The sequence below is a fragment of the Suricata suricatta genome, chromosome 3, assembly GCF_006229205.1.
Source record: "Suricata suricatta isolate VVHF042 chromosome 3, meerkat_22Aug2017_6uvM2_HiC, whole genome shotgun sequence".
Lineage (NCBI taxonomy): Eukaryota > Metazoa > Chordata > Mammalia > Carnivora > Herpestidae > Suricata > Suricata suricatta.
Genome location: NC_043702.1, coordinates 19,857,891 through 19,928,479, shown reverse-complemented (window position 1 = coordinate 19,928,479; position 70,589 = coordinate 19,857,891). Strand labels below are relative to the sequence as shown.

The 70,589-nt window shown below is 46.4% G+C and overlaps 2 long non-coding RNA genes across 2 annotated transcripts; one reads left to right on the top strand and one right to left on the bottom strand.

Moving 5' to 3' along the window:
• The first annotated feature begins 10,949 nt into the window (after positions 1 to 10,949).
• LOC115286380 lies at positions 10,950 to 19,418 on the top strand. Its single transcript, XR_003906036.1, has 3 exons — positions 10,950 to 11,158; positions 14,933 to 15,062; positions 19,085 to 19,418. It is a non-coding gene; the product is annotated as an uncharacterized LOC115286380 (long non-coding RNA).
• Positions 19,419 to 37,403: 17,985 nt separating this feature from the next.
• LOC115286381 lies at positions 37,404 to 39,100 on the bottom strand. Its single transcript, XR_003906037.1, has 2 exons — positions 39,030 to 39,100; positions 37,404 to 38,089 (listed from the first exon to the last, which is right to left on the bottom strand). It is a non-coding gene; the product is annotated as an uncharacterized LOC115286381 (long non-coding RNA).
• Between the last annotated feature and the right edge of the window lie 31,489 nt (positions 39,101 to 70,589).

Below are 70,589 nucleotides of genomic sequence, written 5' to 3'. Positions count from 1 at the left end.
CAATTTTCCCAGCACCACCTGCTAAAGAGGCAGTCTTTTCTCCATTGGATACTCTTTCCTGCTTTGTCAAAAATTAATTGACCGTACATTTGTGGGCCCAGCTCTGGATTCTCTATTCTATTCCATTGGTCTATGTGCTCACTAGACTAAACTTAAAGCTAGCTCATTGTATCCTAAATACTTGGCTGTGATAAATGCACAGATAGCCAGAAAGCCAAAGTAGCACATCTAATTGAAAGTTCTGTTTTGGGCTTGTAGATGAGGGATGGGGACTACCTAATGGGCCTAGAGACCAAATCCTGGCACCGAGATCTGGGGCTGAGAAATTTTAGGAGGTACAATTGGAAGTGACATCTGCAGCAGCGGTTTTAAATGTGGATGCCAGAACCAAGCTGTTCATGCAAAGTTAAAAGTTTTTTCTACGTTTACTGGCTTCCTCAGGAAAACCAAAAGCCATTTTGTAGTTGATAGCACTTTGGGCCAAAACAGAACAACAGGGCAGGGAGACTGGTAACGTGTTCTGGGATACATCAGTCAGGAGGAGTCTGGGATCAAATAACGTGTGGTGCCCTGAGCCCTTGAGCAGTGTCAGGACCGGGTGGTGTGGCGGACACCAAAGCCCCACAGGTATTTTTGTGGTTCAGCTAAGGGAGAAGGGGGTTGGTTAGAGGGTAGAGACCGACCATTAGAGCAGCGTATAGGAGACAGGATTACCAATCATAGCTCACCAGCAGGGGCGAAACAACATGCCTCATTACACTTATAAATTCCTGGTGTGGAAAACTACGAGTGTCTCAAAGTTACAAGTAGTGTGTATGTGTGTGCGTGCACGAGTATATGGCAGTTTTAGTCAAAATGAATTTTTCTTCAGAGCTCTGCAAAATGTTTCTGTTCAGAAGTAGTTTCTATTTCTTACTAGCTAGTGACCATGGGCAAGTTTACTCTTGTTTTGAACTTGTCTCCTCATCTGTAAACAGATCTAATGGTTCTTTCAAACAACAAATGAGGGAAGTTTGGTTCCAGACACTGTTACTTAATGTTAAGTCTGGGAACCCAGGGCAAGTGGGAGATCTTGGAGAGGAGAGTCCTGGCAATACTGTGCTGTCTGAGTGAGGGCGTCCAGGCGGAGGCCAGAAAGAAACCGACTGTGTTAGAGGAGAATTAAGATGTTGAGGAAGGAGAGGAAGAGGTGAGGTTCAGGCATAAAATGTACAATTTTGGTCCAAGAGGAAAGGGGATTAAAACAAGACCTTTGAAAGTAGGAAGCCAGTGTCACACTGTGTGCATGCACGTGCCCCCCATATGTGTGCTCGGCCACACGACATGACAGTAATACGGAGCACCCTTACGGTTAAAATTTTGGAAGCTTTTGTGATATTCCCAGTAGGGGGAAGGTTTATTTTGCTCTTTTGCCGTCAATCTGCTTATGTTGTTTGTGTTGTCCCTGTGAACTTGTCTCATGGACCTGTATATCATGGGTTAAGTTGTAGCACATTTGTGCTAAGTTTCAAGCAATAACTTTTTCAGGTGCTTTCCATGGGTATTTTAGTTTAATAGTGGGTCACTTAGTCACTCTTGAGCTCACTCCAGGCTGTGGGGAAAACAAGTTCAGGGGTGAGTGCATTTTCACAGGAACCATAAAGGACTGCCCCAAGCACTATGGGAAAAGGAATGGACAACTGATAGAGTGAATGGAAGAACAAGTCCACTCTCTTCAGAGAGTTGGAATCAAATGACGAGTAGCTGAGTTAACACTAAGGCAAGACACTAGGCTTCAAGAAAGTTCGTGGGCTCCCTGCTGCCAGGATCACAGGGCTGCCCCAGTTCCTACTTGTTTCCGCTGGAGTTCATTAGTGGTGTGCATCCGGACTGACTCAGGTTACTGGCAGCAGGGGAGGATGACGGAGCGCGTCAGGACAGAAGAAAAAGACCCGAGTCTGTACGGGAAGGAAACCAGGGCATCTTCTCTTCGGTTATCAGTGGGAGGTGCTGAGAATCCATCCCCTTCAGGCGTCCCCTGTGGGAGGATCAGATCTGTGTTTTGTCTTTGTGACACCATTTAGGAGTGAAAAACCTGAAGAAAGCATCCAATTGGCCTAATTTGGGTTATATTTCCATCCCCTAGCCACTTAGTAGACAGTCTCACCAAGACTACACACAACAGCAAAACTCCAAAAGGAAATCAGATTGGCTATAATTTTAGAAGGGAAGATGTCTTTAACATCAAACTTCAATTATTTGAATTGTGTTCTTCCTAAACCATCTAAATTGAAAGTCACATTGGAATTCTGTCTCTCAAACCACCTTGCAAATCAACTCCTGGAAGAACGCTGCAACATGGGCCACAGTGTACACTGTACGTTGTTCTCCATTTCTTTCCCAGGGAAACCTGAAGCCATTGGCCATGGTCAGAGAAGGAGCTTTTGGAGGACAGATGATGTCTTGCATTGAGTGGTCAGTGGGTAACGGAATGATGACTCCAGCCTGTGGTTTTTACCGCCTTCTCAGGATGTAGAATGGGACTAGATAGACTTAGTAGCTGGTAAGGTCCTTCAGTTATCCGTTGGCCAGTGGAGGAAGGGCTATTAGGTTTGCAAATTGTCAAATGCTGTAAACCTCTAGAAACTGTACTTTTTCCCTGCTCCCCAACACATACACCAAGGTAGTAAAACAAGGAGTTCCCCGGGGGACCACAGATTAATGGTACCACCAAACAACTGAAATTGTCACAAGCAATAGTCTCATGATCATAAACAATTTCAGTTATGATTCTGAATACAGTTCTATATTGGGGAGAATCAACATGTCTGGCCCTGACATACTGTTAACCTAGCTAATGTTTTCCCATCATGCCTATCAGCGATATAATCAAAATTAGTTTGCCTTCACATTACATGGACAGCAGTATACTTTCATTGTTTTACTTCAGGGCTGTCAGGTCACATGTACTGTCCTAATCCTGCAGGATCTTGATCATGTTGGTCAATTAACTAATGGCACAATAATTGGACTGAGCAATCAGGACGTATTGTGGTCCTTATATGGCTTAGAAGACATGCATATAGTGATTTAGGTCATCTTTGGGGTATCATTTTTGAAGTGATAGACAAATTTCTTCACCTTCATGGAGAAGGGCATGATGTTGGATCTCTCTGGATTTCAAAGGCAAAACACATTTAGATGTACTTCTCTGTCCCGTTTATGGAGCAACTTGTATGGCTATCAGTTTTGAGGTAGATTGGAGAAAGGACGGACTTTGGGGTAGGTCCAAGTCACTTTGTTATTTAGTCTGTGGCCTATCAAGTTAGAATAGACTGGAAGTACTAACGGCAGAGATGTTTTATGATGCTCCCAAAGAAAAATCATAGTACGCTAGAGGTTTGGGGTTAGTGACTTGTATTAACATCTGTTATCCATTTGAAAGGTAGCTCTGGTTTGCTCCTGGACCCTGGTAGAATGTTTGAACATAGCATAGATACTCTGTACAATTGAAACTGCCCATATATAATAATAATATTATATATAATATATATGTTTATATATACACATGATCTATAAAATAATGAAATCAGCTGGGTGCAATAGCTTTCTATTCTAAAATGGAAGTTTTGGGTTTTCTAGGTCATAGAGACTAAGTAGCAGAACAACTTAGACCACAACTTAAACCTGTTCCAGAATCTTTTCTTTCTCCAGGCAGTGGACTTAGACAGTAGCCAGCTAGTCAGAGTTGGGAAGAAAAAGATTCAAAGATTGGTGACAAGGATGTTAGTTAAAGGGAAAGAAAACATCCACTGTGCATATCACTCTCATGAGCTCGATACAGAAGAACCCTTTCTGTGGTTGTCCATCATTTGTTTTCCCCAGCCACTAACTCGTTGCTTGTTCAAAACAATCATGGGAGCAGAGATTGAGCCTATATATGGGCTCAGGAGGACAGGTTTCCCCTTGCCAATGGTGACCCGGCTACTGCTGAGCCCTCATGTGGCACTGTTCCTTAGGGGTGCCATTTAGGATATGATTACATTAGATGCCTTCCAAGTCAGCCATTTGTCTTCTTAGGGAAGACATGTATTATGGGTGTTCGTTTTTCTTGCCTGCAGTGTGTCTGCTAGCATCACCCTTCATGAACTTGGCAGAATGCCTTATCTATCACTATCCCATACAGTATGACAGTGAAGGAAGTGAAGAAATTACATCAACTGGCTCACACTTTTGGAGATCATTTTTACCATGCACCCCATTATCCAGAGACAGCTTGCTTAATAGGTTTGCCGAAGGCTTAGCTATGGAACTAGCTGGGAGTTAACTCATTATGAAGCTAGATACTGTCTAAAAGACACAGTATATGGTGCTTCTCATCCACACCGCCCCCCCACCCGCCCATGCATGGTCAGAATGTATGGATCAAGTGGGACTCACACCACTGAGAATTATGCCAGTTGACCCATTGAAGATATTTTTGCCTCCCTTGCTCCCGACCCTGAATTTGGAGGTTGTAGTGCCTAAGGAAGTAATGTTTCTTCTAGGGAATATAACCTTAGTTCTATTTAAATTGAAGTCGAGTTATTTGGGGCTCGTTATGCCACTGTACCAGTATGCTAGAAGGGAGTTTCTCCAGATACAGCACCTTTACTGCCCAGTTCTGTGCTCCAGGAGTTCCCTGCATTATATAGGCTGTAGCAATGGGTTCCCTTGTTCTTGGCTTCTTGGTAGGTTCAGTAAAAGGAAGCACCAGCAGAGGACTTGGCAGGTGAGAAGAAAGCAGTCATGATGTTTATTTTCCCCTGCTCCTCCTTGCAGAGCTGCTTCAGGTATAGTGGCCCGAAGAGTCGGCTGTTAGGTGGCTCTCTGCCTATGTCTACAGCTTCTCTTTCTAAGATTTAGTACCACTCTTCTCCCCTTATTCCTGCAGGCCTACGGTGGTGATGTCTCCCCATTGTTACTGGTCCTGGAGGGCTTCATCCATTGGTTTCTCTTAACCCCTCCCACAATATTGACCTTGGTCCCTTTATTCAGCTCTGCTCAATGACTCCATTTGAACATCCCCTCTGTCCTGTGCCAGGACCCTGACCAAATCAGATGTTTCACAATAACTTGTTTTGACATTTCTGGAGCTGAAATCATATTCTCCTCCAAATTTATTTCCTATCCAGTGTCCTCTATGTTCTTCCCTCTTATGTTTTATAATTAGACATATTATTTTTGTTTCCCAAAATCTCTTTTTTTGAGCAACTTACCTGTGTTCGTTGATTATACTGGGGTTACCAATAGCAGGATCCTTTCCCTTGGCCACAAAAGGATGTCACATGACACAAACTGGAATAACCGATCAAATTATTTCTGGGAATTTATAAATTGTGCAGTGTCCCACACACAGATGGCTAGTTGGAATTGAGTCTCTTATGGAAGTAGCCTAAGAAACAGACCATGAATTGCTGCCTCTAAGATTTTCTGAAGTTGTCCGGGTTCTTGCCTTGGTATCAGCTCTTCCTTCCGGCAGGCTACACCCTGAGAGAACTGAAGGAGAAATAAGCCCTCACAGGGGCTGAAGATGGCTTCTAAACCACTTAATGATTGGATTTAGTTAATTTAGGATTAGTAGTGCCTTAGCTGCTTACAAGAAGCAAATGTAAATCCTTGTTGGAAAAAGAAAGATACCCTAAACTTCAAATATCTCTTTACTTTTTTATATATGATGTCTGGCATCCAAGTAGAAATAACCAAATTTACATGGAGGCAAGAGAGTTTAGTTTAAAAAACCAAGGTAGGCACCTCTTGATTTTGGGGTCATGAGTTTGAGCCCCATGTTAAATGTAGAGATTACTAAAAAAATAAAAAAACAAGAGCAACAATAAACAACAGAGAAAGATCCACAGGGTATCCAAATAATAGTTGTTAGACACTGATTTAAAAATAACTGCTAAGGGCGCCTGGGTGGCTCATTCGGTTAAGTGGCCAACTTCAGCTCAGGTCATGATCTCACAGTTTGTGAGTTTGAGCCCTACCTCAGGCTCTGTGTTGATAGCTCAGAGCCTGGAGCTTGTCTTCAGATTCTGTGTCTCCCTCTCTGTTTCTCTCTGTCTCACTAATAAAAACATTAAAAAATAATAAAAATAAAAACTGCTTAATATAGACAAAGAAGTAAAAGACAAGATTAATCATTTTATTACAAAAAGTCTTTCTCTTGAGGATACTGGGTGACTCAGTCGGTTGAGTGTCCGACTCTTGATTTCAGCTCCAGTCATATCATGGTTTGTGAGTTCAAACCCCATGTCAGGTTTGCGCTACCAGTGTGGAGCCTACTTGGGATTCTCTGTCTCTGTCTCTCTCTACCACTCCCCTGCTTGTGCTCTCTCTCCAAAATTAAATAAATATAAAAAGATTATTGTACTGAAAAATTTAATAACTAAAATTAGAACTTCATGGATGGACTTAACAGCAAATGAGATGCAGATTAAGAGAGAATCAGTGACTAGAAGATAAAAGAAAATACCCAGAAAGAAGCACAAAAATACAAAGGAAAGAAACAAATAAATGTAAGAGACATAGGAGATACAATGAAGAGTTCTAATGCATGGGTAATTGGAGTGTCAGAAGAAGAAAGAGAGGAAGGATGGCTAAGAATTTTCCCAAACCAATTACAAAAATAGAAAGCTGCAGATTTAAGGATTCCTGTAAGCTTTGGGCAAAATAAATGCAAAGAAAATCACACCTAGGAATATCACCGTATTATGAATATCAAAGAAAAAAGGAATATCTTAAAAGAAGCTAGGTGAGGAAAAGCACTAAGGCAGTAGACTTTCTTAAAAGAAATCTCTACAGCCAACGTGGGGCTCGAACTCACAAGCCCGAGATCAAGAGTTGCATGCTCTGCCAGTTGAGCCAGCCAGGAGCCCCTAAGGCAGGGGACTTCTTAACAATAGACTCCACAAGACAATAGATGTGTAGCTTCAAAGTTTGTCAAATTCTGTATGGAGCGACCATATCCTTAAAATATGAAGGCAAAATACAGTTTCAAAAAAAACCAAACAAACCACTGAGAGCTTTTATTACTGCGGACTCATCCATTGGACAGAGAGTAAATAAGGAGGAGACTTGAAGATGGAGGAAAGAATGAAAGTCAACACAAAGGAAAACTGTAAGTAAATAAGAGTGACTGTAGACTATATATAATAACAATAATTTGGGGGTAATATTAAAATGTATTAAAGCAACAGCATATATTACAGGTCAAGAAAGAGGATAAATAGTGTTAATATGTTATAAGGCCCTTGCATTGTTTTGGAAGAGGTCAAACTACAAATCAAATACATGTTGTAATCTCTGGTAATCACTAAAAAATAGAAAATAGGGGCACCTGGGTGGCTCAGTTGGTTAAGCCTCTGACTTTGGCTCAGGTCAGATCTCACGTTCGTGGGTTCGAGCCCCGTGTCAGGCTCTGTGCTGACAGCTCAGAAACTGGAACCTGCTTCTGATTCTGTGTCTCCTTCTCTCTCTGCCCCTCCCCCTCTCATGCACTGTCTCTCTCTGTCTCAAAAATAAATTTTAAAAAAACATTAAAAAAATAGAAAATAATGTATAACTAACAGTAGAGTGGAAATAAAATTTCTACAAGAACTCAATCAGAGGGAATATGAAAGAACTGGTAGGACAAATGGTACATGGTAAGGCAGTAGATTAACTATATATATATATAGTTATATATATACACACACACACACACACACAACATATATGTGTGTATGTATATTGTACATATGTATCAGTAATAGTATCACATACAAATAGACTAAATACTTGAATCAAAAGATAGGCAAGTTAGGTTACATACACAAAATATCAAGATTAAGGAAAGACAGACCTAAAGAACAGGGAATTACAAATGATATAAGGATACAGACACACAAAAACTAAAGATACAAAGGGCTTAAATTTTTTTATGTTTTTAAAAAAATTTTTTTATTTTTGAGAGACAGAGACAGCGTGAGCAGGGGAGGGTCAGAGAGAGAGGGAGACACAGAATCTGAAGCAGGCTCCAGGCTCTGAGCTAGCTGTCAGCACAGAGCCCGACGCGGGGCTCGAACCCATGAACTATGAGATCATGATCTGAGCCGAAGCGGACGCTTAACCAGCTGAGCCACCCAGGCGCCCCAGAAGGGTTTAAACTAAAAGAATGGAAAGAGATATAAGCTGCAAACACTAATCCATGAAATGAAAGCTACATTAATATTTGACAAGGTGGACTTTAATACAGGAAAGGATTGCCAGAGACCAAGAGGGACATGTGTACAGTAGTCCTCCCCCCTTTACCCACAGGGGATACTCTCCAGGAACCCGAGTAGGTGCCTGAAACTGCGGATAATGCTGAACCATTATAAACTGTTTTTTCTTATACATATGGACCTGTGATTCAGTTTATTTTATAAATCAGGCACAATAGGAGATTAACAACAATGTAATAAAATAGAACAATTCTAAGAATGTACCGCAATAGTTGGTCACTGTCCTCACCCTTCTTGTGACGATGTGAGATGACAAGCTCTCCACCCAGTGAGATGAAGTGAGGTGAAGCACGGAGACGCCGCAACCTTTCGTTAGGCTACTGCTCATCTCTGACTGTACGTCTGGGGGAGGATCAGCTGCCTCCAGACCGCAGGTGACTGTGAGCAGCAAACTGGGAAGCCGAACTTCAGATAAGGGGAGACTACGGTATCGTGAAACACACAGGAAAAAAATGTGGGCATTTTCCTGGCATGTCTGGGCCAATGAGGAAGATATAAAGCACTACATAAGCAGTGAGGTAGTTGATGATGCTGTGAACCTCTTGAGGAGCAGATTGAAGAATTGCTTGAAGAACTTAGGGAAACACCAACTAGAGAAGATTAAAGAGAACTGATAAATTCTACAAAGTCAATGTCAGTTGACCAAGAAGATGCAGCAAATTGGAATCAATATAAGCTAGAAAACATAGGAATTAGTTAATTTCTAAATAGTAGATATTTCTATGAAGCGAAAACTTAAAAAAAATTTTTTAATGTTTATTTTTGAGAGAGAGGGAGAGCGAGCACAAGTGGGGGAGGGGCCGAGAGAGAGGGAGACACAGAATCTGAAGCAGGCTCCAGGCTCTGAACTGTCAGCACAGAGCCCGATGTGGGGCTCAAACCCACGAACCGTGAGATCATGACCTGAGCCGAAGTCGGATGCTCAACCAAGTGAGCCACCCAGGCGACCCTATGAAGCGAAAACTTAAAAATTTTAACAAATGTTTCAGAGCTCAAGGCATAATAGATACTAATTATTAAAAAAAACTTTCAATCTGAACTAGAGCCACCTTGAGTTCTATGGTTTGTTCTCTGTTACAAAAGCCTGCCACTCCATTTGTTTTCTAGTTTGACGTGAAACACTGATGTATCCCTAAAAACGTCAACAAGGGGAAAACAGTAATCATCTGGCATGTACATCACTGTGGTCACTGTTTTGTCTATTGACCAGAAACCAACCTTCATAAGGTGTCGCACATAGTCACTAGTTCTTTAGATATTTTTGAAGCTTTCTATAGTGTACTTTGGCATTAGAACCCAATGGACTTACATATTTTCTTTGGGAACCTAACCTGTAAATCGGAACAGTACTCACCTACAGATAATATCTATTCCCTCCCCACAGCAGAGAAATTGGCCAGCATGTTTCGGCTGCAGCGCACCATATGTAACGCTAGGGGGTGATAGAGTGTATTAGAAGAAAGTAACATAGGTGGACAAGTAAGCTTTGGAAGATTCATCTTGAGAGCATGTATAAAATAGTTAAGAGCTTGTGCAAAATTACAGTTATGTACCAAGTTATTTTAAATTTCCAAAATGCCACAATTTTTAAATGAGAGATCAAAAGGAGTTAATAATTAAAGGTCTTTTGAGACAAACAATCCTCTAAGATAATATATAATTAGGATGGACTTGGGTTATTTTCTAGGATCTGCTAGTTTGAAGAGAAAATTTTAGTATTTCCATTTTGCTAATAATATTAAGAATTATTTTTACCAGTTGTAAAAACAAAGTTTCATTGATAATGCATCATTAAAATACATTGAATTGAATTGAGTAAAATTTGATTTATCAAGCACTTCTCAATCTGGGGTGGGCAGGACCCTAACCACAGTTTCAGAGTCAAGAATTTTTTTTTCCTTTAAAAAGGTCAGTACAGGAGGAGAGTATTAAATACACTGTCATAAGACACTGGGCTTTGTAATTGAGTAACTAGAGCCATGAAGACATGAACCATTGGGGGAAGCTAAGTGAGAGCGCGGCCCCCCAAAAAGTGGGTCAAAAGGTTACACTGATGCAGGGAGACACCCTAATGGCACCACCACTGGGCAGAGCCAATGGGATGCTCAGTAGAAGTATGACTTGGACAGGAGCCAGTAGGAGAGGGACTTCCCTCCGGAGAGGGGTGTGTGTGTGTGTCTGTGCGTGCACACGCATCTGCATGTGTGCACACGCACACACGAAATGTTGTGATTTGCTAAGACGCAAAGGCCAGTATTATATGGATGACATTAGGGTCTTCTCTTTAGTGATGTTCCTTTTTTTTTAAGCCTTTTAAACCTTTCCCTCCCAAGCACCTGTTTTTTTAACTCATCAACTCAAGGCTGTTCTCATAAATTTCCCTGCTTTAGTTTCTAAGTCACGGTTAACAGTGGGAAGGTTTTATTAGGAATATGTAAGCATGCGCCTTGTTGTGAGCCTGGCTGTGTTCTAAGGGTTTGACCTGTATAAACCCCGTTAGTCCTCCCAACAGCCCGCACTGTGCAGCTGTGGGACCGTATCTTATGAGGCTCTTCATGACTGGACTTCCGATTGCCTTCCCACCCTCATCTGTTGTGACGTCCTATGTCCTCTGTAAGCACCAGCCATGCGGAACTTCTTCCGGTTCCGTGACTGCGCCATGCTGTGAGAGCATAGCGAGGACTGAGTATGCTCTTTCTTTTGCCAGTCCTCCTTTCCTCCTGCATTGTTTCCCCTTCTTCTCACACCAAACTCGTGGAGTTAATATCTTACAGATGAGGAAAAAGAAGCTTAGAGAACTTGAGTGTTGTGTCTAAGGTCACACACTTCAGAGACGGATACTAATGGGGAAGAAGAATGAACTTTGGACCCAAAAGGTATGTTATCCAACTTCTTTTCTGTCATTTACTGGCTTAAACTTCAGAGAATGTATATTATTTTTTTTCTTTCTTTTTTCTTTCTTTCTTTCTTTCTTTCTTTCTTTCTTTCTTTCTTTCTTTCTTTCTTTCTTTCTTTCTTTCTTTCTTTCTTTCTTCCTTCCTTCCTTCCTTCCTTCCTTCCTTCCTTCCTTCCTTTCTTCTTCTTCTTCTTCTTCTTCTTCTTCTTCTTCTTCTTCTTCTTCTTCTTCTTCTTCTTCTTCTTCTTCTTCTTCTTCTTTTTTTTTACAGACAAAGAGACTGAGGTTTTCTGAGAGTAGCACATTGTGAAGGATTTTGGGGATGGGAGGGCCAACCCAGGCATGAGACAAAGGCATGAAATCAGGGGCAGTATGACAGAAAGGAAAGGAAAGAATGTTTTCAAGAGATATTGTTAACAAAGTACAAACAGGACCACACTGATGAAGTTGGGGCCCCTGTGCACTCTGTGCCCCAGACTGAGGACTCAGTCCGGGCAGATCAGGTTTTACAGAGGACGGTGAGTGTGGAGAGTGGACAGCAGAGGGAGCCCTTGATGAGTTTCTCTCCAGTCTGGAGTCCGGAGAAAGGGAAAGTGACATGTCCCTGGTGCTGTGTCACCAAGAGCTCTCTGTGCATTTCTTCACTCGGGCCGCATAGCGCTTTCCTAACAGAAGAACAGGCTTGTGATGGCCATCACAAGACTCCTTTTCTCCTGAGCAGGAAACCAAGCCTTAGAGGGATTGGGTCACTGCCCCCACTTCAGTTACACAACCGGTAAGTTGTTGAGGCAGGATTCCAGTTCTTAGGGCTCTGGGACTGTAAAGTGCAGCCTCCTCACCCACGTTTTCACACCCCTCAGCCTCTCCTGGGCCTGCACTCCCTCTCTGTCACTGCAATCCTGGGTACAAACAGAGTTCAAGGTCACTCTCAGAGTAACATGGGCAGTTCATTTTAGCACGGACATTTCAAAAACAGTGTTTTAACTCAGAGGACCTGCTCTACACCCAGCAAGGGGAGGAACGTGGGCTGGTGGCAGCAGCAGTACCCAGACTGTGGGTTTGGGGGCTTTAAAATCCTTCCATAATTTCCATTTGCTTCCTCTGTCTCTTTCTTCTGAACAACTGCCATTATCATCATAATTCTACATTCAAAGCTTTGCAAACACAGCTTCAAAACCCTACCCTGACGGCCCCCTTCCAACCTTCCCCAAAACTCCACTGTGGAAAAACAAAAAAAACCACTCCACTGTGGCAGCCTTGACCGTCAGTCCCCAAACCCTGCTCCTGGGTGCGAGGGTGGGCTGTACGTGTGGGTACCCCCAAAAGGAAAGAGCTCCAACTTCGCATCTTTAGTTGCAATAAAATAAAGACTCCTGTCTTCTCCCCTTCCTCTTCTGGGATCCCACTGTGCAGGTCGGCATGGGACCAAGTCTTGGGGTGGGGGGTGCTGAGCAAAGACTCAGTGACAGGCTGATTGATGGGTTCCCGCCTCTGCTTGCCCTCCTGCCCACTCCTGCAAGGCTCTGGCCCAGGTCCACCATCCGGCTGCCTGAGGGGTCTGTTTTTCTTTGTTGACTCAGCACCAATGAGTTAGGGCCAACATCAGCTGGGTGTACTGGGGAGCACTGCAGGGCGCTGGGGAGGGAATATGAATTTAGTGGCAAGGAAGGCATGGCAAGGAGCCATGGGCATTGGGGGTTGTGGTTCGAGGAACCTGAGCAGGGAGCTGACCTGTTGGTGTTACTGACCATCAGCGGTTTGTGGATCGCTGTCTTATAGAAAAACGTGGGAGGTTGCTCCAATCATAGTGCCCTTAGGGCCCTAAACATTCCCTGTCTTTTTCCTCTTGCACTCTTACGCTTCTAGAGATGCCCAAATGGAACCAAGTCGCCATGAACTTCGCTAGTGGATGATGAGGAGAAAGCAGATGAATGAAATTCACTGGTGGTGGGGCAGGAGGAGAGTTGGGTGAGGCTAGGCAGAGGGACAGAAGTTGAGACATCAGCCTTCCAATAACACTTAGGGAGGAGGAGGTGGAGCGGAAGAGGTCTAAACCAGTGATGCCATTCTTGCTCATTCAGGTAAGACAGTTATGCCAGTGTCCCCAGAACCACAGACATCATGGCATCCTGGAATCGTAATGCTGGAAGTGAACTTAAAGCTCTCTCCTCTAACTCCATCACTTTAAAGAGTAGGAGATGCAGATCCAGAGAAGCGAAGTGACCTGTCGCAGTCACACGGCTGGATGACAACAGAGCCAAAAGCCTAGCTCAGGGCTCTTCCCATGACAGGAACCCAGGATCAGATCTGCAAGGTCAGCATTGTTTGGGACACAGACCTGCAGATGAGATTCATTACTGTCCGGGGGGCTGAGCTAATCTAGAGGCTCTTTGTTTGACATTTCTGTTCCTCTGAAGGAACTAGTCTCTATTCAGGTCAGCTGAACCCCTGAAATATTTTTCATTCTCAAAAGCCAGGTCATCAGGAGAAAAGGCCATGGAGAGTAAATATACCTTCTCAAAAAAGCCTTTTTGCCTAACAGAAGAAGGACATGATGTGGGAGGGTCTGTTTCTCAATAGATCTGTGGGGCATAGGAGATGGGAAGGCTGTAGGTATTCTACCAATGCCGTCCTACAGAAACAGTAGGGCTTCCATTCTTGGGAAGACTCATCCCTTGCGCCTTTCTTAGGGGGCTGAGACGCACCTGTTGTGAGAATTAGTAGGATAAAATGGACAAAATTCCCTGGGACAAGAAGCTGCAAACCTGCACCCAGAGCCACATGATGAGGCCACCCCACCCCACCCCAGCCACTGCTTCTCGGGCAAGCGATTTCATCTATATATAAGAATCTCCTAGCAGGAGCAGAAAGGCTTTCTGCTTTGGTGGCACATTTCTCCCACAACGAGGCAGCGGCTTTGGCGAGGAGAGTGTCTGGAATGGAGGCCGGGCACCCAGGAGAACGCTTATCCCCCTCTGTGGACTGGGCATCCACTCCATTTCCCCAGTGCTTTCCTCTACCATGTTCAGAGCACAGCACAAACGATTTTCTTAGCCCCACATGATTTGGGCAGTGGTGACAATGGGTCTTGGTTTCAAAATTGAAGACCTAAGGTGGCAGGTTTGTTATGGTGTGACGATGTCACAGACTCTTAGCAGATCCAGATGGATGGGATCTTAGAGACGACCTCACAGATGTGGCACAGAGGTCAAGAGGCTGGGCTGTCATGTTAGGCCATTTGTGTTACATCACTAATTATTCTTGGTATCTTTACTCCCTTGGGCAGTTTCCTAAGCTCGCCAAGGCTCCCATCTCTTGTCTATAAGTGAGGACAATGATAATACCAATACCCACCTCATAGGTTTGTTATAAGGATAAAATGGGATACTTTTTCTAAAGTTCTCAGCCTGACACATAATAAGCATTCAATTAATGTATATTGTTATTTTTATATTTCCCTTCCCTTTATAGAAACTAAGGTCCATAGAGGTATATTTTAGGAAATATATTTTCTACTCTTAAAGTCACAAAACCAGCTTAGTTGTGTGTGAACATTTTCATTGATTTAAAAAAAAGGGACATGTGGGCATCTGGCCATAGCCAGGAAAGACCAAGTTATGTGGCAGTAGCAGCTCCCAAATCCTGGGGGTTACGGCAGAAATATTTGTTCCTTGTTCATACTCTTTGTCAGTCGTGGGCTGGGTTGGGGCTCAGCTCCTAGCATCATCCTTGTTCTTGGGCCTGGCATTTGCAGCACAAGCATACTCTTAGCGCCTCCATCTGGAAGGGACTCTGATCATTTCTGCCACTGCTTCCGATCCAGCAAGCCCATGTGGCCATACGGCAGTTCAGCAATGTGAGGAAGCATGACCCCCTTACAGGAGGTAAGCAGATACTGGTGGAGAGTAACACCATTTATGATGACCGGCTACATAAACACATAGAATCTTAGTGTGAGTGATCCTCTGATAGGAACCAATTGAGACACCTGCCCTCAGACGTCAAATCTGATAGGAAAAGTGAAAAGACCCTTCACATAGCATTACAAAGAACATCTATTGACGCCCACTCCTTGAAATGCTTCCTCCAAACCCCCAAACCATGGCCAAGATAAAAGAGTCTCCATTCTTTGAAAACCAACCACACACAGCCACTGTAGCTCCCCCTGGAATGAGAGGGTCCTTGTACTAGGATGTCACAGAGGGTTCACTTTGCTGTCCGGTCCGGAAGTGTTTACCACCCATCCCGCCCCACTGCTTGCCCTTTGTGGTTCATTCATTAACCACTGTCGAGTTAGTGAGTGATCACTGGGCCAGGTGGTGGAAACACAGAAGAGGGAGGGCCACAGCCCTTGTCCTCAGGGGCGAGGGGGGGGTGGAGGGGGGGGAGGGGGGGAGGGGGCAACCTCCTCCAAGTCAGGGAAGACTAGCAGTAGAGCCAACAAAGAGAATGGAAGTTAAGGGCTGCTATGGTCTGGGAGCTGTAGAACCACAAAGGAGGGTCACTTACTCTAGCCTTGGGATGTCAGAAAAACTCAATTTGGGAAGGCTGATATTGCAGAGATTTTAGTCTTCTGAAGGGGTGGGAACAGTGCAACAACAGTTTGAAGTTGTGCACTGATACTGGCGACAAAGTATTCTGTTCTCTGGAAGTGACTTTTCAGCCTTATCAGTATTTCCCATGAGCAAGTGTCTTCTGAGTGTTGGGCTTTGGTGATACAGCAGGCAGTTAAGTGACATAGGCTGTACCCTTTGGGACTTAACTGAAGCCAGGGTTCTGAAAGAATGGGTCTGGGGTCACCCACAGTTGCAGATTTGTGGGGCCCACACCAGAGTCTCTAGGTATAGAACCCAGAAACTGGCATCTTAAACAAATGCCTATGATATTTTTATCACACTCGAAATTTGGGGCTTACTGCTTAAAAGGCAGCCCTAATATTGATAAATGCAAAGATGACCCAGGGAAAACGGGACAAGTGCACTGAACTAAGAAATACATTGGAGTAAAAAATATTTGTGTGGCCTGTAGGTCAGGGGCCAATGCCCGGTGAAGTGCGGTGCAAAGATTAGAGTCTTTGGCATTTCCTTGTCAAGGCTGCTGTAGGCTTCAGTGCACTACCGGCTCTCCAAGCCAGCTCCTCCTATGCTAATGATTTGCTTTGTTTTTAAAGGTGTGCTGCCGTTTTTTATCTCTCCCAATAAAAAATTTAATGGCAGAATCTAATACTCACCTGATGTATAACAGCCAGTTAGGGGTAAAGACGATTAGTGCCTGAGGAATAATGGCATCTCTCTGTTGGCTTGGAGTTTACAAAGAGTCTCCATGGACCTTCACCCAGTCCAGTGGAGGCAGGCCTCCTACTAGCCTCATTTTGCAGTTGAAGAAACTGAATTTGGAGAGGATAGACAATCTGCCCAAGGTCACATAAGGTGGCTGGTAAGCTAGCTGTGCCTGAATAGACGGACTTCTTTGGGATTTTAGCCTTTGGGATTACTCCTTTGACTCTAAGGATCTCGGTGAGGAGTTTTCTTATTTGCATCCAGACTGCCTCTAACAGAGAACTGGCTCCTTCAAGAAAGCCCCATGAGCCCCACCCTGATCACAGGATCCTCCTCTTGCATCCTGGCGTCCTTTAACACTGCGAAATCAACTGAATGAGGTGGTCCAGGTGAGAGTGAGGGACAGAAAGAAGAGAGAATCAAAGAAAATGTTGGAAGCTGGAGGCCACCTTCTCCCACTTCCTGAATGCAGCATGCTGTAGCATGCTGGACCAACGTTGGCAAAACCATACAGAAGTTGTATGGGCCTCCATATACACACTTCCTCACCCCCTGCTCTGCCCCTCACTCCTGTCCCCTGCCTGACTGTTAGCTCAGTGGTCTCCTTTCCATCCCAAAGAGACTGTGAACTTTCTCAAGATGAAAGAGTCAGGGGGCTGATATGTTACTCTCCCCGTGGACGTGCTTGTGCCTTGAGCATAAGGCCATATTGGGAGCTGCAAGACCTAAAGGAACGATGATTAATGAGAGAGTCTTGGCTGGGAAGGAACTGTCCTCGTCGACTGTTACGGGACATCCCAGAGAGCTGTTTTCCGACCTCTGGTGAGCAAAGAACAAGCCATGGAACCAAGGACCCTGGAGGGTCTCTTTCCTGTCTTTGTTGTGACCTTGACATACCAGCAATAGCAGGTGGCTTTGGCTTTAGAAAGCTGGGCCGGAATTCCAACTCCACTGCAGTGACCTTGACAAGTCTCTTCACTCCCATGATGCTCAGCTCTCCCATGTGCTGAGTAAGGATACAAAGGCCTGCCCTGCCCTCCTCATAGGGTGGGTATGAAACCCAAAGCTAAGTTAGTGCCAGCTGCATGGTACCAAAGTGCCATGAGGAGCGGTAGCAAGTTAGAATGGAGCTGGGGAGTCCCTGAGGACTGAATGACCTGAATGACCACTCGGAGTCCAGTGGAGGACTCGCCTTTCATCCTGTAATGAGCATGAACATGGGCCAGCAGCTAACTTGTAATAGCAATCAAAAGTCACTTAAAAGGCAGTAGAAGGGACTGGTTCAGAGGAGGAGCTCGCGCACCACTGTGTAGGTTTCTCTGATTCTGGCTCTCCCAGCTGTGTGATTCTGGGGAAGTATTTGACTTCTCCAGGCCTCAGTTTCCCCATCTGTGAAATGGAGACAATAAGGATCCTTATCTCAGTGAGTTGCTCTAAGATTTAAATGAGACAGGAGTGTGCAGCAAAATGCCCAGCACAAGAAAGAAGCCGCAAGCGCCGGCTGTTATTATCAGTGTTTTATTTGACTGGTGTGTGTCCATGTAGCTTAGCTGTGGCTGCTCCGGGCCTGTGCTGATCGGCCTGAGAGACGCAGGCTAAGCACAGAACGAGTGCTGGAATTAATCACGTATTCACACTGGTGTGCACCACGGCCGGGGCAAATGCACAGCTAACCGGGTGGCTCTGTGTCCCACATGCTCTCTGTGATGTAGGAGTAAGAGTGGCCACACAGCAGTCCCTGTGCTGCCACATCCCGTATAACAGGCAGAATCATGCCCTTTGTCTTGCCTCACAGTCTTCCCTTGGGTCCCTAAAGGGAAAGAGAAGTTGTGACTCTGGAAAGCTTTTTATCCGGGCCTTCTGGCCCCTTCCAGCCCTGCCTCCCCTTCCTCTGCAAGTACACGGAAGCCCCTGCAAAGAGCTCTCTCTTCCCCAGCCCCCAGCCTCACATGGGAATGAAAATGCGGCTGCAGGAGGCTCCTGATGGAAAACAAAGGCCTGGCTGCACCACCGAGCAGTCCCCAGCTTGCGTTCTCAGTTTCTTTCCACTTCTGCCTGGGTCAACCTTGAGGAAGCACCACCCTCCCCCCATTTGTTTTACTGACCCATGATTCCTTCTGGGAAAACTTGGAAGGGGGTTTTTATGGAGTCAATGGAAGGCTTGGTGGGAGGCGCTGAAAGGGAGGGCCAGCTCATTTCACAGCAGGATATTTCAGAAGTGGTGGGGTGGGGCTGGGGGGGGGGGCTGGACGTCCAGGGCTCCCATCACCTCCATAAATGAGCACATCAGTGTAGTTGGTGGAAGTGTCTGACAGAGTCCAGGCCAGAGAGGGGAGTTGGGAGGGGAGATGGGAGGCGACCACAGGGTGCACTGGTTTGGGAGGAAGTGAGCCTGGCTTCCGCCTCCTAAGCCACTAACTCACAGTGCCTACTATCTAAGAGCTTTGCAGGAGGAAGAAAAATTGTAAGTCTTGAAACAAAAAAGGTAGCAAAAGGAAACTGCATGATCAAAATTAATACATGTTTAATTAAAACTTCTCCTTGTGTCATCTTGGTTAGCTATTAAACATAACATTTACAAATTTCCTATGAAAACAGTTCTTAGTTGATGTTTTCATGTTTTGCAGGAATCCCAAGGACCACAGCTATCAACACCCCAGAATCATAAGCAACCCTAAATTTAGTTAGTTATTAATAGTCAAACCACTCCAAAAGCAAAATTAGAAATCCCTAAAAAGATTGCACGGACAAAATTTATTCCGTGTGGGTGCATTCGGACATGCTTGATGTGACGCAGAGCCTCCGGAAGCTGGGGGGTCCAGGGCCTAGGAGCTGTCGGTCGGCCCTGCCAACAGCCTTGTCCAGTCGCTTTCCTTCCCTGATACATTCTTTTTGCTTGGTGAGGTCCCCGAGTCAGAAGGCCCCTCAGTGTCTCCTCCATCTAAAAACCTGTGAATAGTTCTGCGGTTTTTTTCTTCTTTTATTGCTTTATTTTTCAGCCCATAAGATTTAAAGGGTGATCAATAATCAGTCAACCCATAGGCCCCTGACTAGGGCTCTCCTGCGAGGGAGGCCTGCGAGGGAGACGGCGAGGTCTTTGTGCACTCTGCACAGGGCCTTTATGACTTGCATCAGTCTCACATAGTACCTCTCTCGGATTTAAGTTAATCGTTTTCTGTAAATCATCTCACTTTGGTTTTCTTCCAGTTTAGTTTTTGAATAAGCACAACATTCACGTGATTCAAAAATAAAGCAACAGGAACAGAAAGACAGAATTCTTCCACCTGCCCATGCCCATCACCCCACAACCTCTCCCCTCTCATTGCCAACAACCGATGGGCTTTGGCATAACCTTCCCGGGGCTTTTTATGCACAGGTGACAAAATGCAAATATACTTACACCCCCATAGTTTCTCTTTAAATGTTTTAGTTTATTTTTTATTAGAGAGAGAGAGAGAGAACGCACAAGCAGGGGAAAGGGGCAGAGGGAGAGAGATAATGAAAGAGATAATATATTTTTTAACGTTTATTTATTTTTGAGAGAGAGAGAGAAGGAGGAGGGGCAGAGAGAAAGACAGAATCCAAAGCAGCCTCCATGCTGTCAGTGTAAAGCTGGACCTGGGACTCAAACACATGATCCATGAGATCATGACTTGGGCTAAAGTCACACACTCAGCTGACTGAGACACCCAGGTGCCGAGAGAGACAGAGAGAGAGAGAGAGAGAGAGAGAGAGAGGGAGCATCTTAAGCAAGCTCTGTGCCCAGCTCAAAGTTGGACTTGGGGCTTGATTCCATGACCCTGTGATCATGACTTGAGCTAAAATCAAGAGTCAAACACTCAATCAACTGAGCCACTCAGATGCCCCCCCCACCCATGTTTTTTACACAGAAGTTCTTCAAGTTAAATATATACACACCTATTTGTTTCACTTAGCCATATACCTTGGCAGGATTTCCACAACATTACATAGAGATCATCTCCATCTCCATTTTTTTTTTTTTTTAACAGCTGCTAAGTGTACCATCTACCAGAATTTGTTTGTCTGTTTATTTTATTTTGGGAGAGAGAGTATGAAGGCACTCAAGCAAGAGAGGGGCAGAGAAAAGGAGAGAGAGGGAATCCCAAGCAGACTCTGCACTGTCAGAGCCCAGTGCACCCAGTGTGAGACTTGATCTTAGCAACTGTGAGACCATGACCTGAGTCAAAATCAGGCATTGGGTGCTTAACCCACTGAGCCACCCAGGTGCGCCTGCCAGAATTTATTTAAACCAGACATCCTACTGATGAATCTTTGGTTTTCTTTGAATCCTTTGCTATTATAATAGTGTCATCATGGATATACCTGGTATCTAAAAATTTGTGAGTATCTTGCTGATATTTCTTCTTGTATCACTTTATTTTCTAGACCATGAGATTTAACATATGTCATTCCGTTTGTACATAAGTATTATGGTAGAATGTTTGTGTCTGCCCAGAATTCAAATGTTGGAGACAGGGCCTGTGAGGAGGTGATAAAGGTTAATTGAGATCATGCCTGATTGGATAGAGCAAGTGGCCTTGTAAGAGGAGGAAGGGACCTATGAGGACTTGGTGAGAAGTTAGCCATCTTTGTCAAGCTTCTTCACTGTAAAGTTGCTCTTTGTCCCCATTCCCATACTGTGCTCTTTGGAAGGAAGTCACTATGCACAACCCACACTTACAGAGTGGGGGCTGTTCTCCCCTCTTCTTGAGAAAGGATTATCTATGCAAATCATTTGGAATTCTTCTATAAGAGATATCTTCCTCTTCTTCCTTATTTATGTATTTATTCACATATTTATATCATATGTATTTATATCTATGTGGATTTGTGGCTACTTTACACTTTGGGCTAGAAATCATTGCTGCTTTACTTTGTTGCGCAAATTTTTCCAGGTTTGTTCATTGGGAGCCCTTTTAGTTGGTTCCTGTGTCCTTTTGACACACTCTTATTAATAGAGGTTTAAATATTTTTAAAAACATTTTTTGAGCACTTCTCTACTTTTTGGCATTGTAAGATATTCCAGGTTCATTGTGTGTGTGTGTGTGTGTGTGTGTGTGTGTGTGTGTTCTGCAGTCCTAGAATCAGCCAGTTCTCCAAGAAGCCCTGGTTCCTTGTATTGGAGAATGGTATTAGAAATCAAGACCTGGATGCTGGGTGTGTGTGCAGCCACTTGAGTGTCACGTCACATTTTTAATTCACTGAAAGAATTCAGGACACCCATATTTTCAGTCTTTTCCTCTTTCTCCCCTGATAATACCCATCAGAGCCAACTGGTGACCTCACTTTTTCCTCAGAAGGCCTTGGGATCACCTTCCCTCTTCCTTCTTCCTTCCCTCCCTTTCTTCGTTTATTATTTTTTTAAGAGATTTTATTTGTAAGTAATGTCTACACCTAACATGTGGCTCGAACTCATGACCCCAAGATCAAGAGTCACGTGCTCTACTGACTGAGGCAGCCAGGTGCCCTTCTTTCTTCATTTAAATTGTGGCCCACACTTGGCCTAATTCCTCCCCAGTCTCAGGTCTCAGTCTTTCCTCTTCCACCTGCCCTCACCCCGGCTTCCTTATCAACATTCCTATCTTGTTTCCTGCTGCAGGAGGCTCCAAAACCTCAAATTTATCATGAATTACTCCTAGAAAGAAAATTCCACGAAACCCAAGCAGAATGGAAGTAGGAAGGGAAGACACCACCTAACCAACATGTTTAGTCTCCGTTCTTTTCTTAAATCGAGTTTTGTTGTTGAACCCATATAGCTCAACTGTCTTAGTTATATTAGGGTTTTTCTGTCTTTTTATGCTCCTGATACAGGCCTCAGGGTTGAGCTTTGAGATTCAGAGTCAGAGCTGAACAATGCTGGTAAGTGCTGAGAAGAAGCAATGAAGGTGATTGGTACTTTGAGACCAGTCTGTCCGGCTTCTCCACTGGCGTTTTACAGATGGGGAAACTGAGACCCAGGGAGGAAAAAATCTCACACACGGATCTTTGGCTCATTAAAACTCAGAGCTGGGTCTAGAAGAATTTTTTTTAAGTTCATTTATTTATTTTGAAAGAGACAGAGAGAGAGAGAGAGAGAGAGAGAGAGAGAGAGGGAGGGAGAGAGAAAAACCCAAACTGGCTCTGCACCATCAGCACAGAGCCCGATTCAGAGCCCAAACTCACGAACCTGAGATCATGACCTGAGCTGAAATCAAGAGTTAGACACTTAACCAACCCACTGAGCCACCCAGATGCCCTCTAGAAGAAGTTTTGATTGCTTGTCCCATGCTCTTTCTGCTGCTGGGTAAGGGCTCAACTAAGATTTTTCCTCTCTAAGAAATTTGTCTAAACATCCTTATCCTGCATCCACTGAGGCACCCAACTACGTTCTGGCCGGGGGGCCGAGTGGGCAGCCCCATTCTTTAAAGATGCACAGGTCTTGAAACCAATGAGACCTGCACTGAAAGCCTAGCTTCATCTCTGTACAGCCATTTAATCTCAAGCAACTTCTCAGAACCTCAGTTTCCTTATCTGTAAAATGGATCTGAGGATGCTTGGGCCACAGGAACGTTTTCAGCTTGAGGAAAAGCATGGATACAAAAGCACCTGGAACATGCCAAATATGTAACTGGCACTCGGCATCTGTCCAGGGAATCTGAATTTGCTGGGGCTGTTCTGTAGCTTCTCGCCTGGTACGTTTGGTATCCTGGAACCAATGGAGCTTCTCTGTTACTTTTACTTCCTTTGTGTCTCTACAGAGCTGGACACACAAGGCTCAAAAATTCTTGGTGAAAGAAGGAATGCCATAACGAGCAAAATCTGCTCTTTGGAACTCACCCCGCAGGGGGGCCAGTATAGGGCAAAGCGTGTCATAGGATTTCCTGGGCATTTGTGCAATCTAAAGGAGGCCTGCCTTCTGAAGGTGTGCAGGGGCAGGTGAGAGAGAGAGAGCAGCCACACCGCCCTCTCATTTTACAGATGAGGAGACTGAGGCTCAGGTCAGAAGGGAGTTGCCTGAGGCCCCCCAGGGAGGGCTCTGACAAGTGGGCCTCTGCCAGCGGGCCAGGGCAGAAGCCTGATCAAGCATCCCTGGGGCCTGGGGCCCCTGTGCTTTCATCCATCCCTGCCCGCAGGTCCCTGCTTGGGGCCCAGGCATGTTCACAGCTGAACAAGATGTGGCAGGAAACCATGAACCAAGGGGGGTGAAGGCATTAATGAAGGCGAGCTGACTTCTGGGGCTAAATCCCTTTCCCTCTCCTCCAAGCTTGCTCTGGCCTGTCCCTGCCTGGAGGAGTCTGGAGGCCGCCCTCACTCAGCTCTGCCTCTCAGATCGCACTGGGAGCCAGGTGGTAGCCGGGAGGAGCTGGGGTTGGCTCAGTGTGCACAGGGAAAGGCAAAGTCTGAAACCAAGCTTGTTTGCTGCAAGATGGGTGCCTTTCCTTTTATGGGCGCAGACTCTTAGGAAAGGGAAGGTTCCTTCCAGGAAGTTTACCTGTAAGAGGCAGCATGGCATGCACCTGAGTTGGGAAACTTTCTCTGTAAAGGCCAGATCATAAATAGTTTAGGCTTTGAGGGCCATACACTCTCTCCTGCATATATTCCAACTCTTACAGTACAAAAGCAGCCAGGTGATAATATACATGAACGGATGTAGCTGTGTTCTAATAAAGCTTTATTCATAAACACTGAAATGTGAATTTCATGTAATTTTTGCATGCCACAAAGTATTAGTCTCCTTTTGATTTCTTCCCCCAACTACATGCACTATTTATTTATTTTTAAAGTTTATTTACCTATTTTGAGAGAGATAGAGAGAACGTTCAGATGGGGGAAGGGTAGAGAAAGAGAGGGAGAGAGAGAGCCTGCAAGAAGGCTCCGTACTGTCAGTGTGGAGCCTGACATGGGGCTTGAACCCATGAACCGGGAGATCATAACCTGAGCCAAAGTCGCCGCTTAACCAAATGAGTGACCCAGGTGCCCTCCCCCCACTATTTAAAAGTCTAAAAGCCCTTTCTGCCTTGATGGCCACACAGAGACAGGCAGTGAGGCGGGCAGTGAGGGTGTTTTAAGATCCCTGGCATAGACACCATGGCCTTGGGAGTCAGACGGCCTTAGATTCAAGGCCCAGCTCTGCTGCACACTTTTTTTCAAAAATTTTTTTTAATGCTTTTATTTATTTTTGATACAGAAGAGACAGAGAATGAGAGGGGGAGGGTCAGAGAGAGAGGGAGACACAGAATCTGGAACAGGCTCCAGGCTCTGAGCTAGCTGTCAGCACAGAGCCTGACGTGGGGCTCGAACCCACGAATGTGAGATCTGACCTGAGCCGAAGTCGGAGGCTTAACCGACTGAGCCACCCAGGCGCCCCTCTTCTGCACACTTGACATCTGACTTTTGGCAGACGACAGTCTCTCTGAGCCTCAATTTCCCTATCCGTAAATAGGGATAATAACGTCTACCTCATAGGGTTTTAATAAGCATGAAATGAGACTGTCAATGTACAGAACCTGACAGTCACTATTTGACCTTGATAGAAATTTTATCATCCATAAGAGAGCTAGTAACGGAGCTGACAGAACCTCTGAGACCTGTTTGGAAAGGCAGTCACCATGGTGACAAAAGCTATAACCTCTGCCCTTGGCTGCATTGACATCTTGTGTCCAGTTTACTTCAACTGAACACATGGTCGCCAGGCCCTGACTCTGTGCAGAGCTTAGGGTGTAGCGGATGTGGAAATATGAACTGGCCCAGCTCCTGCCAACAAGATAGGTAGGTGTCTCCTTAGGAGGAGAGATAAGACATAAACCCAAATGACCATAAATCAAAACAGCATGTAGAATAAGACTTCCCGGGGAGGCAATCATGCCTCGCATTTACGGAGTGCCAGGTGCTATGCTAGATTCTTAATGTACAGATGTTGATCGCATTTACACAGCCCCCCAAGGAGATTATCCTCATATGCAGCAGGGAGACTGTTGAGGTGCGAGTGTGGAGATTCCCACCTGGGCCTGGCTGGCGTGGGAGCCAGGACATTAGCCGTTGGCCCGAGGTGCTGCTGGAGCCCGGAAAGTCCATTCTGACTGTGATGGTTGGGGTTGCTTCACAGAGTGGGTGGCTCTCAGGCTGCGGAGCGTTTCTCCAAGCGTGGAGGGGGAAGCAAGGTAGGGGTGGGCAGGATTCAAGCAGAGGGGACAAAGAACAAATGTTCGTTGGCTGGCGGGAATGTGGGATGCTCTCGGCCTGTTTGGGAAATGGCAAGAGGCCTGTTTGGCCCGAGGATAATGCATTTTGTGCAAGTGTCCTGTTCTCTGAGTGCTGTCCCTCAGACTTCAAGCCGGGGTGGGGGACAGACGGGGCCTGGTGACTGCATTAGACTCGTGTAAATAGGAACTTGCTTGCAACAAAGGAAGACCTCCTCACTGTAAACCATCTGCCATGCAGCGGATGCAAGTCTTCCAGCTTGCTTTCTCATCCGAATTCCTCCTGCAACCTGCAGACATGACGCGCCTGATGTGAAGACGCGGCCACAGGGTAGAGTGACTACAGGGCTGGCCCGGATGCGGTGTCTCAGCAGACGCCACGTGACCCTGGGCCTGTCACATCCCTGCTCCTGTTTCAATCCCATCAAACACAAAATCAGGGGTTAGGTGATCCCTAGGTCCTTTCCAGTCCTAACCTTCCAAATTATGGCATGCTGTCCCTGTTTCAGTAAGGGAGGCCTCCGGCCCTGCTGGGTGAGCGGAGGGGAGGCTTCTGCGAGGTGACATCAGGTGATTGACAGCAGTGTGGTTCCGGGAGAGCTGGGGCTGGGATTAGAACCCCCAGCCCTTAAGGTGTCCAAGCCTAAGCCCTACCCTACACGTGTGGCTCCTTCTCCCCTTCTGGGGATTTCCATATCCATGTCTTTCATCCATCCTTTCCACCAATGCATCCACTTTTTAATTAGCTCATGAATTTCTTCGCACCTAGCCTCTGGAGCCAGAGTCAGAGTTCCAGACCTACCAGCTCCCAGACCAAGGGCTATTTACAGAACCTCTCTGTGTGCCTCAGTGTCTCTTCTGTGAGGTGGAGATAATCAGGGAATTTTTCATACAGGGTTGTGAAGGATTAAATTAGCCATATACATGAAGGGCTTAAAATCATCCCGACATAAGTATTCACTGTATTATTATTTTTTAAGTAAACTCTATGCCCAACATGGGGCTTGAACTCATGACCCTGAGATTAAGGGCTGCATGCTCTACCCGCTGAGCCAGCCGGGCGCCCCCACTGTTAGTAGCATTATTTGAAGCATTTCTTGAGTGGTTATTGTGAGCCAGGCACTGCCTTAGGAGCTTTTCCTAGGTAACACTTTCGCCGTCCCGCAGCCCTGCAAGGCGGCCAGGACGGAGCCTGCTTTTCACAGGAGGGAAGAAACTAAGGTTTGCAGAGTACGTGACCTGCCTGAGATGGGCTGCTGCCCCCAAGGGCTGGAGAGGACATGTCAGCAGGCCCGAGAAGGAGCCGGCTGGGAAGGGCGGGCAGGCCCCCTCCTGCCCCTGTCACTTAGCATCGCCTCACGTTGCCTCCCCGCTGCACCGTTTGGTTCTCTCTCAGACCGGGACTGCGGCTGCTGTCTTGTCTTGAACTGCAGAGCCTGTCAACACATGAGAATCACTCACAGTGACCGGGGAAATGTGATTTAGGAGCGGGGGAGAGAAGCTCTCCGGGAGACTGGAAAACTGCCACTCCATCGTTCATTCTGGGGCCGCCTCTCAGCCAGACCAAACGGGAAACGTCCTGCTTCGGGATAATCAGGATGTTAGGACTTAGATAAGTGAAGACACACATGTCTCAGCTGAGCTCCCAGGCGTATCGGACCGATTAGGCCGCACCATAGTGCAATTTCCTCTCAGGTCTTACTTCTTTGGCCCGATGTCGTGCAGATGGTGGGCTCTGCTTACTGGAAGTAAGTGTGGAAATGATAAAATAGACATATGAGACATTTGGATATCACTTGAGCTGAAACTCGACACTGTAGGACTGATTGAAAATCCAGCAGGCCCCTGTCCTGACCCTCTATCCCTGCCCCCCTTCCCCGTGGAAGGCGCCTGCGGACCGCCCCCCTCCCCCACCAGCTCTCTCCAAATCCCACCAGTGTTAGCTCTGGCTCTGCTAGTCCTACTCCTCACTGGAGATGTTTGACCAGGTAACCCCCTCCTGAAAGTCCCAGGACTCACGTGTGCGTGCACATGCACGTGCATTTACACGCCCGCCCTGGGCTGCCCAGGGCATCCCTCCTGGCTGTCAACTCTTCACTGAGGACTTCCTGCCTGCTGTCCACTGAAACTTCTTGTGTTTCTCTCTCACCCTTGCCATGGGAAAAAGCATCTTCCTCTGTCCTTTGAGGTCCATTCCCTTCCTCCCTCAGAGCCAGCTCCCAGAGTGCCTCCTCCAGAGCACCTCCTCATCTCAGACCCCCATCTGTGGCTGGCCTTTGTCCTAGTCACCCGTACCTGTTTCAAAGTCTGCTCTCAACACAGAAGTCCCACTGTCTTTAAGCTTTGGGATGTCTCCCCTGCGCCCCCCCATCTCCCGCCTCCACCGTTTTATAACCTGGAGCCCTCCCTCCTCTGTACTTCTGGTAATTTCCATATTGACTGCTGATTCTAGGGTGACTTGGGTCTCCACAGCACCCTACATCAGGGGCTGACTAGAATTCTCGAACCCTTCTTTCCCACCCCAATCTCTAACTAGACCGATTCTGATCACCCAAACCTCAAGACTATATTTTTGCCTTTGTCTCTAAAGATTTTATTTCTTTTAAGTAATTTCTATACCCACGACCCCGAGGTCAAGAGTCACATGCTCTACTGACTGTGCCAGCCAGGTGCCCCATTATGATGAACTTGCTTTGAGGAACTCAAGAGCCCGGACATAGTGCCCGCTGACCTAGTTACTGACCCTTCCTAATGATTTCTCTCATGAGTCTAGCCTCGGGGCTCTGCTGCATTTCATGTGAGAACTTCTCAAGCCAGGGAGAAATATTGATCTGCCCCCTTGACCCCACATCTCCTAGAGGTTTGTTGTCTGAAAGCTTCTAGATGATGGCTTGGCTTTGCTTCAGGTGTTGTGTTTTAAACTCTTTAAACCCCAGTTTTTGATCCCTTGACTTCCAGCCCTGATTTGTGAAGGAAGACACTGTCAATTTCGCTGCTTTTGCACAACTCCAAACCGCCTGGGGCTTGTCTCCCCCCACGAGGGTGCTGGACCGTCCCCAGGCTCCCCACAGTCAAGGACGAGGCAGAGGTGGCTGAGCCCCTCTGTGTGGGCACCACATGCTCCTCACAGACTTGATGCTCCTAGTTTCTCTGAGGCCCTCCTGGGCCGCTGCTCCCTGAGTTAGTCCATCTGGGCTGCTGTAACAGGCACGGTGCACGGAAGGGCTTAATCAACAGGAAGCACCGGCTGTCAGTTCTGGAGGGTAGAAGCCTGAGATCAAAGGGTTGACAAGAGTTGGTTTCTTCTGAAGGCTCTTTCATATGGTCCCACTCCATACCCATCTGCATCCAAAAGCTTTCTTATTAGGACCCAGTCAGGTTGGATTAGGACCCACCTTAATGACCTCATTTTACCTTAATCACCTCTTTAAAGACTCTGTCTCCAAATATGGCCACATTCTGAGCTACCAGGGGTTAGAGACTCAGCATACTAATTTGGAGAGACGTAATTCAGCCCCTAACACTTTCCACTTTTTAAATATACACTGCGTGGCTGTAGGGCTCCCTGGACCTTTCATTTAGGCTCCTGAGAAAACATCTCCTCCTCTGTAAAATGGGATTAGTAAGGATACTGCTTTCTTGAAGTTCGTGTGAAGGTTAAGTGTCGGTGAGGCTCAATGGGGCCAACCTTACAGTAGGTGCTTAGTAAATGCTAGAACCATTTAAATAAACAAAGATGATGACGATGCTAACAGCACTGCTATAAGCAGCAGTCTTGGTCCTGAAAGATTTCTTTTTCTGTAGCGCCTGATAATCGTTTTGCGTGTGTCACTTTGTTTTGCTCATTTCCTTCCCAAGGAGGCTGCCCTGTGGCTGGCCAGCACCCCAAATTCAGGTCAGAGCCACACTCCACCTCCCACTGGGAGGCCTCTGAAGTGCCCTGGCAGGGGGAGGCCTGGGGCCTGCACGCCTCTCGCCTCTCGCGTCTCCTCCTGGGAACCAGCAGGCTCTGGGGCTCCCTTAATCACAACTCACTCCCTAGGGCATCTGATTTTGACCTTGGCACCTTCTCCTCAGCTGTGCCAGGTGCCTGGGGGCCTGCCAGCTCTCCTGACCTGCCAAGCTGATTCTCTTCCATCACGCAAGTGACCTGGGAAATCCCATCTCCCCTCCAGCAACCCGGCGAGATCCATCACAGGGAAGGTGCTCCTGTGTGAGCACTCACAGCCCGCCTCTGCACACATGGGGCTCTGCTCGCACTCAGAGCCCCTGCTGAGAAAGGCTTTCTGCTCGAGACGTCTGTTCATGTGCATCCAAGTGTCCACTCTGTCAACATTTTTTACAGTCTTGAACCATAGGGCTGGGTCTACATCCCACTCTGTCCTGTGTATCCCATGTGCATAAACACGCCCGGGACAGAGGCTGCGTCCCCACAGTTTATGAAGCAGTTAAGCATGAGCACTTTACTGCTCTCTCCATCCTGTTCTTGCTTTTGTGCTTTTGTATCTGCTGTTTCCCCTTTGCCTGGAAGCATGTCCTCTGCCTTGTCCCCTGGTGAATGCCTGTCCCCTGGTGAATGCTTGTCCTAAGTCAGGCCCCAGCCAAGCCTTTGAAGATGCATTGCTGACCTTCCCCCTTTGAACTGATCCCCTCCTTGGGGGCTCCAATATACCTCGGCCGGCATCTTGGCCCTACTCACCATCCTGTACCGTGATGGTCTATCTGTACAGCCTCCCCGGCTGGACTGGGAGCTCCTCAGGGGCAGGCACGACAGTTCATTTAACTTTGCATCCCCAGAGCCCAGGACAGTGCCTGGCTGCCGATGAATGAAGCCTGTGGGAAGGGTTCTGGGCCCTGGCTGCGCTGGGCAGTGTCTTTCATGGCATTTTCCGTTCGCCCTCACCTCTTCCTTTGTCCTGTTTTTAGCCTAATTCCTTTCAAGGAGCTGGCATGGGACTCTGAGCTCATTTTCATGATTGCTTTAAATATTTGGGGCTGTTGGCATGCCAACACGAGGACCCACGCTAAGGAGGGAGAGGAATTCTCTAGCTCTCTGGGTCCTGCCCAAACACAAGAAATGTGCCAGAGACAGGGGAGGTTCTGAGAAAGTGCCAGATTGGGTCAAACTAAACCGCTTTTCTACCTGGCTTAGGAAGCCAGGAATTTTGGCAGCAAACAAAAAGTGAGAGGACACAGGGGCCCCAGGGCGTGGGGTGGGGGTGGGGTAGAGAGGGGATGGAGTGGGGGCAGGGCAGCAATGGCATTCCAGGGAAACCCAGGAAGAGCCTGGATGGAAGTGAAAGGGTGGCAGCAGTGCCCATCTGGAGATGTAGGGTCGAGGCCCAGAAACGGGGAGGAGCCCCCTGCAGCAAACACCTGGACATGGACTGTCCCAGGAGTCCGTTTTGGAAATCAGATAGATGGGAGGAGACTCTGAAAGTCTTGTCACGGGAGAACTTGGAAGCCACAGAAAGAAGCTTGTGAGCACCTGGATGAGGAGAGGCCCCAGATCACCCCAGACAGCCCCCATCAGGTTGTAGATCAGGAAATGGAAGCTCAGAGAGGAAGGAGGTAACCGGAGCAGTTTGTGGTGGTAGTGCCAGACCTGGAACCCAGACCTCCTTATTTTCTTTCCGAGGCTCCTAGCTGCTCCAGGGCTGGAGAGGACCTAGAACTGGGTTCTTCATGTTTCCCCCCCATAATTATCATCAGTAAAATAGGAACCCTAGCTTCTGCCTGGTGAGCTCTTGTTACCTGCCAGGCATAGTGCTAAGTGGTTCACATGTTTTCATCAGAACAACTTTATGGACATAGCCTCATAGTCCCATTTTAAAGATGGGGAAACTAGGTTCAGAGGCTGAAGGATTTGCTTAGATCAACCAGCTTCTGAGCATTGAGGTCCAAATTCTAACTCAGAGACTGCCTGATTCTGGCGTTTGTGCTTTTAACAATGACTTTCTAAAACTTTTCCTGCCCGACCTTGACAGATCTCAAAAGACTGGCTCAAAGGAAAGATAGCCTAGAGCTTCTACATGAAAATGCAACATCTCAGCCCTCCTGACAGTGAGATATGAGGTACATAGGCATAGGCATCCAAAAGACTCTTTCCTAATGATTGCCCAGTCCAAATGGAATATTATGTAGCCATAAAAAGGGATGAGATCTTGCCCTTTGGGACAACATGGATGGATCTAGAGTGTATTATACTAAGTGAAACGAGTCAGAGAAAGACAAGTGCTATATGAGCCCACTTAAATGTGGAACTAAAAAACAAAACAAATGAATAAACAAAAAGCAGAATCAGACTTATAAATACAGAAGACAAACCAATGGTTGCCTGAGAGGAGGTGAGTGGGGGATGGGCAAAATGGATGAAAGTGGGTGGGAGATACGGGCTTCTAGATATGGAATGAATGAATCATGGGAATGTAGCATAGGGAATATAGCCAATGGTATTATAGTAGTGTGGTCTGGTGAGAGATGGTGGCTACACTTGTGGACACAGCATAATACATAGACCTGTTGAATCACCATGTGGTTCTACACCTAAAACTACTAGAACCTTGTGTCAATTACACCAAATAAACATTTTTTAAGAAAAAAGAAAACTAAAACAAACCATCCCCCAGCCTGAAAGAGGCCTGGAGCTGTGAGGATAGAGATGGACCGAGAACCCCTGGAGGGGCTGTGGACCCAAGAGTGGGTTATGAGATGAGGGAGCCCAAAAGAGCAGCTGAGCAGAGGGGGTTGGAGATTCCTGACTCCCCTCCAGAGCTGGCTGCTGACCCTAGAGGCTTTCTTGCCTATGGGGGTGAGTTTGTAAGAGAAGATGACGGCTGTTTGGAATTCACATACTTCACATTTATAGAGCATCTCCAAGCTCACAAGGTGCTCTCTCCCATATTCTCATTGGATGCTTACAAGAAGGCAAAGTGACTATTCCCACTTAAAAGATAAGCACTCTGGCCCAGAGAATTTCAGTGACTTGCTCAGAATCACCAGCTACCTAATAGCAGTGTGCAGACCAGAACTTAGGTCTTTTGAAGCCTACATGGAAATCCTTCTAGTTGGATAAAGGAGCCAGTAGAGATTCTACTGGAAACCGCAGTGTTGTCTTGGAGGATGATAACCTCACTCCCAGCACTACACTTGTCCTGATGGGGCTACAGAAAATCCTATTTCCTCTGCCATTAGTTGTTTAAGAAAGTCCATGAGACATAGTTCTAGCTACTGAAGCGGGAATGGGGGTCTGCTGGGCAGCCTCTGGGAAAACTTGTCTTGCTCCTACAGAGACACAGGGAGGGGCAGTCTCTCTATTCCTGTGTTTGCTGCTATACCATGATGACTGGGACTGCTGCAGCCAACTTGCTGCTTGAAAGAAGCCAGCGCATGGAAGAGGGGTGAGCAAAGAGACAAGAGAGTCTGGGTCCTTGATGACATCATTTAGTCAACACTGAGGCCCATCTGCCTCTGGCTGCACATCCTAGACAAAAAGACTTCGGACATGGCACAGTTGAGAAAATGAGAATCAGAAATTTTGTGTCTCCTTCCTAAGAGTTAGAATAATATCCCCGGGAGGTGCCTGGCAGACTGCCCTCATGACGAGTGCCCCGGGAATGCCACGATTGTCTTATTAGGTGGAGTAAAAATAGCAAGCCCTCCATAATATAATTTTTATTATGGACCAGGCACTCTCCTAAGTGCACTATCATAATGCTCCAGAATAAATACTATTAATAGTCTCATTTTATACAGGAAGAAATGGAAATAAACAGTTTAAATAACTTACCCAAGGACCACACAGCTAGGAAGTAGTGAAACTAAGTTACAAACTCAGACTCTAACACCTGTGTCCTTCATCATTGCTTACTCAAGTTAACAATGGGGTCAGCCTCCCTGGAGCACATGGCTGTGTGAAGGAAAGGGGGAACTTGAACAACACTGAAGTTTTGTTGGGACAGAGAGAGATAAATGTTGGTTAGCAATAGTGTTTGCTATAGTTGACCTGATTGGCTACACTACCTACAGATTTCCTTGGATGGGAGCCGGCAAATATCCTTCTGGGTGAAATGAGATTGAGTGTTTCTGAAGGCATTATCTGTAGCGCAACAGTCCTAACTAAAATGGCTGCAGGCTAGAATGGTCAGAAAAGCCTTCAGGGAAGAGAATGATTTGAGGATGGATAGAATTTAGAGCGAATGGACATTCCAGGCAAATAGAGTTGCAAAAGACGGTGTCCAGAGAACACAGTTGGAAATCTAGAGTAGAGTCAGGTCTTTGAAGTCCTTGAATGCCAAGTGGAGGAGTGTGGACTTTAGTCAGGCAATGAGAGGATCCTTGAGCAGGGGAGTGCCTGGGCATCTAGAGATCCATTCTAAAGTTGAGCAAAGAAAAGAGTGTGCAGGAGGAGAGAGCTGGTTGACAAGAAAATCTGCCATATGATTAAAGTTTGAATAAGGAAGAAAGTATTGAAAATGGCCAGGGGAAGGCACCCTACAAGCTATTTAAAAAATGATGGATTGGTCTGATGACCACTTAGATGTTTGAGGAGGAGGAATCCAAGGTGTCTTGGGAGTTTCAAGCTTTGGTGACAGGAAGATAGAAACAAGGAGGTTGCTTGGCAGAGGTGGAGGAGTGGAAGCAGGATATGGTGGATTTGGCATCAGATTTGAAGATTTGAGAGATGGACACTCATGTGGAGGTGTGAGATTGGGAGATTCATGGTGAGTGAGAACTAGATGTGTCTATTAGCAAACCGAGGGTATGGGTGGAAGAGGATGAGACCTCCAAGAAAGAGCATTTGGAAAATGGAGAGGAGACTGCTGATGCCCAGACCTGAGGTAACATCCAGGATTGCCTGATCCCAGGAGAGTGCACCCAACAAGAGACATGGAGGAATATCAGAGACATTAATGGAGAACCCAGAAAACACAGAGACAGAACTGGGAACTTGAGGGCTTCAGGAAAGAGGTAGTCCTAAATCCTACAGCTACAGAGAAGTCCAGGTTGGTGAAAGCAAACATCTTGGATATTTTAAAAGAAGAGATTTGGAAGACTGTGGACAACACAATATCTTTATAAGCTGCTTGTGGGTTTGGCATAATCCTTCAGAAAGGCATTGGGCAATATGTTTCCAAGGCCTTAAAATATATATAAAATTGCTGATCCAGAAACTCTTCTCCAAGGAACAAAACCCCAAAGACATAACAATTAAAGCTTGAGTACTTTCTCAACCAATGACACAGTATCAAGGATGACATTGTTTTAAGTACTTTATATTCAGAAATTTATTGAATTATCAGGTCACTCCTGTAAGGTAAGTATTATTAATACTTTCCCCAAGAATATTATCATTTTAAAAATAAAGAAAACGAGGCCAAGAGAGATTATGTCATTTGAGGTAAGTTGAGGTCCGGGACAGCAGCTGCAAGGCCCTTGATTTTAACCACCTGGCCATCCTGCTTCCTGACCTGGTTAGACGTGAACATAACCTTGGACCCCTGAGGGTCTTCATTTTAGCATTATAATAACAGGAAACAGTCTCAATGCTTACAGCTGGAGGTTGGCTAAATAAAGTCTGACTTCCAAATGAGAGCACGATGCTATATAGATGTTAAAAAATCATGTTCTAAAAGAATACTCAGTGACTTGGGAAAATGTTGATGATACATTTTTAAGTGAGAAAAGCTGTTTTCAAAACAGTAAGATCTCTCAAAATATGAGAAAAGAAAGATATTTGTTAATGATTCCCATGTGTGTTCCTTGGCAGACTGTTCTGGCTTCTGTACTGGATTGTGGGCAAAAGCACCAGGTACCCCCTTCCATCCACCCTGCCCCGTGCAAGCACCCACCCCCAAATCCTAGTCAGTGGGCGGTGGTCATCCTTCAGACTCTGGACTGAAGCCCTCTGTGTTTTAACAAAGATAAGCAGGATGCGTGGCAGAGTTCAGTGCCCAAAATGTCATTGTTTCCCCTCAGGTCACTCCTGGAATACCACTTAAGAATAGGTGTAGAGGAGAGGAGGCGTCTCTCCAATGTAAGGGGTCCTGGAGAGCACCTGAAACTAGGGTGTCCTGATCCTTGGACCAAGGAAGGTAGGCGAGTCCCCCACCCCTGGGGCCACCAGCTTTATATTGCAAGCAACTGAGGTCCAAGGTGATTCCGAAGGCCCACTCACAATTGTCTTGGCTTTCTGTCCTGTGCTTCACCCCAGTTCCACAGCCATGTTCAGGCAAAGCCCAGAACTGACTGCTTAGAAAAATATTTAATTGAGATTCCTCCTACAGTGCTTATTTCTGTCTCAATAAGGCCTTGGCATGCCATGGGTAGCTAAATATATTGGCTGTTTCCTCTCCAATGCCAACCTAGTTTTTTAAATGTTCCCAAGTACATCTGCCCAGTTTTCCTTTAGAGAGAATTTACAGCATTAGCCCTCTGTAACCCAGAAGGGGGGAAAAAAAAGAAAAAAAAGTGAAGGAGATTAACTTACTTGGAGAAGAAAAACCAGGGGATCATGTCTGTACAGAGGTATCTTCATTCCTTCCTTCCTTCATTCAGGAGCCATCTATTGGGCTTCTCATGACTTACTGGCACTGTGCTTAACGTGGAGACTACACAGATTGATGGAATTAGACCCCGTCCCAGCCCTCAAAGTGTTCATAGTCAAGATCGACCAGTGATACAGAGTGTTAATGATGGAGGATGAACAAAACAGAGCTGAAGGGAGGGTTTATAGAGTTCTAGAGTGAGGATGCACAGAGGGCATTGCCTAAATAGCACTTCTGTCCTAGCAGCACTTAGGAATTAGAAAGGAGAGAGCTCAGCAAAAATATAAGGCCACACAGGATTCCTGTTCATGTCACATTAGTTGGGGCTCAACAGCATGGGCACTTTTCTCAATAGAATTCTTCCCTTGGGGTTGCTATTTGATTCTAAAGAAGTCTTGAGTATAATTACCTTTTCCTCCCTAAACTTTGGTTTCTTTATCTATAAAATATGTTATTGCAGGCAGAGGCTTTATGAACATTTTTCAGAAGCACAGAACTCATTTTGTAAATAAAAGCATATATGGAACCCCAGTATATAAGACCAGTTACAGAAGAACTGCTGTGGTCAAGGCAGGGGAAGGGGACTGAAAACGAACTACCCATGTCCCCCAACGAAACACCTCGGCAAGACTCAAGAGTTCCCCAGGCTGCAGTTGAAACACAGAAGTTAAGATGATGTTTCAGGCTTTTCTGGCTCTAAGCCAGTCCTTGGTGTTCTTTCTTCACCTCCATTTGGGCCTGTGGCTATTTCCTGCCTCCAAGAGGAATCTGGATCTGCCACTTGGGAGCTCTGATGCAGGCTGGTGGGAAGTGCTCTTGGAGGGCCTGGGAGTTCTGGGAGTGGTCCAGTCATGGTTCATTTGGTGATGGAAATAAGTTATCATCTGAAAGCAGGAAGAGTGTTGGCAGCTGCAGGGTGAGCACAGCCTGGGAGCACATTACAGATGGTGCTGGCCCCACTTACTCATCCAGAGCTTCTGGAAGAGGACCCGGGGCAAAGGGTCCTTTCAACATGTCAAGGTCTTTAGCGTCTAAAATGGACTTTACTCTCTGTAGTATCAGTAGTGCGAGATAGAGAATGGTTTCCCCATAGTACGGATGGGGAAACAGAGGCTGGTATGCTTGTCTACTCCATGAAAGAACACCGAGACTCCCTTTCGAGGGTATGGTCTATATATCACACCCTCTCAGACTCTTAGTTCTTTCTGTTCTCCAACTTTTATTCACTTAATCAATGTGCTTTACTTCCCCTGCATTTATCTGTTTCCTTCCAGTTCAGAACAATCTGAAGTGTGATTTATTTTTTACCTCTTCTTGACATTGCATAGAAGGCAATGGAAATACAAGGGGGTCTTGAATGAATGACCTGCAAGGGTTATGGCAGATTTCCTTCTCTGTTCATGAAACATTGCTTTGGTGATCTTAGCAGGAGGCTGGAGTGTGGACATGAGAATTTGAGAGTGAGGGTGATTTCAAACCCGGGGAGTCTGTAATTCCTCAGATCTTCTTAACATAGGGGCTGAATACCAGACGTTCCTTTGGGTCTGTGTGCCGATGCTCTTAGCCTTTCCTAGCAGCCTTTCCTCACTGGTCTGGAACCTTTTAGGGCATTCCAAACCCCCGCACCTCTCCCCCTGCCAGGGGACTGGCCTGCAGTCAAGCATCTTCACACTCTGTTGCTTCCATCTGGAACTCTCTTCCTTGATTCCTTAATGCTGGCGGCCTCCAGGCTTGCTTGCTGTTCTGGTGCCCGGAATCCCACGCAGCAATTCTGGCCCAAGTCATGGTCAACCGCAGGAGCAGATAAGGGTGGGCTCCCCTGGAGGCAGAATGCATGGGCAAGAGAATCCATCCAAGGTACTTCTGACCATTCATCAAAGGGTACCTTACAGAAAGAGACACGACAGATTACCAGCAGGGTGATGTCTGTGATACACATGATGCAAGAAGGATATTATCAAGGGCACATAAAAGAACATCTCCAAGTTACCTTGGGATTTTAGGGTTCTCTATAGCATTTGACTCTCCCTAAGACATGAGACTCTCTCTGATAGGGAGTCAACTCCTTTCCAGAAACTCTTATTCTTCTGCTGCAAAAAGGTGAGGGAGTCTGAACACTTTTAGGGGACCACTAGCTGCTTACTTCAGGGACTCAACTAAGACTTGGGCAACACAGGTGTGAAACATGCCTCTGGCTTTCTCTGGACAGCTTGCATAATTTCCTGCCTCCATCCAGGCAGACCTAGTTATAAATCTCATTGAGGTTTTAGGGAGCATGATGCTGGAATAAAGGGAGGGAAGGGGATGGAATTAAATAGAAGTGGAACCACGCCTTGTCTTTCAGGGGCATGTGCTCCCGGGAGACATGCACACATGCACACAGAGGACACCTGTCAGCTACCTCACCATAGACCTGTCCAAAATTGACCAAATGGCTTTCTTCTTCAGTAAAGCCCCTTTTCTAACCCCTGAGTCCCAGGGCTGGTCCGTATACTTCCCTTGCTATCATGACTCAAACCACGGATCATCCCTGATTCCTCTTTGCCTTTATCCCCCACATCCGAGCCATTGGCGGACCTCTCCTTTCCCTCCTTTGTTCATGTTTTTCTCACTCCCTCTTCCTGTCTCTTGTCTGGGGAAGGAGGAGGCCTTTAGCATTTCATTTCATAAAACTCTGATCTCATGATATCAGAACCTGCAATTAACTTTGTTTCCGATGAAATCATGCCCACCCGATTCTGCATGGCGTCTCAGTGGCCTCCCTTCCCTGGTCTGCCTCGTCTAGTCTTCTACTCTCTCCTAAACATGTTCCACTTAATTCCTACCTTCACACCTGGGCCTGAATGGATGCCTCCTCTCTGCTCCAAATTGCCAATCCTTCACGACCCATCTTTTCTGTGAGATGTTCCCAAGCGGGCCATCTCCTTTATGACATCACTGGCTTTGTGTTGATCATTTCCAATCTCCTACCAATTTGGCAGTTTATTATATATTACTAAGTGTTGTCTTCTCAATAAGGTTGTAATCTTCCTGGTGGTAAGGATGTGGCAATATGTGTTTGAATCATTCCTCTACTGCTCCCACAGCAAGGATGTGGGAATGAGGGAAATTAACATTTATCTAAGGTTGTATGGCATTATCTCATTGAGTCCTTTCAACCCCAAGAGCTGGGTGTTTTTTGTCTCCATTTTGTAGATGAGGAAACTAAAGCTCAGAGAAGTATTTTTACATCTACAGCTGGTAAGTGGCTGAGTCTGAATTTGAAACCAGGGTTCCTTGATAACAAAGCATTTTTCACTATTCCCTGTCTTTATTCTAAGGTGGGGACATAGAGCACTCACAAACCGTACTGAATCAGAAAAACAATTTAACACACAAAGCTGATGTGCATTTAGAATCATTGTTAGCCTGGAACAACATACATGTATTTCTTTCTTTTCTTTTTTTTAATGGTTGCCCTCTTTGACTGAGTGTCCAGCTTCGGGAGGGACGCACATGGAGCAGTGAGGGAGGAAGGGGACACCCGCCCAGCCAGCCTGGTCAGCGGAATCAATCCTGGTCATCAATGGGGAGACAGATGTAGCAGCCAGATTGTCCTCACCTCCCATGTATTTCTTTTAATCCCAACCTGAAAACCTGAATCCCAGAATCCCAGATCGATCTACTCCAATGCTTTGTTTTTTTCTTTCAAAGAAGCTAAGAGCAAGTTTTATGAGTGGTGTTTTTAAAAATGTCGTATTTATTTTTCTGGAAGCATACTTCTTCTAAAATTTTTGCTTGGTAAGAAATGGCCTGGAGATGTATGATGTAGCCTCTGAAATGAAAAACGAGGGAGGAGGCTCTGATCACTGGCAGCACGTCTCTCTCCAGGCTAAGTGTCACAGCATAGGTCTTCCTGCACTTGCATGTGATAAGATTATAATCAAAGGAACAGAGTCATGAAGCACATTCTTGAGACAGAACTCCGATAAATAGCTACACTTTGGCTACATTCCCAGATATTAGAAATGCTCCCCATGCACCCTCCCCCAAATATGCCATGAATTAGATTGTGAAGAACAGGGAGAGGGGGAGGGGGAGAGAAAGAGAGAGAGTAATGGGGGAGAGGGAGAGATAGAGAGAGCATCACAGATGAGGAAGATAAAGAAAACAAGCAAAGGAAGCTTGATGAAAGCCTTTCTCTGTGAAGTGGATAGAACACACATCTTGAATCTTCAGAATTAAAAGGGAAAGCAATTTTTGTATTAAGTAGCAATTTTCCTCAAATCCTTTTTCATGTCCCAACAGGACGAAGATAAGGCCTGGTGCTTAGGGATTAAGGCCGAGTTAAAGCAACTTGGCTTCAACCTGTACTTTCTGCCTGTGATGCTGGAACTTTCTGACTAGATAGGTCAAGACCTGGGCTCTACCTGGCCACCCTCTGAGCTTTTCTGGCCTGCCCCTTCTTTCTTCCACAGTAGGGGAAAGAGAGAAAGTATATGGTTGACAAATCCCATCTCGGTTACTCTGTGGTGTCCTGACCTTGATTCTCAAGGACCTTCGCTACAGAAAGCGAGCATGACCATAGAACTGACATAGAGCTCCCTGCATTTCTAAAAATGGCACCAAGCTCTCTGCTCCTCCGATTCTGCCCCTTCATTTACCTTCTCAGTCTTCCTTTGGTTCCAAAAAGAGGGAATTCAAAGGCCCAGGAACCTGGAGGAGGTGAGGATATAGGGCCACCAGGGAATCCTATTTCTTTCTGTTCTGGCCTCTGGGCATCTCGTGGCTGCACAAACTGTAGCCCTGCCAGAGCCCTGGGGAGAGGGATCAGTGCACAGGTTAGAGTGAGTCTCTGCTGTCTGCATTTGTAGGGGCTGATGCCCAAAGGGCAGATATTTGCCTCTGTCCAATGCTCAAAGAGTGGGGTCAGTGTGTCCTATACGGTAACCACTTAGATAAAAGTGTCTCCATTCTTGAAAAGCCTATTTTGAAGAAGGTGACATGCCGTAGCAGAAACAGAATGGGCTATGGAATCATATGTTCCTGGGTTCAGATCCTAATTTCACTGCTGCATGTTGTGTGATCTGGTAACTTCTGTGAGTCTTCATGTGCTTGGAGATGTTGGACCACAGCTAGTGCCCATTGTACCTTCTCCCTTTCAGGTTCTGTTTCAGTGCAGAGAGACCAGGAGCCCTTTATCGTCTCTCCAGATTCATTTCCCATTCCTCTCGCCTATCCATGCACCATTCCGGCCTCGACATCCAGACCCTACCTGCTCATGGCTTGTGCACTTGACCCCAGCTCGCCTTGGCTCGTGCTGCCACCAGATCCCTCTTGTGTCTCCTTTCCCCCATTCAGGTCTCTCCCCACACATCACATTCTTGGAGAGATCTTTCCAGATCGGGATGTGGAATGCAGCAGCCCTTCCAGCCCTTTCCGGCCCCTCTCTACTCTCCTGTCCTTGATAGCCCTCACCACCCCAATGTGTTACATGGTCTCCTCCAGGAGATCATTAGCTTCACAAGGGCGAAGATTTTGTTTGCCTGGTTTTTCACTCTATTCCCAGTGTTTAACAGTTCCAGGCACATACCTGATATTCAATAGATATGCGTTAAATGATCGTCCACTAGAAATATTGGGAAGGCGGTTCTGCTTGCTGGTGGGGAAGAGTGAGAGGCATGGGGTCTCTGCTGCCCGCAGGGCATGTCTGGGCAAGTCAGCCCCATGCAGAATGTCAGCTCTCACTTGCCCCCTCATCCGGGTGCCCCAAGGCAGGTTATGACTTGCACAGTCGTGTGGGGTGACCCAGCCAGCTGTGCTCTATGGCCGTGGAAGAACTCTAACACTCCTGGCTCTTATATCCAGACACCTGGATGCGGGTGCAAAGTCTTCCTAAGCACCACTGGCCACTATACTTGGATGAGGTGCCAGACCCCCACCTGGGGCTGTGCTTCTAGCCTGGGGCAAGGGGCCCGCAGGCCGGCCGGTGTGTGGTAAGAGGAGCTCCTGTGTGTGTGAGTGCCTTCCTCACCCCACAGATCGTAGGGAACAAATGTGCCCTAAGAGGTGGTCTGGAAGAGGGGCCACTGGGCTTGGAGTCTGGAGAACTGGGCTCTGGGCTCCATTCTGCCAGGCCAGGCTCTTCCCTGCTCTGAGCCTCAGTGCCCTCTGAGTACGAGGGGCTGGACTCCATCTGTGAGGTCCTTTCTCAGTGGCTTTGGGAGTCACAGTCCCATAAGCAGGGCAGTCCCACAGGGCTGCACACTGGCTGGACAAAGCACAGCTGGCTCCCTCTTGCCTTTCATTATTCGCTCAGAGAGAAGTGGCCTGATTCCTCTGTCATCCGACTGCTCAAGCTGGTTCTCAGGACAGAACCATCAGGGAAGGGAGGCTGATCAGAGTTGTTAGGGACAGAGGGGATGGAAGAGGATTGCCCAGAGGCTGGAGGGATCCATTCTGTGGGAGCTGGGGAGGTGGGCCAAAGCGAGATACTGGGCTTTCCTTTTGCAGGCCAGAGAAGCCTGCTTCTTTATGGATGTGGTGTGATGTTGTTCATTCTAGAAACTTCTTATCCCGCCCGTCCTTCAGGAGTGCGTGGTGGCTTGGCCTGAAGGAACACCCCCAAGAAGAGATCTTATCTGTGCCTGTCTGTGGCACTTTGGAAACATGGCCTCCAAATTCTTTGATCCCCTTCCCCCTGATGGGTGGGATGTCTCCCCTCCCCTTAAATCTGGCCTTGTGACTATTTGACAAATGAACAGAGTACATGAGGTACTGTGCCAATATCTGGGCCCAGGACTTCAGAAGCTGGCAGCTTCCACTTCCTGTCTCTTGGGATGCCTGCCCTTGGAGCCTGGCCACCATGCTGAGAAGAAGCCAAAGCAGCCCGTGGGGAGGAGAAGCCCACGTGGAGAGGAGCCGACGCTCCCAGCCCTTGGCCCTGGCTGAGTGCCCGGTGCCAACATGCCAGCCCTGTGAGTGAGCTGTCCCGAAGCCCCTAGTCCAGCTGCCCGGCCTAAAGCATGTGGAGCAGAGGCACACACGCTGCCCCCAGCAAACCCTGCCCAAATTAGAGGTACACAATCACGGCAAGCACGGGGTGCTCCTGAAAGCCACTAAGTCACCGAGCTGCTTGGTACAGGACCAGAGAGGACCGGGCACCTGGGGCTGGGGAGCAAGAGCCCTCAAGTCCTCCCAGACAGATCCTTATATTGTGCTTAAAACAGCAGCTTCCGCACCATCCCATAGGCTCTGGCAAAGCCTCTCTCAGAATGAAGATGACGATTAGTAGGAACCTTAGTCCCAGAGGCCCATTCCCCTCCCTTCCTATTTCACAGCAGCTTCGTTCTTCTCAGTTCCTGCAATGCCCCCAGGGGACGGAACCGCATGCCATGGTGAAATGTCAGGGTGTGCTGTGTGTGCACAGGTGAATGCATGCGTGAGCATGTGTGTTCGTGCACGTGTGTACATGCAGGGATGTGTGCACGCATGTGTGCAGGTATGTGCAGAGGACAGTGTTGCAGACATTGGAGGTGGGTATTGGGTAGTAGAGGGTCTTGATCCTTTTGATTGCTGGGGCTCCATTAGAAACCAACCATTCTTCTTCGAAAACGTTTTAAAAATAAAATCAACCTTTTCTGCTTATACCATACTGCATTTTCCAAATTTTCTACAATGGGCATGGATTACTTTTGTAATGAAGAAAATAAACTCACGTCCAATTCCAACACAGAATTGATGAGGATTCCCCTTCTGGTGAATTTCCTTCCAGCCATTCCTCTGTACTCAAACATTTTTTGGATATGTGAGGTCATGCCATAAATATGGTTCTGTGTCTTGACTTTTTCACCATATTTTACATTTTAAGACTCTCTCTATTATCCCAAGCCTAATTTATAATTTTTTAATGTTTATTTAAACATTAAGAGAGAGTGGAGGAGGGGCAGAGAGACAGGAAGACAGAGGATCCCAAGGGGGCTCCACACTGAGAGCTGAGAGCCGAGAGCCTGACACAGGGCTCGAACTAATAAACTGTGAGATCATGACTTGAATCTAAGTTGGGCACTCAACCAACTGAGCCACCCAGACACTCCTCAACCTAATTTTTAATGGCCTGATTGTGTTCTAGCATAAATAAATAAATATTAGTTTAATCATTTAGTTATTTGTTTAATTTGTTCAGTGTTGTTTATTTGACATTTAGGTTGTGATATTTATTATTATATAATATTACAGAAGATTATATTTTAATATATAATTATAACATATAATTATATATAACATCTAACCTATATCATCATAATATGTACTATGTATGGTATGTGCATCAAATATATGTGTGTGTGTATCTCACATCCTTGTACTTTAAAAAATTTTTTTTCTCTCTCTAATGTTTTATTTATTTTTGAGAGAGAGAGAGAGAGACAGCGTGAGCAAGGGAGGGTCAGAGAGAAAGGGAGACACAGAATCTGAAGCAGGCTCCAGGCTCTGAGCTGTCAGTGCTGAGCCTGATGTGGGGCTCAAACTCACGAACTGTGAAATCATGACCTGAGCCAAAGTTGGACGCTTAACTGACTGAGCCACCCAGGCACCCCTGTACTTTTTTTTAAAGTAGGCTCCACACTCAGCACAGAGCCCAACAAGAGGTTTGGACTCAACGGCACTGAGATCAAGAGTCCGACACCCAATTTATTGCGTCACCCAGATACTCCTTATTCTTGTGCCTTTAATCCTCCTAGAGGTAGAAGTTTCATGTTAGACATGGAACGTTGGGAGGCTTCTAATATGAATGAGGTACAACATGGCAGAAAACCCCTTCTGAAATATCTGTGGCTTCAGGAACCATCTCCTGACTATCTAGGCATCTCTCACTCTTTCACTCCTGGGGGAGAACCAAAGGTGGGGAAGCCAAGGGAAGAAAAGACCAGGTGAAGATGTGTGAGAAAGTCTGTAGCTGGCAGAAAAAAAAAACCATGAACTAATTGTTTGCATATTTGAACAGCTTGGGAGATTGTTTCTGTTTCCTTGTTCAGCTTAATCTGATGACAGAAGAGAAGGGCACCAACAATGGTCACATGGGTCTATGCCTTCCATTCATTACCTCATCTAATCTTTGGAAGGACTCTGTGTTACCATTATTCCTGTCTTCTAGATGGGGAAACGGCTCTGAGAGGTTAGACAATGGATCCAGAGTCAGACAGCTGGTAAGAGGAGGACCGGGACATGAACCCAGGGCTGTCCAGCTCCAGAGCCAGCGAGATGAAGAGCCATCTACATTTCCATAGCAACACAGGAGAAGGTGAATGGGCTCTGGCCCTCCTCACCCCTCCCTCTCTCCCTGTCCCAATTTCCTCTTTCTCCCTTTGAATAGGAGGGCCTGCGGGGAAGACTTAAGGAACCCTTTTCCAACCGTCATAAGATATGGGACACCATCCCCTGCAAGTTATTGAACTTCTTCTGCAAAATGTCTGCATGTTGCTTTCATGGCCTCCTCCCTTGGACCCTGACTGGGTGACCTCTGGAGGGCCGTGCTGGGCAGAGGATTTGGCGGGTTGCTGGGGAGCCTTCTGTGGCTGTTCTGACCTGCATTCTTCCAGCACGAGTTGTCTAGGAACATAAGCCCCAAGCTTGTGCAGTGAGGGGAGGGAGGGCATTGCTAGCAGGAAAACCACAGGGAGCCCAACAGATCAAGAAGTATTAATAATGTGGCCGCTGGCTACTGGGCCGGCAATCCGAGTCTGCTGCAGGGGAGGGGCCCAGGGGGCAGCAGAGGGCAGAGGGACGTGAAAGGCGCCTGAACCCTGTGTTTAAACCTCTGCATGCAGCAAGAGGACTGCCCCTTAATCAGAGCCTTTGTCCAAACCCTCACTCTCCTAGCCACTAAATTGCATCTCTCACCCCTTCAGATTTCCTTTGTGGGATCTGTCCTCTGGGGAGCCACCCAGATGGACCCCATGTGGCTCTGTTTAGATGCTTCATTCCATTTGGGTAGCTTCATCTGAAGGTGACATTCAAATGTTAAAAACAGTACGAATTTAGTCCTGGATCATTTGTAACAGCCAACTCTGAGGGCAGGAGCAAGCTTCCAGAAGGCCTCTGCTGGGGCTTGAGTTAGCGGTTCCGCTGCTGGACTTGGGAGGAGGTGTGAAGGTGTCAGCAGAGAGACTGGGGTGGCCAGGGCACTCCTCAGGCTCAGGGTAGTGGCTATCCACCAGGTGGCACGGATGTTTTCAGCATTTCAAGAACTGTTGGGCTATACCTGTGTATACAGGTGTGGCTAAGCTCTGTCTACATTGGAAAAAATGGAGCACTGCCCTTGGTTTCTTAGGATCGTTGCAAATGAGTCTTTCTTGACTAGAGGACACAGGTCCCTCTTCTTCTAGATCTCCACACAGAACCCAGCATTGGTTTCATGCTCAGTGTTCCTGAAGCTGCCTCATTCCAGCTCAGCAGAGATGAGTTTAATATGGCCTGAAGCCTATTCCCAGTTCCACGGAGGAGGGGTCCTCTGTCTTCAGCCTCCCTTATGGCGAATGCACCCCTTCATGCCTCCCTTTTGGCAGACACCCCCTCAGAGGTGGTTGAAAAAAGTTTGGTTTGTGGGTTAAATTTGAGGATTTAAGTTAAGACCTGTGGTTCTCAAGGGCAGGTGGCCAACCAGTGGTCTCTCCCCCCAGCGAATCTGACCATTCCTCCCTTGTCAGTGACAGGACATCCAGCCTGAGATTCCAGATGCCGGGTGTCTAGTCCTGGCTCTCCCACTACATGGGAGAAATCCCCTTGGGGGAGAATTGCCCTTCTCTGGGCTTAATTTACCTCTTTTACAAAGCAGATCTGGAAAAGGTGATCCACAGAGCTTGATCTCAAGCCCATCAGGTTTCTAGAGTGCTTTTATTCCATAGTTCCCTTTCGTTGCCACAGGGATGGAGCATTTATTATGATTAACAAAGTACATTGGAGAACAAGATGGTCTGGGTTCAAGTGCTGATTCAGCCGCTCTCCTCTTACTTTGGAATAACAGAAGGCTGGTAGTGTGGGCTATATAATACTGATAAAGTGTGGAGGTTCATAGTAAACTCTCAATAACCATCATCTATTTTTGCTGCCTCTGGTTAACTGTAGGTTAACTGTATGAACCAATACCTGTAGCTGCCATATTGATTCTTAGTTGAGTGACTGTGTGAGCTGGTTCGCCCAGGCTCTCTGTCCTCTGTCAGAAGTAACAGCACTAGCATCCATTGAGGTTTTACTCTGGGCCAAATGCTGTACCAGACAGTTAACACACGCTTTCTCACAGCAGTGGCAAGAGGCAAAGATCACACCCTCTCCTTTCTCTTCTAAGGAAATGGAGGCCCAAAAAGATGAAAGCCACACCATTAATAAGTCGTGGGTCGTGGATTCAAACCTAGGTCTGTGGGGTCTCAAGCCCACACCAGGGTGAACAGAAAGAGTTCTTCTGGAAAGACAATTTCATAGCAGTGCTGGCGCTTTCTGGGGCAGAAGGCTGACACCTACATGTAGAGAAGGAAGCCGTCCTGTGGGGGGAGAACCAAACGTTTCCCCTACAGCCATCTCCCTCTTCTTTCAGGCCTGGCCTAGAGATCCAAACCACAAAGGAAGATGAAAGAACCTGGTTGATGAAGTCCTCTACCTGGGGAAGGAGAAGATAAAAAGAGAGAGAGAGAGAGAGACAAAGGAATAAAAGGAAGAAAAGAACAGAGGGAGGGGAAAGGAACAATCCCTGACAAATATGTTCCGTTAATAAATTCCATTTTGCCTCTAAAACATTTGCCAACTATCTAAGCAGGAAAAATTTTTCACATACCAGGGCAAACCGTCGCCGAAACGCCTCTCCAGTTGGCCTGCCCACAGCCCCAGTTTCCATAGCATCCCAGGAGGCAGCCTGTCATGGACCTCTGTGGTCTTCCTTAGGAAGATCTGCCCTTTCCATGAAAGTGATCAGGGGGATTCAGGCACACTCCGCACCAAAGCAGGGGAGAAGCAGCCCTTGTAAGCCCTGCACATCTCCCCAGGACCCCAGCTCTCCTCTCCCCTCCCTTTTTTCTCTTTTCTTCTGCTCTCTCTCTCTGTTCAGTTGAACCACTGCTGTCCTGCTTCCCTCCCAGAGTCACCCACCTCCCTCCAGTCACGACCAAACCTCTCCTACCCCATTTTCTCTTTGTCCTTCTTCTCCTTCCTCCTCTCAAGCTTGGTTGGTGTTATTGGGCTGGGAGGGAAGAAGCTCTCAAATCCTTGGTGCAATCTTCTTACACCTCTAATGCTCTGTCTTCAGGCATTCATACATTCCAAAAATACCGAGGGACTGCTGGTGGCTTCCACTTTTGGAAAGTGCATCAGCCCTCAATACTGAGTTCGGAGAGAATTCTAGCTAGTGCCAAGGACTTGTTCACATTGTTTTGTTGAACTTGCTTAGGGGTAAGACCTCTTAAAGATCCTCTGGATATATTTTGTGCCAAAACATACCATTCAGGGACTCCTGAGCCATCTGGGAAATATCTGGATGAAAAGGAAAGGCATCAACATCATTCTGTCAAACTGGAGAGCAGTGGATCTAGTTAAAGCTGAAAGCAGAACAGAGGGTTGATTATCTTCTCCCCTGATGGACCATCTTTCTATCTCCAACTCAACTTTTCCTTTCCTGGAATAGAGAGAGATTGGCTTCCACAATATTGTACTCACTCGGGCCAAGTAGGAGAATGGCATCTAATACATCTCTTTGTCTCAGAAGGAGGTATGTTCGTTCACTCTACTATGGTCCAACCTTAGGGCTGAGTTACTTTTATTTTTCCTTCTGGTGTACTTGGGAGACTTTTTGGAGAGCCTGATGGTTTCTTATTCTATTAGCTCATAGAATCAGGGTCTTTGGGTGAGCCCAGCTTCCTAAGAATTAGCCTCTATTTAAAATAATCCTTTCCAGGGGCGCCTGGGTGGCTCAGTTGGTTAAGCCTCCGACTTCAGCTCAAGTCAGATCTCACGTTCGTGGGTTCAAGCCCCGCATCAGGCTCTGTGCTGACAGCTAGCTCGGAGCCTGGAGCCTGCTTCCGGTTCTGTGTCTCCTTCTCTCTCTGCCCCTCCCCCTCTCATGCTCTGCCTCTCTCTGTATCAAAAATAAATAAAACATTAAAAAAATAAAATAAAATAATCCTTTCTGGATCACCTGGGTGGTTCAGTCAGTTGAATGTGTGACTCTTGATTTTAGCTCAGGTCATGATCTCACCATTAGGGGTTTGAGCCCTACGTTGGGCTCCTCACTGTCACTGTGGGTTGGGATTCTCGCTCTCTCACTCCCCTTCCAAAATAAAGAAATACATTTAAAAATAAATAAATCGACAATAAAATCTTAAAAAAAAAACTCTTTCTTTCTCTCTCCCTCCCTCTAGCCCCTGTTGGTTGACACTATGTTCTAGGCATGGTGCTGGATGGCAAGGATGCGATGAGAAGTAAGACAAGCCAGCTTCTTGCCTTGCGGGAACTTAGTGCTCAGTGGAAGAGATAGATTTGAGACATCACTATGGGTGAGTCAGTGTGGTGGAGCAAGAGTCATCTTTAAGTTTTGGATATCATGTCTTGTCCCCTGCAATTAAAAGCTTCATTTCAGCATATCCTCTTCGACCCTGCAATTCTACTTCTGGAATTTATTCTTATTTACGTGTGAAACAGCCCTTGTGTGTCATGATTCATTATAGTAATGTTTATAATAGCGAATGATTTGAAATGTCCCGAAAGTCCATCGATAGGTTATTGACTAAATACATTATGGTATATCCATACAATGGAATTCCGTCCAGCTGTAAAAACCCCCCAAACAAGGAAGCTTTTTCTGAACAGACATGACATAATCTCCAAGAGACATTGTTAAGAGAAAATAGCAAAGTAACTGGTAGGGAATTTGGCATGATGTCGAATTTGTAAAGATAAGGAAAAAAGAGTGTGTGTGTGTGTGTGTGTGTGTGTACGTGGTTGTTTATGTAGAGAATACCTCTGGAAAGCTACAAGGGAAGCAGAGGAGTTGCAAGACTGTTCGCTGTATCCCCCCACCTTGTGCCTTCTGTCTTCTAAACCAGTGGATATAGTACTTTTGCAAATATTTTAACTTCATTTTATAAAAGAAGAACAGGAACATGGGAACGCTGGCAAACCAAAGCACAGATGCTCTTTTTAAGGCAGCAACGGCTATGCAGTTTTGTCCATTATTGGTATGGGGGGAGAGGAGGGGCGGGATGCAGGTTTAATATTGCCAGATCTTCCAGTTTTTAAAAATAACTTGGAAAAATAATATGCTTGAGGAATATTCTAATTTTAAATTGTTGGCTCAAGTTAAAAAAAAAATCAGGCTAACCAAGGCATGTCTATGAGTTATGTCTGGTCCAAGCCCATCATTGTGGGATCCTGTGGTAGGGACTCCAGGATCCCTCAGGAAGCTATTGCCTATATGTGGGAGAGACGTATGGAGGCCCCGTGGGTAGAAAGAGCAGGACCCGGTGACCATTAGATGTGGGGAATGAGGGAGAAAGAGAAGTGGAAGCAGACTGAATTTTCAAGCTTGAGTGGTTTGTCGGATGGAGTGATTTATAGGCAAAATGGTGTAAGAATGGCTCTGAAATCAGGGGGCCCTGGGATCTTACCCCTTCTCCATCATTTGAGGAGGTGTCTTATCATTCTCCATCATTTGGGCTGTCTTATCATTAAATGGAGATAGTAGTACCTAACTCACAAGGGTGGTACTAAATAAAATAATGCACTTACAGTGTTGATAGTGCTCAAAGTGTTAGTTGTTAGGGACCTTTGCTATTTTGGGTCACTATCATTCATTCTATTTCCTGTTTAGTAGCCCATTTTCCTTCCAGCCCATGTGGTCCTGAGCTAGCTGACTCCACCCCCAAGAAGGAGTAGCAGGACGCTCAGAAATGGCCAGAGGGTGAATCACATCTTCCTGGCATGGGAAACAGGTTCAAGGGTAATCATAGGCCCCAATCCAGACCAGAGCCAGGGAGGCCAGTCTGGTGCTTCCGTTGGAATTGGATGGAGGCCAGAGGGGAGCCTGGGCTGCTGTGGCTGTCTGCCACCACCGGGGAGACCGTGTGTGGGATGGAGCCACCCGAGTTAGCAGAGCTGAGAGACATGGAGAGAGGAACCAAGGCCCTGACAGAGAATGAATTTCCCTACTTTGTGCCTCAGCTCCATGCCCCGGAGTTTTGGTTTACCCCTGAGCCAGTACATTCCCTTTTGTCTTAAATATATGTTTAAACAAACGAATGAACAAAGAACGAAGCGTGTCCACAGACAGACCAGAGGAAACTGCTAAGCAGGCCATTTGGTGTTTGGTGTCTTCGTGTCCGGGGACTCGCCCGCTTCCTTACTCCGGGGTGGGAGGCAGCAGGTAACTGCTGAGGATTACCCGTTCCTGCCGGCAAGAGCCCCGGAACAATGTCACGGAGACTTCCAGACCAGTGAGAACTTAGACGTACAGTCAGATGCAAGTCAGAGGTAAAACACGGGAGACGGAGCCAGGAGTGGGGTGTGGGGGAGGACGGAGAGACCTGAAGCTGCTTCTAGACCCCGTGTGGGGGAGCTGCATGGAGAGGCGGGGACTCCACGGCACGGAAGCGCACGGGCCTCCCCCGAGGATGCTGAAACATCACCCATCAAGATGTGGCCCCTGCGGAGCACATCTCAGGGCTGAAGGGTTCAGGCAGGAGAAGGGGAGGTCTCCCTGTGAGCCTGAAAGTGTCCCCCTCTCCCCGGCAGGAAGATGATTCGACAAGGCCTGCATTAAGTGTGTGGGAAGGTCTGTTCTTTCTGTCTACAAGGTGGGGGGCAAGGCCTCTTCTTCTCAGTAGCCTGCAGAGGACCCCACACAGTGCCAGGCACATAGAAAGACCTAGAAGAAAATATTTTAGTTTTTTTTTTTTAAGTTTTGTTTATTTTGAGAGGGAGAGAGAGAGTGCATGCATGAACAGAGAAGGGGCAGAGAGAGAGGGAGAGATTGAATCCCAGGCAGGCTCCGCACCCACAAACCGTGAGATCATGACCTGAGCCCAAACCAAGTGTCAGATGCTTAACATACTGAGCCACCCAGGCGTCTCTAGAAGAAAACATTTTACACAGAAATGAACTAGAAGACTTTAATGGACGGGTTCTTCTCTTCCTGGAAGAGCAACCCCAAGTGAGTGGGCTAACCTGGTGTGAGGAAGAGAGTGTGGGCGGAGAGTCTGCTGGAACATTCTGTCTGCTGCAAGTGTTGACAGAGAATTGGGGCTAGTTCCCTTCACACAGGGTCTCCTTGCCAGACTTTGCTGGAATTGCAAAGACAAGGGGGCAGGCCTGCAAGTTACAAGGTCATGTTTGCTGGAAAAAGATGGATGGGCGCCTACCAGTGGCTCAGCCCAGCCTCCCTGCCTTCAAGGACCAGCAACGAGGAACTCTCTGTCTGGAGGCTGCTGAGCCCTTTGGGTCACTGCCAGACAGCACCTCCCAATGATTCCCATACCACAGCTTCTAAATGGTTTGCCCCATCTGCTAACACTCCCTCCCGGGGAGGCAGCGGGATGGCAATCCCTGAGTCACAGCCTGATGAAGCAGGTGAGAAGGAATGAGTTGTCCAGACCTCAGACGTCCTTTTGGCAAAGAGGGAAATTGTATCTGTCTCTGGAAGAATGGAAGGAAAGTGCCTGCTGGATGGGCAAGATTGGAAGACTGAGAGTCTCCTTAGGTAATTCAGACCTCAGCTCTGGCCCTCGAAGCATCACTGATTCTTGGGAGGCTCTTAAGCAAATCAATGTATCCATTCATTCAATGAACACAGAGCCCTTACTACATGTCAGGTACCATGCTACGTGCTGGGGCAATAAAGCGAATATCTTCTGTCTTCACAGAAAACCTAGGGTGATAAACAAGTAGTCAAGGCAATTATGTGTATCGTAGAGTGGAACTTGGTGTGCCAGGAGGAACCCAGGTGCAATGGGGACCAGCAGAGGGTCCCCTCCTGTGGGCTTGCTCCCATGTCTGTGCGCTGAGTGGGTGGTGCCAGGTCACAAAAGGCTTTCCTGTGCCTGCCATGGTCATACATCGAGGAGGAACTTGAGCCCAGCTTGGGCTCCAAAGCAAGGCTGAGTGGGGAGTCTCAAACTCCAATGTACATTAAAATTAGACCCTGATGGAGATCTTATCTTAATAAGTGGTTTCCTGGCCCCAACCCGAAGAGTTCTGATTCAGTGGGTTTCCCATAGGGCTTCATAATCTGCGTTTCGAGGAGGGCCTTGGGTTGATTCTGGTGCAGATGGTCCACAGACAACTCCTTGAGAAAGGCTGCATCTCATGTCCCTGACGAGTCTGATGTACTCAAGTTTCCCTAACCATTACATATTTACTTCGAGCGAGTATGGGTGCGTTGACAGAGCCTGAGATCTGGGTTTCTCCAATGAGGCTCAGGCTTGCACTTTTCTCCACGAGACAAGCTAGTCAAAATTGCCAGGATGTCTGTCTGTGTGACAGAAAGCATGTCTATTCACACAGTTATTCTTGGTTTGGATGTTTTCAGAGAAACAGCGTGAAACTGCAGTAGGGAGTCTAGTTTCTCTTACAAAAACACCTAGGTATCTAAATAAGAAATATAGAGTAGTAAAAACACGGGCCAGCATGCCTATGTTTCAAATCTAAACTTCTTTACTTACTAGCCATGAGACCTCGGGCAAGTTACTTTACCTCTCTGGGCCCCAATTTCCTTACCTGAAATGAGCCTGATTATAATATCCCAATCTCTCAAGGGAGGTTATGGGAGTTAAATGAATTAATATGGATAAGCACTTAGCATGGCCCCAGGTGCTTACACACCAGAAATGCTACCTGTTATTGACAAAGCTAAGTATATAAAAATTCTCCAGGAGTCAGAAACCAATAGGGAACTGAGGGCTGGAAAAGTTATTGCATGGTTTGCCCTTTGCCGTTACCACGGGGGTGGACAAGTGGTGCTGATGTCAGAACTGGTCTTATTTACACAGGGGTTTGGGTTTTTAATACTGCTCAGGGATGTGAAACAAGATGTTCTGTCCCAGGGAGGTGGAGTATTCACACTAAGGCTTCCACAGAAAGCCACGACCCTAGAAGCATGGCATCGTTTAAAAACTTGTAGACCAGAAATAGTCAATCTCTAGCTTAGCAAAGTGGGAAGAGATGTGTTTATCTTGAACTGAGCTCTAGGTCAGGAGGGGAAAATGTCTCCCTTGAGAATTCAAAACCATTGGCATGAGCCTTTAGTGGCTTTGGGGTTTGAATAACTAGTTCCTGAACAACCTAGAAACCCCTAGGCTAAGAAATAACATAAAATTTGGTCTTGACCAGTGGTCATCTGTCAGAAGCAAGCTTTGATTATACTGGTCTCACCCTGTTAAGATCCTGTTGCAGATGAGCTCACAATCCGAAATCACACAATACACACATAGAAAAACATGAGCAAGAGTCCACAGATCCAACAAACAATAGGACTAGATGGCCCATAACCTTGGATTATAGAACCATCCTAGGAGACCACAATCAGCATGTTAAAATGACTAACAGCATAAAATAAAGCTTCAAAAACACAATAAGCATCTAGAAAGTAAACAAAATTGGGCAGATTGAAGAAAAAGATCTTCCTTGACTTACGCTTGGGTTATGTCCCAATAAACCCATTGTAGATTGAAAATAGAAGTTGGAAATGCATTTAATACACCTAACCTACCAAACATCATAATGCCTAGCCCACCCTGAACATACTCAGAACACTTACATTAGCCAGCAATAGGGGGGAAACATTAACACAAAGCCTATTTTATAATGAAGCATTGACTGTCTCATGTAATTTGTTGAATCCTGAAAGTGAATACCGGATGGTTGTCTGGGTGCAGAATGGTTGTCAAGGTGTAGGTTGTTCACTCTTGGGACTGTGTGGCTGACAGGCAGCTCCACTTTCCGCTGCTCAGCATCAGCAGAGAGCATTGCACCACATATTGCGAGGGAATTGATCCAAAATCCAAATTAGAAGTGTGGTTTCTACTGAATGTGTATGGCTTTTGCACCATTGTAAAGTCAAAAAATTGTAAGTTGAACCATTGTAAGTCAGGGACCATCTGTAGTACTTTTTCTTAGAAAGAAAAAAAAGTACTCATTAAAATGTAAAACTCCACGAACAGACAACAGAGTAGATGAGACATAGTTGAAAAAAGAATTTTTGAATTTGGAGGTAAACCGAGGAAATTATCCACGGAGAGCCCAGAGATGGAAACTGTGGAAGAGACTCCAGAAGACATGGAGGATAAAATGAAAAATCTAACATAGAGCTAAAAGGTGTTCCAGAAAAGAAAAGAGAATGAGGTGAGGTGATGTTTGAAGGCAAGGTCCCCGAGAATTGGTGAAAGTTGAGAACGTTTAGATTTAGGAATTGCAATGAACCCCAAACTAGAAAAATAAAACCAAATATTCTTTTAGAATCGCCATTGTGAAACTGCAGAACACCAAAGACAGACTTTGTAAAAGAAACCAGAAAGTAAAGACCAAGACCCATTACAGTTGAGAATGCCCTAGTAGAAACCATGAAGACCAAGTGGGAGTGTTCCCAGAAGCTGTATCTTAGCGCAGACTCCATGGTATGGGTACTCTGAATGTGAAAAAGGGGGTGGGGGTCCAGGCAGGGGCTGGGATCAAGGATGACTTCAAAAGCAGGCAAAGGATTTGACCTTGATGTCAAAAGATGCAAGAAGTTCCTGCACTGTTGCAAGGACCCAATGAGACATGTAAATAGGCTTGTTAACGAAAGAGCAATTTCCAAAAGATTGTTTGGCAGGGACTGTGGTGTGGAAATGAAACTGTCCTGGGACTGTTTGTTCCCAAATCCAAACTGCTGTTTTGTTGTTATTGTTTTTCTTTCCCTTTCTTTCTTCCTTCCTTTCTTCCTTCCTTCTTCCTTCTTTCCTTCTTTCCTTCCTTATTTCTTTCCTTTCTTCCTCCCTCCCTCCCTCCCTCCTTTCTTTCTTTCTTTTGTCCTTCCTTCCTTCCTTCCTTCCTTCCTTCCTTCCTTCCTTCCTTTCTTTCTTCCTTCCTTCCTTCCTTCCTTCCTTCCTTCCTTCCTTCCTTCCTTCCTTCCTTCTTTCCTTCCTTCCTTCTCTTTCTTCTCTATAGCACAGAGAGGTTTTGTAACAATTTGAGGTGTCTTGAAAAAAACTGTTAAATCAGTTTGAACAAATGCTCATTATTTCACTCTCGATTAACCATTCTGTGTTGCAGTATTGACATTTTCTGATGGAAATGACATACATTGCTTTATTTTCTTTCCCCTCTTTATAGTTTGATCAGATTAGATGGACCCTACTCAGAAGAATTCCAGCTTGGGCCTCTGCTCTGGGCAGAGGGTATATCCCTGAAAACCCCGACTTCACATACAGGTTGGGGGTTTTCTGTGCCCTCCAGCCTCCTGGGTTGCTACTGATAAATGCAAAATTGCTAGGCATTTGCCCAGGAAAACCTCTTTAGGAATCTCACACAACCTGCTGAGAAATGGGAATGGATTAGCAAAGACTGAGCCCAGGGAAATGAAGAAACAGGTGGGGTACCACTCAGCACATCCTAGCACCCACTCAGGAGCTTTTATTTCACTGGCCTGGTGACATGAAGACACAGCTGGCCTAAGGAGACCTTGTTCTTTTGACATACTTTTATGGAGTGATGATTATGTGACAGTCACTGTACTCAGTGGCTAGGACACTACAGTGATCCAGACACTGCCTTCCCTCTCAGAGCTTAGAGTCTAGTGTAGCTTGGAGAGTGTTCTATGATGGAGGTCATGGTCATGCCAGTGAGGACACTTACAACTGAGGCTTGAGAGAAATAAATAAGAGTAGCAGAGGGAAGGAAAGAGCAAGATATATTCAGAGAAGTACACATTGGTAAAATTTTCCGGAGAATCAAAAATGAGAGATAAACAGTGAGAAAAATTGCTAGAAAGGCAGGCAAGAGTCCTCAGAAAGAGTCTGTAAGCTACGGTCAGAATAAGCCTTGATTTTGAGGACCCTGGGGGCCACCATAGGATTTTATGCAGGAAAGTAACCTGATTAGATTTTATTCTTAGAAAATTCACTCTGGTTACAGTCTGGGGATTCCAGTAGAAGGGAGACAAGGAAGTGGGGAACCCATCAGGCAGCTATGCCAGTGGCTGAAGCAGCAATGGGAAGTGTGAGGATTCAAGGGATGCTTTGCAGGGCAATTGATAGGGCTTGGTATCCAACATGGACTTTGAAGGTCAGAGAAGATGCCGGGTCCTGGTCTGAACGTCAGGCAGATGAAAAGAAGCGAGAGAGGCTAAGAAGCCAGAGGGTAGAGAGGGTAGAGATTGTGACTATCACTCTAGAGATGCCTCAGGAGGACCAGTGGGCTTCTTCGCCTTGGCTTGGGTCCCCTATGTCAACAGAGGGTGGAGTCATCAAGGACCCAGTCTTGTGGCAGCTTCTCCATTGGATGTTCCTTGGACCTCAGGTGGATTTTGTAAGAGCTGGTGCTCAAATGTGATTTGTTCATGGCTGTTCAGCCCCCAACATTTGCCCTGCTTTCAGCTTGCCCTTTTTCAGAATTTAGAAGGCGTACATGTTCCAAATCTGTGGGAGAACAACCAAATAATTGTCATCATCAGACAAGAGCCTCTAGGGGCCCTTGGGTGGCTCAGTTGGTTAAGCGTCTGACTTTGTCTCAGGTCATGATCTTGTAGTTCATGAATTATAGCCCTGCATTGGGTTCTCTGCTGTCAGCGTGGAGACTGCTTCAGATCCTCTGTCTCCCCCTCTCTCTGCCATCCCCAACTGGCACTCTCTCTCTCTTCCTCACTCTCTCTCAAAAACAAATATTCAAAAAAGAAAAGAGAGGGACACCTGGGTGGCTCAGTCAGTTGAGTGTCAGACTTTGGCTCAGGTCATGATCTCGTGGTTTGTGAGTTTGAGTCCCATATTGGGCTCTGTGCTGATGGTGTGGTGGCTGCCTGGGATTCTCTCTCTGCCTATCTCTCTGCCCCTCCTCCACTCATATGCATGCACTCTCTCCCTCTCTCTCAAAATAATAAATAAATTTTAAAAATAAATAAATAAGAGGGGAGACTTTAATACCATTCCTGCCACTCACTGGATGACTTTGACCAAGTTGCTTCACCTCTCTGAGACTCAGCTGACCTGTATGTAAAAGGAACATGGTGAAGGGAAACAAGTTAAGTGATTTTCCAAGAAAGCTACCATAGAATCTCAGTATGTAAAAAGATATAAGTGGAGATGCTCTGGTTGAAAGTAGGGAAAGATAGGAGAGGGATAGCCTACAGTCTCAAGCCACCATTCACCTGTCCCCTTGACCCACCAGTTTTCTTGAAGCTCCAGAATTTCTAGACACCTCAGGGTACCATGAAACACAATTCAAAAATTTCTATCTGGTCTGCCTTCCTCATTTCATAAACAGAAGGACAAGGGACTTGTTCAAGGTCATACAAGGAGTCAATGGTCATGATGGAATTAGGACCCAGGTCCCCTGACCTCTAGTTCAGTGCTCTTTCTCCTCATCATTTTGCCCCAATCCGGTTGTGACCACTTTTTGTTTATTGAGTAGGAAACACCCTACCAGCCCAAACATGAGCTCTGCCCTCTGGAAATGGAAACAACAGCCCACACACAAATCATTGCCATCGCTTGTGCCAGCAGTATGATCCTGACTCTTGCAGGCTATTTGTATTTATAAACAAGTATGAGGTTTCTGAGGTCACCAGAGCCTCTGATAAAGATCTGTCAGGGATTTAGATGAGCCATTAGTTGAGTCTTAACCAACTTTGGCATTTGATCTCTGTATCAGCAAAACACTGAGTTATGCAAAGTCTTGTTTTCTTAAAGCCTACTTCTTTCATGAGTATTGGTCCTATCTCTCGAAATAGATGCTCTACTCTGTAAGAAGACAGTTCCTCCATGCCTAGTTTAGTGTCTATATAAAGTTGGTGCTTAGATAACAGTGCTTAGTCTATCGTGCATCTTCTCAAATCCATTGGACGTATTTCACCAAACCTGGGGCTGGGATTCATAATCCTGAGATCAACAGTCACACGCTCCACCAACTGAGCCAGCCAGGTGCTTCACTGGACCTATTTCTGTTCACACACTGGTAAGGGGAACAGCATCAGAAGGGAGTTTCTGAGACAGGCAAGTCTTTGAACCTACCAGAAAGGACATGGACCACTTTACTTGGCATGGCATAAGTGAAAAGGAGCTGAGCTGGCAACCAATGAGAGCATACAACCCTTAGCAACTACCAGTTTGGAGCATTTAGTGTGAGACTGACAGGTGCTGTGCTGAAAACTGCAGATGCATGACCTCCAGGAGTATTAAAAACAACCTTGAACGGACTTCTTCCTACTTCATTAGGGAGCTGGGGCTCAGAGGGAGGAGGTAACTTAACTTCCAAACTACCGCTAGAACTCAGCTCTAGCTGACTCCAAAGCCCAAGTTCATAATCTCTAGATCAAGGTGACCAAGGGCAGTATAACTGAACTTTGAAAGATCCTGTGGGTGGCATGGAGAGCTTTTGTATCGCATACTCTGATATCCCCCTGCTTGGTTTGGCCATCCTGCCCACCTTGCTATCTTCCTTTCCTGCGGCCTCCCAGAGAATTTAGACAGGACACCAGATGGAAATAGCTAGAGAATGTGGAGCCAGAGAGTTTATAAACCAGACAGATTAGCATGGTCCAGAGATCTCTGGAGACAGGGGAGGAGGGGCGCTGGCTGAGACATTAACATGGTCATAGATGGGGTAATGAATTCAGAAAATCTGCATAGTTTATCCCAAAGGTCTTTAAATTGGGAACATTGCGATCCTACTGAGCAGTCCCTCAGAAGCAGACATAACGAACTAAAGCTTTTCCAAAGTCCGCTGGAGCTCTGAGAGTGTAGCGGGTAGTTACTCAGTGATCTCAGAGTCAGACAGACCTGGGTTCAATCCCAGATCTGATCCAGATCCTTCGCTTAATAGCTGAGGGATTTAGGTCAAGTTGCTTATGCCTCTAAACTTCAGTTTTGCCAGCTGTATCTTGGGAATAATAATAATACATACCTCAGAGTGTTGCAAAAATTGAGTCAGATTCCTATTGAGTACTTAACATGGCCTCTGACATAGTGTAAGCATTCAATAAAGAGTTATCATTATTGTGATTATGTATTAATATTCTCCACATTCAGCTTCTCATCAAGTTCGATATAATTCTTTTCATAGCTGAAGTGACTAAACCTTCAAGTTCAATCACACCCCTTCGTCTCACACACCCAAGCCAGTCCTTGGCTCAGACTCCAAGGCACCAATTAGCTCTTGTCCTCTGATTCACACTCCCTTTGCATTGTTTGCATATCTGGAGGCCAGCTTGGGGCCCCCTGGTAGAAGAATCATTATGTAGGCTCTTTTCAAGAATAGTTTGGGGTGATAGCTCAGAAGGAAACTTGTCCAGATCCCAGAGTCTTTAACCTTCTTGAAATGATCGAAGCTGCCAGAGTATCCACAACCATAAAATCAGCTCTAAAGCTCTCATAGCCTTCCCATGATTATAGACCCAGAATGTTAGAGGCAGACTATTCTATGGCAACTTAGAATTCATTTGCTTCAGTCTCTTCATGTTATAGACCAAAACACAGTCTTGGAAGGTGAAACTTTGGCTGGAAGCACAGATGATTTGCATAGCAAGGCAATATGCAGAACATCAAACTGAGAATGAGACCAAGTCCAGAGTTTCTCTGGATGTGGTTCTCTCTGGCAGCCTCCTGCCTCTAAACCTGTGGCATTCTGATGACAATTCAGAAAGCCTCTGGGCCCTCTCATTGTCTCCCCACCTCTGTCTTTCTTGGTGGACCCTTTTCTCTTGCATGCATAGTTTTGTAACTGATTCTGGCAGAGACTCATGGTCAGAATACAGCCGACCACTCTTCTGCCTTCTGCTCATTGGGCTCAGCATTCGTGGAAAAGTTAAGTAGCTTCCTCAGGTAAAAACAAGGGCTCTTTTTCTTACTGCCACTCTCACGATTTTGTCAGATGTAGGCCCTAGGTACATGTTGAAGAAATAAAAGCAATGAGAATCAGGAATGAGGAACCAGGAGCCCAAATCAAAGAGATGGAGACAGATCTATGAGGGAAGAAGGAAAAAAGGCAAGAACCACATCTGCATTGTCCACTCTGGTATGTTCAGTGATCACATCTGATGCTCCGTGAATATATACTTATTGAATAAATTAATGGTTTAATGAATTGAAAAAGGGAAAGAGGCAGAGATATGCAGCTCTAAGTGACCTCCAAGGTAGGTTACTTGGAGCACCAGACCAGGAAAGACAATCTGGTCAAGGGCCATTTTGGCATGTTCTGGAAAGGTGAAAGTAACTGACGTACATGGAGCCTCCAGAGAGTGGCAGACCCTGTGCTGGTTCCTTCCATGTGGCATATCATAGAATCTTCATTACCACTTCATGACATAGGCATTCCCCATTTCACAATCAGATATACTGAGACTCAGAGCAATTTTTGTGTTTGGACTCTTTCTTGAAAAGAGTTCATACTGATGAACTCTTCTCTAGATAACCTTGTGTGACTGATGATTCTCCATTTGCCCCCATAACTCACTGGATGCATCGTTTGCCCTTCTCTGGTCTGCCCCAGGCCTTGGGGGACTGACCTCTATGCACGACATCATCTGGACTCCTTTGCCCTGGCAAAGGAGTTCGAGTTTGACCAATGGAGGTACTGATTAGAGAATAGAAAGCAGGAAAAGAGAGAGGCATGGGGAGTTTATTGCCCAAACCTATCTCTGCCTTGCAGTCCTCTTGTCAGACAGCCTCTCTTCCAGTACTGTAGGCTTTGGCTGGACTTTGGCGGGGCTCTGGCGACACCATTCTCTCCCTGGCCCTAACAGTGTGTCACTCGTTCCCCATCGTTGCTAAGCCCAGGGTTCTTCACGATTAGTCTTTTTCTGCTTCCCTTTTGTTCTTCTCTATTTCATCTCTAATTTCTTTTTCTTTCTTTCTTTTTTTTTATTGATGGATGGTTTTTTTTTTTTTTTTGAGAGACAGAGAGAGACAGCACGAGCAGGGGAGGGTCACAGAGACAGGGAGACACAGAATCCAAAGCAGGCCCCAGGCTCTGAGCTAGCTGTCAGCACAGAGCCCGATGCGGGGCTCGAACCCACAAACTGTGAGATCATGACCTGAGCTGAAGCCGGAAGCCGGACGCTTAACCCACTGAGCCACCCAGGCACCCCTCATCTCTAATTTCTATCCAGAGAAATTCAGAATATAATTGTTCTAACACATCCTACTTCCTAAGGACCAACAAAAGGAAACAGATAAAGACCATGAAGACTTTCTGAGTTGTTCATCAACTGATGGCCTGTCTTTAGCCCAACAGACAGAAGGATAGAGGGCCGCCGTGTACAACTGTGGCACAGTTTGTGATTATATTACTATTCCTTCATAGTGCCTGGTGCATTTTGTATATTCGAAGTATATAATATATATTTTCTTCCCTGCTTACTCAGCTCCTACCCTTACATTTGATTCATCAGTGTTGTCAAAAGCATTTCTATAAAGTATTTAAATTTCGGTGGGCCAGGGCCAAGAGAGCCTTCCAGTCCTCATCTCTGTCTCTAGGAGAGTGGTTCTTAACTGGGGATGATTTTGCTTTCCCCGCCCTCCCCCCCACCCAGGGGAGGGGGACATTTGTCAATGATTGGAGCATTTTGTATTGTCGTGATGGAGGAGAGGTGCCATTGGCCTCTACTAGGTAGAAGCCAGGGATGCTTCCAAACACCTTATGCTGCACAGGACAGCCCCCACAACAAAGAACTATCTGGTCCAAAAAGTCAATAGTGCTGCTGTTGAGAAACCCTGGACTTTACAGTGATGACATCAGGGCTGGCCTCTTTTATGCTCAATGAAAATATTATTGTAGATTTCTTTTTAAGGCATTTTTTTTTAACATTCAAATGTGTTTTAAAATATTTAGAAGAAAAGAGACATGGGAACACATTACTGGTATGGGTTATGTTATGAAATACATAGTTTAGAAGAGATTATTTTCCATAGTGATTAGGCATTCATCACAAAGGAGGGACAACTGACTACGTTAGAATGTAATTGCCAGGTAAATATTTTCCTGACTCCAAAGAGATGTTATGAGGTTACACAAGGATGGGATTGGTCAGGCGAGCTGCTATAATTTTCCTTCATTTCTCCTGATTCTGGTCTGGAGACAGAGGCAGGAGCCACTGCAATAGAATCAAGGTTTTTGAGTCCCTTCCCCATTATTAATAGGAAAGCAGCCTGTTCCCCAAAAGGGCCTTGACTGGCAGGTGGAATGAAACAGGTCAAGGTTTGGACTGGGTCAGTTCCTGAAGTATGTGGTTCAGGATTCTGTCTGCAATCGACGTGCAGGAGAGCCTGGCTAGGTGATTTCTGTGGCCAGCACTAGCTGTGATGGCAGAGAATGAATAGCCTTGTCTCCATTGTGTGGGCCAAGGGACTCAAGCTCAGGGAATTTACATAATTTACCTAACAACTGCATGGGTGGTAAGAATTGAAACCAGGCTCTGAGCCCCATCTTCTCTCCTAGACTGGGCCGCTTTTGTACAGACTTGGTATATTGGAAAAAAGACTGAGTGGAAGTCAAACATAACACCCAGTCTTCTGTGGCTCTGGGCAAGGGTTTAATACCTCTGGACCTGTTTTCTCTTCTGTAAGTTGGAATAGCAAAAATGTCTGGTGTTACCATGGCCCGTTGCAGTTTCCAGAATCTTGTTGAATCTATGCCTTTCTCAGTAGGCTTTGGAGAATTCCAGTCTCTCCCATCCACATGGGTGAGTAGTGGCCATGGGAGGAGACACGGCCACTGCTGAGTGGATGGAGTGGATGGAGAGGGGAGCAGGGGCTGCTGCCTCCACTCACAATCTCTCAGCTCCACAGTTAAACAGGCTGAGGACAGAGAGTGTGACGGGCACGTGATGGACGTGGGCCATGTAGGACGGTCCGTGGTCACACTGCTGGAGCAGCAACAGCAGCAGAGTCGAGATAAAGAGAAGTCGGACAGAGCAGAGTCCCTGAGAACATCTTCTTGACTTGTGTCATTCATTTATTCATCTGGCCGGCCTTCGCCGAGTCCAAACTCTGTGCCAAGCACATGGTAGAGAGTAAAGGTTGACTAAGGCAGGGTGGATCCCTGCCCTTGTGAGATTTAACAGGAGGTGAGGGGGCAGGACTGGACACCCACCAGCTGGGCTTGCCTCTCAGCTCTGCAGCTTCCTCCGTCAAACTCTGTAGCCTCACCCTGTCTGTTTCTCTATCTGTCAAGTTGGAATAATAACAGTACCCATATTGAGGGACACTCAGAGCATTAAATGATACAATTTAGAAAAAGCACAATGCCTGGCTTTATACAAAATGAGGATCCCATAAAATGTTAGCGATCCTCACGGCTGTGAAGTGGTGATGAGACAGATCTATAAACAGGAAATTGATCCTGTTCATAAAGCCCTGATAGATGATGCAGTTCACTGAAGGAAGATGGAACATTAAGGTGGGAATAGGTGCGCATGTGCGCGCGCGCGCGCACACACACATACACACACACACATGGTGAGGGGACTGGAGTGGGGGGAGGGTAGAGAAGACCAAAGGGAAAAATCACTATGGCTGCTGTATCGTTCTTTGTTATTGTAGTTGTTATTTTACTTCTGCTTGGGCAGAAGAATAAACACGTAGAAAAGTCTTCATGAAAGGAGAATTCAGACACCACTAAAATGTGGAAAGTACTCACCCACAGACCAGCAGGCACCACTGTGATCGTCCTGATCTTAGAACAAGCCCGAGGTAGGTATCACGACCTGCATGAACTCCCTGGGGCTGCCATGATAACGTACCACAAGCTGGCTGGCTTCACCAACAGCGATGTATTTTCTCACAGTTTGGAGGCTACAAGTTCAAGATCAAGATGCCAGCAAGGTTGGTTTCTGCTGAGGCCTCTCTTCTTGACTTACAGATGGCCGCCTTCTTACTGTGTCTTCACGTGGTCCTCTCTCTGGGCACACATGTGTACCTCATATGGACAGCAGTCTGTGGGGACCCCATCCTAACAGCCTCATTTTAAGTCAACCACCTCTTTACAAGCCTTCTTTCTAAATGTGGCTATATCCTGAGGTACTGAGTTTAAGACTTCAACATACGGGTTTTGAGAGGGTACAGGTCAGGCCATAATAGAAGAGATGTGCTCCCTCAAAGGCCAACGGGAAAATCTGTTTCTTTTCTCTTCCAGACTCTGGTTGCGGCCACATCACTAATCTTCACCTCCTTGGTCACGCTGCTCTGTCCTCTTCTGTCTGTATAGTTTCTCTCTACCTCCTTCTTTTAAGGACATCTGTAATAGCATTTAGGGCCCACTCAAATAATCCAGGATAACCTCCTCATTTGAAGGTCCTTAATCACATCTGCAAAGACTCTTTTTCTCAAATAAGGTAACATTTGTAAATTCCAGGAATTAGGATGGTGATATCTTTCGGGCCCATGTTTCAGCCTTTCATTCAGCATTCCATTACACAGGTGGGAAAACCAAGACTCTGCAAGGTGAGACCACTTGCCCAACATGATAGAGAGAACAGAGGCAGAGGCGTGTCTCCAAACACAGAGGTCTGAACTCAATCTACTGCACTAATCCAGCAAGCTGTGCCCCAGACTAAAGCAGGAGGAGAGAAGGAGCCTGCTGATGGATACACTCCTCGCCAAGAGGCTCCCCTTCAGGAGGAAAACAGCAATTCAGCAAAGACTGTGTGGTGGGAGAGCCCTGTTGTCGCCTACTTGAATGAGACCAGAGACCTGTATTTGTGGGCAGACAGATTCCTAGAAGCAAGGAATGTGACATGAGTCTCAAATCCAGAGAAATTGCATTTATCTTGGAGAATATCTTGAGTACAAAGAGCCAGAGCTGCTGTAATAACTCTGTGGTGATTCTCTTCTGTAGGTCGAGGATGGAGACGGTGTTTATTCTCTTCAGGAATGAAGCAGTGGTCACAGAAGAACTTGCCATGTCTTGTTCAAAGAGGCACTGGGAGGCAATCAGACTCACCAAGAATGGCAGCCTGGACTGTGATTTGACCCTGGACCTAGGAAGAGAGGATGGGCTTGAGACTCTGGCAAGTGCTCTTCTGTCTGAGGAAGTAGATGCTTGCTACAAGCACAAGAAGGGAGGGTGATCGGCTCAGCTCAGTTTGCCAGGGACTCTCCCCATTTAAGCACTGCTAGCTCTACATCCATGAAACCTCTTATTCCTGGGCAGAGACAGCTGGCCACCCAGGCTGCAGCATTTGTGAGTAACACGAGTGCCCTTAAAGGTATTTCAGATGGCAAGAACAAGGCCACAACTCCGTCTCCTCAGGGAAGGGAGAGAGCCTGTCTCTGCAGATTTCTCTCAAACAGGCAACATAAAAAGAGATGCACTTGCTGGATCTGAGCTAGGCAGCTCCAACAGAGACTCCAAGAAAGCAATAGGACTTCTTTCTCTTCCACTTAACAGCCTGGGCTACCACGGTGCAGAGCTAGTGTGCAGCTCCGTGGAACGGCGGGACCAGGTTCTTCCTATCTTGCTGTCTTTCCACTATCGCTCGCATGTTGCCTTTGTTCACATGGACTGCTATGTTCATGCCCCTCACCATGCCCTGCCTGGCTTCTCCTCTCTCTCATCTCTCATGTAAACAATTCCCTAAGTGTCTAGAGACGTTCCTGCTCTCTTGATTGGATGCTGACTGATACAGTCTGTGATCTGAAAATGGCAAGAACCACAAGGAGAAAGGGCAGGTGAATGTCACAGACACCCCCATTGCAGGCATCTCAAGAAGAGAGACAAGGTAGACGACATAGGCATTTTGTGTGTAGATGGGAGATGGGAGAAATGACTTGCATGTGTGGTCAATGAGTAAGTAGTTTGGGCTCATGAAGCTTCAGAGTTTCAACCTGGGTGGAAGCTGTGCCATTGGGCTCCTGAGCAGAGGATCCAAAGACAGGAGTGAACTCAAAGTAATGGGCAGGGCTGGGGGCACTCAGGGGCTCAGGTGAGTAAGCCAACTTTGGCTCAGGTCATGATCTCATAGTTCATGGATTCGAGACCCATGTTGGGCTCTGTGCTGACATCTCAGAGCCTAGAGCCTGCTTTGGATTCAGTGTCTCTGTCTCTCTCGGCTCTCCACCACTCATGCTCTCTCTCTCAAAAATAAACAAGTGTTAAAAAAATATATAGAGAAAGAAAGATGGGCGGGGCTAAGCTGGGGTAAGGAGGACAAAGGGAACTCATGAGGCCAGCTGGAGGAAGCAGGAATCGATTCCAGGAAGGATCAAAAAGGAACAAGCAGTGGGGCAGTTGGGAAACCCTGTCTGGATGTCCGGTACATTGGAAAGAACAGGGAAGAGCAATAGAGTCAATAAAGGGAGGTGACAAGAAACTCCTGAGGTAGGTCAGCAGGGGCCTTTAATTATGGTCCCAGTTATGCGCTGAACTGTGTCTGCCAAGTTTGTATGTTGAAGTACTAACTCCAGTACTTCAGAATATGACTGTGGTTGGAGATAGGGTCTTTAGAGAAGTAGTTATGGTAAAATGGGGTTATTTGGGTGGGCCCTAATTCAATCTGGTGTCCTTAAAGGAAGAGGAAATTAAGACATAGGCATGCACTGAAGGAAGACCACGTGAGGACACAGGGAGGCAGTGGCCATTCTTCAAGCCAAGGAGTGTGGCCTCAGAGGAAACCAGACCTTTTGGCACCTTGATCTTGGACTTCCAGCCTCCACAACTGTGAGACAATACATTTCCATTGGTTAAGCAACCCAGTCAACGGTATTTGTTACGGCAGCTGTAGCAAACTGATACAGTCCCTAATGTACCAAAGCATTTTGATCCTTCCCTGCATCTGTATCTGGGAGCATTTTGCCTGATTGAACTTCTTCTCTTCCTTTTCCCTTTTATTCTCTTTTACATTTTAAGAAAATTCAAAAACACATTAAAGTCTGAAGAATACTACATAATCACACCTTCATGAGGCAGTATTAACAACTGTAGAAATATTTCTCTATTTCAAGCATATTTTGATAAAACAATTAGAATGTTATGACTCTGGTTCAAGTCCCTTTGCCAACAACCCTTTCCTCTTCTCTTCCTCAGAGGTGATCACTATTAAGGAGGCAGTGTGAATTCTTTTAGTCCATGTGTTTATGAACAACATTTGGAGTTGCTTTGTGTGAGTTTCTAGTTTTTTGCAATCATGCTACTACATGTCTTGTGAACTTCAGCTCCACTGCTTCCTAACCTCGTGTGTAGGCTCTCCCAAAGCATGGCAGGCAAAGCAATGCACAAGAATTCATGGTAACTGGTACAAGCATGAGCTGGACACAGGATACCATTGAATGGGAAGTGACAAAATGATTTCCTGTGAATGAAGTCAAAGAGAAATCTCTGGACCAGGCTGAGTCCTTAATACTTGCTAATTCCCCTCTTTAACAGAGAAAAGGTGTAAGCTCGGAGTGCTCAGCAATCAAAAGTCTTTGGCTAGATTTTCATACCGTTGTCACTTTCTACACTTTTTTTAAAAATTTTGTTTAATTTTGAATTATTTAAATTTTTTTTCATGTTTCTTATTTATTTTTGAGAGACAGAGTGAGCAGGAGAGGGTCAGAGAGAGAGGGAGACAACAGAAGAATCTGAAGCAGGCTCCAGGCTCTGAGCCAGCTGTCAGCACAGAGCCTGATGTGGGGCTTGAACCTACGAACCATGAGATCATGACCTGAGCCGAAGTCAGGCACCCAATTGACTGAGGCACCCAGGTGCCCCTCTATGAATTTACTTTACCTTTCTATTTAAGATGAGTGATACTGATCTTTTGTTCTTGACAGTAAAATGAAGTTACCCTACAAAATGAAATTGGAGGGGCATTCGGGTGGCTCAGTCAGTTAAGTGTCTGACTTTGACTCAGGTCGTGATCTCACAGGTTGAGCGCCACATCTGCTGGAAGCCCAGAGCCCTCTTTATATCCTCGGTCCCCCTCTCTCCCTGCCCCTTGCACTCTCTGTCTCAAAAATAAATTTTAAAAACCACTTGAAATAAAGTTAAATTGAATAACATTGGAAGTGTATTAAAAGTAGATAGATTTAGGGGCGCATGGGTGGCTCAGTTGGTTGAGCGTCCGGCTTCAGCTCAGGTTGTGATCTCACGGTTTGTCGGTTCGAGCCCCGTGTCGGACTCTGTGCTGACTGCTAGCTCAGAGCCTGGAGCCTGCTTCGGATTCTGTGTCCCTTTCTCTCTCTGCCCTTCCCTTGTTCATGCTCTGTCTTTCTCTATTTCTCAAAAATAAATAAATGTAAAAAAAAAAAAAGAATTCCTATTTAGAAAAAATAAATAACAGTAGATGGATTTAAATTTTAAAAAAATATTGAGCCAATAATAGTACAGATAAGTGTAAAAACTGAAAACTGGTGACAGTGTTCATGAATAGAATTTTGGGAAAAGCCAGATACATCCGCTGGGCACACTAGCAGCTCCGTTTATGGAGCGTTCTGTCTGCCTCTGGCACCAGGGAACGTGTTCCATACATTATTTGTTGTGATCCCATAACAACCCTGAGGAAGAACCGTCACCCCTCTGAGGCCCAGCCCATATTTGAGCTGTCTGACTCTGGAACTCACGTATGTAAGCTATGCCTCATGGAGTCTTGTTTTTGCCTGTAAAATAAGGCTTAAGACACCCAATCGGATTGAGTCAAAGGGCTATCGAGAGGTCAGAACAGAAAAGCAACGATGTGAATGTGCTTTGAACACCGTCCAAGGCCGTCAAGACACTTCACGGGCATATGTCCCGCGCAGGAGGATCTAGACTTGGTTTGAGGCTCGGTTGTTGACATCTGGAGCTCCCCGACGCTTCCATCTTTGGTCGTGTAAGTCAAGTGCAGTGGGGTCATGGCGTACGCGCAGGAGGCCTAGAGCCTCTGTTCACATGGGGTCCAGCCCCCGCTGCCTCTCTGGGCTGGGGAAGCCACAGCCTGCACTCTGAGGCCTCTTTCCCAGACCCTGAATGGCCTCCTCCCTCCTCCCCACCCCCTTTACAGCAGCAGCTGCCCTCTGCCCTGTGCGATGGTTGCCACGTTCCACTGTTAATCTGCCCTGGCCTGGGTTCGGGTGCAGGGACCGTCAGGGCCAGCGTGTGCCCCAGTCTGTCTCTCAGGCTTGTGGCTCCACGGCTGGTTCAATGTCCCTGGAACGTGGACCTCCCATGCATCCTCCACGTAGGGACCCATGCAGGTGCCCTGCCCCAAACTAACAATCGCTTCCCTCCCC